The sequence below is a fragment of the Bufo gargarizans genome, unplaced genomic scaffold (genome assembly GCF_014858855.1).
Source record: "Bufo gargarizans isolate SCDJY-AF-19 unplaced genomic scaffold, ASM1485885v1 original_scaffold_1922_pilon, whole genome shotgun sequence".
Classification (NCBI taxonomy): domain Eukaryota; kingdom Metazoa; phylum Chordata; class Amphibia; order Anura; family Bufonidae; genus Bufo; species Bufo gargarizans.
The window spans coordinates 104,703-176,791 of NW_025334571.1; the positions used below are offsets into that span (position 1 = coordinate 104,703).

The 72,089-nt window shown below is 46.4% G+C and overlaps 1 protein-coding gene across 2 annotated transcripts; it reads left to right on the forward strand.

The window, feature by feature from the left end:
* The first annotated feature begins 9,679 nt into the window (after positions 1 to 9,679).
* Positions 9,680 to 27,396, forward strand: LOC122923794 (oocyte zinc finger protein XlCOF6-like). Of its 2 annotated transcripts, XM_044274637.1 has the most exons (3): positions 9,680 to 9,816; positions 9,896 to 9,974; positions 24,867 to 27,396. In XM_044274637.1, the coding sequence occupies exons 2-3, from the start codon at positions 9,908 to 9,910 to the stop codon at positions 27,344 to 27,346; spliced, it is 2,547 nt and encodes an 848-aa protein (XP_044130572.1). In that variant the 5' UTR covers positions 9,680 to 9,816; positions 9,896 to 9,907; the 3' UTR covers positions 27,347 to 27,396. The 2 variants fall into 2 exon arrangements, with proteins under 2 accessions (XP_044130572.1, XP_044130573.1); XM_044274638.1 differs by lacking the exons at positions 9,680 to 9,816; positions 9,896 to 9,974 and adding an exon at positions 17,123 to 17,178.
* The last annotated feature ends 44,693 nt before the right edge of the window (positions 27,397 to 72,089 follow it).

Below are 72,089 nucleotides of genomic sequence, written 5' to 3' on the forward strand. Positions count from 1 at the left end.
CACTGCCCCCAACAGAGAGATGGAGGAGGAGACCCACTGACTGCAGAGAGAGGAGCAGACCTCCACTAATGGCCGAGCTGTGAGAGCGGAGAAGAGCACTGCCCCCACTAGAGAGATGGAGGAGGAGACCACCGACTGCAGAGAGAGGAGCGGACCTCCACTAATGGCAGAGCTGTGAGAGCGGAGAAGAGCACTGCCCCCGACAGAGAGATGGAGGAGACCACCGACTGCAGAGAGAGGACCTCCACTAATGACCGAGCTGTGAGAGCGGAGAAGAGCACTGCCCCCAACAGAGAGATGGAGGAGGAGACCACCGACTGCAGAGAGAGGAGAGGACCTCCACTAATGGCCGAGCTGTGAGAGCGGAGAAGAGCACTGCCCCCAACAGAGAGATGGAGGAGTAGACCACCGACTGCAGAGAGAGGAGCGGACCTCCACTAATGGCCGAGCTGTGAGAGCGGAGAAGAGCACTGCCCCCAACAGAGAGATGGAGGAGGAGACCGCCGACTGCAAAGAGAGGAGCGGAACTCCACTAATGGCCGAGCTGTGAGAGCGGAGAAGAGCACTGCCCCCAACAGAGAGATGGAGGAGGAGACCACGGACTGCAGAGATAGGAGCAGACCTCCACTAATGGCAAAGCTGTGAGAGGGGAGAAGAGCACTGCCCCCAACAGAGAGATGGAGGAGGAGACCACCGACTGCAGAGAGAGGAGCGGATCTCCACTAATGGCCGAGCTGTGAGATCGGAGAAGAGCACTGCCCCAACAGAGAGATGGAGGAGGAGACCACAGACTGCAGAGAGAGGAGCGGACCTCCACTAATGGCCGAGCTATGAGAGTGGAGAAGAGCACTGGCCCCAACAGAGATATGGAGGAGGAGACCACCGACTAAAGAGAGAGGAGCGGACCTCCACTAATGGCCGAGCTGTGAGAGCGGAGAAGAGCACTGCCCCCACTAGAGAGATGGAGGAGGAGACCACCGACTGCAGAGAGAGGAGCGGACCTCCACTAATGGCAGAGCTGTGAGAGCGGAGAAGAGCACTGCCCCCAACAGAGAGATGGAGAAGGAGACCCACTGACTGCAGAGAGAGGAGCGGACCTCCACTAATGGCAGAGCTGTGAGAGCGGAGAAGAGCACTGCCCCCGACAGAGAGATGGAGGAGACCACCGACTGCAGAGAGAGGAGCGGACCTCCACTAATGACCGAGCTGTGAGAGCGGAGAAGAGCACTGCCCCCAACAGAGAGATGGAGGAGGAGACCACCGACTGCAGAGAGAGGAGCGGACCTCCACTAATGACCGAGCTGTGAGAGCAGAGAAGAGCACTTCCCCCAACAGATAGATGGAGGAGGAGACCACCGACTGCAGAGAGAGGAGCGGACCTCCACTAATGGCCGAGCTGTGAGAGCAGAGAAGAGCACTGCCCCCAACAGAGAGATGGAGGAGGAGACCCACCGACTGCAGAGAGAGGAGCGGACCTCCACTAATGGCCGAGCTGTGAGAGCGGAGAAGAGCACTGTCCCCAACAGAGAGATGGAGGAGGAGACCACCGACTGCAGAGAGAGGAGCGGACCTCCACTAATGGCCGAGCTATCTGAGCGGAGAAGAGCAATGCCCCCAACAGAGAGATGGAGCAGGAGACCACCGACTGCAGAGAGAGGAGCGGACCTCCACTAATGGCCGAGCTGTGAGAGCGGAGAAGAGCACTGCCCCCAACAGAGAGATGGAGGAGGAGACCCACCGACTGCAGAGAGAGGAGCGGACCTCCACTAATGGTCGAGCTGTGAGAGAGGAGAAGAGCACTGCCCCCAACAGAGAGATGGAGGAGGAGACCACCAACTGCAGAGAGAGGAGCGGACCTCCACTAATGGTCGAGCTGTGAGAGAGGAGAAGAGCACTGCCCCTAACAGAGAGATGGAGGAGGAGACCACCGACTGCAGAAAGAGGAGCAGACCTCCACTAATGGCCGAGCTGTGAGAGCGGAGAAGAGCACTGCCCCCAACAGAGAGATGGAGGAGGAGACCACCGACTGCAGAGAGAGGGGACCCCCCAACTAACACCCATCACAGGACATTACAGGAGGTAGAAGAGGACTACAACTCCTAGCATGTCCAGCCTATTATTAGTGACATCAGAGGACAATACAGGAGGTAGAAGAGGACTACAACTCCTATGTCCAGCCTGTTATTATGTGGTATCAGAAGATATTACAATAGGAGATAAAAAATGGAGAGAACTACAACTCCCAGTCTGCTATGTGATATCAGACGATCTTCTCTCTCATTCTAAGCTCCGCCCCTTCAGGTCACATGACGTCTTTAACCACCTCCGGACCGCCTAACGCAGATGTGCGGTCCGGAGGTGGCAGCCCTGCGCAGAGTCACGCATATACGCGTCATCTCGCGAGGGCCAGGATTTCCTGTGAACGCGCGCACACAGGCGGATCGCTCGCTGGCAGGCTGGAGATCCGAATTTTTTAACCCCTAACAGGTATATTAGACGCTGTTTTCATAACAGCGTCTAATATACCTCCTACCTGGTCCTCTGGTGGTCCCTTTTGTTAGGATCGACCACCAGAGGACTCAGGTAGGTCAGTACAGTCGCACCAAACACCACACTACACTACACCCCCCCCCCCGTCACTTATTAACCCCTTATAAACCCCTGATCACCCATGATCACCCCATATAAACTCCCTGATCACCCCCCTGTCATTGATCACCCCCCCTGTCAGGCTCCGTTCAGACGTCCGTATGATTTTTACGGATCCACGGATACATGGATCGGATCCACAAAAAGCATACGGACGTCTGAATGGAGCCTTACAGGGGGGTGATCAATGACAGGCGGGTGATCACCCATATACACTCCCTGATCACCCCCTGTCATTGATCACCCCCCTGTAAGGCTCCATTCAGACGTTCGCATGATTTTTACGGATCCATGGATACATGGATCGGATCCGCAAAACACATGCGGACGTCTGAATGGAGCCTTACAGGGGGTGATCAATGACAGGCGGGTGATCACCCATATACACTCCCTGATCACCCCCCTGTCATTGATCACCCCCCTGTAAGGCTCCATTCAGACGTTCGCATGCGTTTTGTGGATCCGATCCATGTATCCATGGATCCGTAAAAAATCATGCGGATGTCTGAATGGAGCCTTACAGGGGGGGTGATCCGTGACAGGGGGTGATCAGGGAGTCTATATGGGTGATTACCCCCCTGTCATTGATCACCCCCCTGTCATTGATCACCCCCCTGTCATTGATCACCCCCCCCCCCCCCCCCCCCCGGTAAGGCTCCATTCAGACATTTTTTTTGGCCCAAGTTAGCGGAAATTTTTTGTTTGTTTTAGTTTTTTCTTACAAAGTCTCATATTCCACTAACTTGTGTCAAAAAATAAAATCTCCCATGAACTCGCCGTACCCCTCACGGAATCCAAATGCGTAAACATTTTTAGACATTTATATTCCAGACTTCTTCTCACGCTTTCGGGCCCCTAAAAAGCCAGGGCAGTATAAATACCCCACATGTGACCCCATTTCGGAAAGAAGACACCCCAAGGTATTCCGTGAGGGGCATATTGAGTCCATGAAAGATTGACATTTTTGTCCTAAGTTAGCGGAAAGTGAGACTTTGTGAGAAAAAAACAAAAAAAATCAATATCCGCTAAGTTATGCAAAAAAAAAATAATTTCTAGGAACTCGCCAGGCCCCTCATTGAATACCTTGGGGTGTCTTCTTTCCAAAGTGGGGTCACATGTGGGGTATTTATACTGCCCTGGCTTTTTAGGGGCCCGAAAGTGTGAGAAGAAGTCTGGGATCCAAATGTCTAAAAATGCCCTCCTAAAAGGAATTTGGGCCCCTTTGCGCATCTAGGCTGCAAAAAAGTGTCCCACATGTGGTATCGCCGTACTCAGGAGAAGTTGGGGAATGTGTTTTGGGGTGTCATTTTACATATACCCATGCTGGGTGAGAGAAATATCTTGGTCAAATGCCAACTTTGTATAAAAAAATGGGAAAAGTTGTCTTTTGCCAAGATATTTCTCTCACCCAGCATGGGTATATGTAAAATGACACCCCAAATCACATTCCCCAACTTCTCCTGAGTACGGCGATACCAGATGTGTGACACTTTTTTGCAGCCAAGGTGGGCAAAGGGGCACATATTCCAAAGTGCACCTTTCGGATTTCACAGGCCATTTTTTACACATTTTGATTGCAAAGTTCTTCTCACACATTTGGGTCCCTAAATTGCCAGGGCAGTATAACTACCCCACAAGTGACCCCATTTTGGAAAGAAGACACCCCAAGGTATTCCGTGAGGGGCATGGCGAGTTCCTAGAATTTTTTATTTTTTGTCGCAAGTTAGTGGAATATGAGACTTTGTAAGAAAAAATAAAAAAAATAAAATCATCATCATTTTCCGCTAACTTGTGACAAAAAATAAAAACTTCTATGAACTCACTATGCCCATCAGCGAATACCTTAGGGTGTCTACTTTCCGAAATGGGGTCATTTGTGGGGTTTTCTACTGTCTGGGCCTTGTAGAACCTCAGGAAACATGACAGGTGCTCAGAAAGTCAGAGCTGCTTCAAAAAGCGGAAATTCACATTTTTGTACCATAGTTTGTAAATGCTATAACTTTTACCCAAACCATTTTTTTTTTGCCCAAACATTTTTTTTTTATCAAAGACATGTAGAACAATAAATGTAGCGAAAAATTTATATATGGATGTCGTTTTTTTTGCAAAATTTTACAGCTGAAAGTGAAAAATTTCATTTTTTTGCAAAAAAATCGTTACATTTTGATTAATAACAAAAAAAGTAAAAATGTCAGCAGCAATAAAATACCACCAAATGAAAGCTCTATTAGTGAGAAGAAAAGGAGGTAAAATTAATTTCGGTGGTAAGTTGCATGACCGAGCGATAAACGGTGAAAGGAGTGTAAAAAGTGCTCTGGTCATGAAGGGAGTTTCACCTAGCGGGGCTGAAGTGGTTAAAGCATCTGCGCCATCATTCCTTAGCGCTATACAGCTCCCGCCCACAACTGCTGGGATCACATGACAGTGACGTCACCGCAGGTCCTGTTGCTCAGTGGTGTGTGTAAGTTGTAGTGATTGTTTGTGGGCGGGGCAAGAGGAGGCTCCCCTCCCAGGTAACAGGAGCTGTGGACGGGTCTGGTCAGGGCTGACACTGCTGGATGTGCGGGGAGATTCCTGGCGGCTCCGCCCCCTCACGTGACTTGACGTTATCACAGTTCATTGACTACTTCTTCCCCTGTGCAAAGCTGAGCTCCGCCTCTTCCTGCTATGGTCACATGATAGTGACGTCACCGCAGGTCCTGTACCACTACAGTCTGCACTGCTGAGCTCCGCCTCTTCCTGCTCTGGTCACATGCCAGTGACGTCACCGCAGGTCCTGTACCACTACAGTCTGCACTGCTGAGCTCCGCCTCTTCCTGCTCTGGTCACATGACGATGACGTCACCCCAGGTCCTTCCGCTGTCAGTCTCCATGGAGAAGCTGCTCCCGGACGCCGTGATGGAGGCTCCCCTCCCAGGTAACAGGACGGGTCCGGGCCGACATTCCCGGCGGCTTGCTCTCGGCCATGTTGGTTCCGGGCACATCTCGGGCAGACCCCCTGGGTTATGCCTCGCACATATCAGTCCTCCCAGACTGCGGCAGACATGGCTCCCTGGGAGATGTGAGGGGGAGGCCGGGCGGCCATCATGGAGACAGAGCGCGGGGCCGGCAGACCTTAGAGGCTCCTGTGCGGCCCCGGCCTCCGTCCATGTCTGGAGCAGGTCAGCTGCGGCCTCCATCCAGGGGAGTAATGCGGCCTCTGTGGCCTCCTGGTCTGTCAGGGCAGTCACCACAGCCGGAGGGGCTGCTCTCCAATATGGCCGCCGTCCAGCCCCCCGGCATTGTATATAGGCTTCCCTACAGAGCTCAGGGGGGCGACATCAGGGTCTACACCAAACACAGCCCTGGAGTCGTATAGATGTCCACCTCCTTGTCCTCCCCCAGATTACACCCTGCAGGGAGGGAGATGTCCTCACCCAGATTACACCCTGCAGGGATGGAGATGTCCTCCCCCAGATTACACCCTGCAGGGATGGAGATGTCCTCCCCCAGATTACACCCTGCAGGGATGGAGATGCCCTCACCCAGATTACACCCTGCAGGGATGGAGATGTCCTCCCCCACATTACACCCGGCAGGGATGGAGATGTCCTCACCCAGATTACACCCTGCAGGGATGGAGATGCCCTCACCCAGATTACACCCTGCAGGGATGGAGATGTCCTCACCCAGATTACACCCTGCAGGGATGGAGATGTCCTCCCCAGATTACACCCTGCAGGGATGGAGATGTCCTCCCCCAGATTACACCCTGCAGGGATGGAGATGTCCTCCCCAGATTACACCCTGCAGGGATGGAGATGTCCTCACCCAGATTACACCCTGCAGGGATGGAGATGTCCTCACCCAGATTACACCCTGCAGGGATGGAGATGTCCTCACCCAGATTACACCCTGCAGGGATGGAGATGTCCTCACCCAGATTACACCCTGCAGGGATGGAGATGTCCTCACCCAGATTACACCCTGCAGGGATGGAGATGTCCTCACCCAGATTACACCCTGCAGGGATGGAGATGTCCTCACCCAGATTACACCCTGCAGGGATGGAGATGTCCTCACCCAGATTACACCCTGCAGGGATGGAGATGTCCTCCCCCAGATTACACCCTGCAGGGATGGAGATGTCCTCCCCCAGATTACACCCTGCAGGGATGGAGATGTCCTCCCCCAGATTACACCCTGCAGGGATGGAGATGTCCTCCCCCAGATTACACCCTGCAGGGATGGAGATGTCCTCCCCCAGATTACACCCTGCAGGGATGGAGATGTCCTCCCCCAGATTACACCCTGCAGGGATGGAGATGTCCTCCCCCAGATTACACCCTGCAGGGATGGAGATGTCCTCCCCCAGATTACACCCTGCAGGGATGGAGATGTCCTCCCCAGATTACACCCTGCAGGGATGGAGATGTCCTCCCCCAGATTACACCCTGCAGGGATGGAGATGTCCTCCCCCAGATTACACCCTGCAGGGATGGAGATGTCCTCCCCCAGATTACACCCTGCAGGGATGGAGATGTCCTCCCCCAGATTACACCCTGCAGGGATGGAGATGTTCCTCCCCCAGATTACACCCTGCAGGGATGGAGATGTCCTCCCCCAGATTACACCCTGCAGGGATGGAGATGTCCTCCCCCAGATTACACCCTGCAGGGATGGAGATGTCCTCACCCAGTGATACACCCTGCAGTGATGTAGATGTCCTCACCCGGATTACATCCTGCAGTGATGTAGATGTCCTCACCCGGATTACATCCTGCAGTGATGTAGATGTCCTCACCCGGATTACATCCTGCAGTGATGTAGATGTCCTCACCCGGATTACACCCTGCAGTGATGTAGATGTCCTCACCCAGATTACACCCTGCAGGGATGTAGATGTCCTCACCCAGATTACACCCTGCAGGGATGTAGATGTCCTCACCCAGATTACACCCTGCAGGGATGTAGATGTCCTCACCCAGATTACACCCTGCAGTGATGTAGATGTCCTCACCCAGATTACACCCTGCAGTGATGTAGATGTCCTCACCCAGATTACACCCTGCAGTGATGTAGATGTCCACCTCCTTGTCCTCACCCAGATTACACGCTGCAGTGAGGGTTACACCTAGAAGGCAGTGGTTTATGTATTGTTTCCTCACCCTCCTGCAACGCGGTATGCCTGGTGAGGAACCTCCCATGGTCCGTATTCCACCATCTAGGACCGTCTACAGAACACTCAGTATAAGGATCAGTGAGACAGACATAGGTGATTCTGTGCTGATACTTTGGTTTCCATTTCCTTCGATGTCTGACAACGATGTCTGACAACCATTCTCTTACACTAGAGAGTCCATAGTCTTACTGCTTTTACGGTAGAGAGTCCATAGTCTCACTGCTCTTACAGTATAGAGTCCATAGTCTCACTGCTCTTACAGTATAGAGTCCATAGTCTCACTGCTCTTACAGTATAGAGTCCATAGTCTCACTGCTCTTACAGTATAGAGTCCATAGTCTCACTGCTCTTACAGTATAGAGTCCATAGTCTCACTGCTCTTACAGTAAAGAGTCCATAGTCTCACTGCTCTTACAGTATAGAGTCCATAGTCTCACTGCTCTTACAGTATAGAGTCCATAGTCTCACTGCTCTTACAGTATAGAGTCCATAGTCTCACTGCTCTTACAGTAAAGAGTCCATAGTCTCACTGCTCTTACAGTAAAGAGTCCATAGTCTCACTGCTCTTACAGTATAGAGTCCATAGTCTCACTGCTCTTACAGTATAGAGTCCATAGTCTCACTGCTCTTACGGTATAGAGTCCATAGTCTCACTGCTCTTACGGTATAGAGTCCACAGTCTCACTGCTCTTACAGTAAAGAGTCCATAGTCTCACTGCTCTTACGGTATAGAGTCCATAGTCTCACTGCTCTTACAGTAAAGAGTCCATAGTCTCACTGCTCTTACGGTAAAGAGTCCCATAGTCTCACTGCTCTTACGGTAGAGAGTCCATAGTCTCACTGCTTTTGCGGTAGAGAGTCCACGTAACACAAAGGGTTGCCCACTGTGGTTGTTGAGTTTCAGTAGTCCCGTGGGAGATTGTCCTGGTCAGGTAAAAGAAGTCTGTTGACGTTTCTGGGTTTCTAACACCATGGACTGTAGATGGAAGCCCTCTTCTCTGGAATTTGGGGGAGACTTCAAAGCCCTCCAAGTCTGTCACTGAGAGAAAGAAAGACACAGATACAATGTCTCCAGGTGTGTTTTATATGTCTATACGGGGAGTCTCCTGCCCCAGTGCTATACAAGTATGAACTGGACTTCTTCAGTCTGAACCATCCTATGGACACAGTTTATCAGTCCTGATATCGGGGGGCGCTCTCCTCCCTCTATGGGGGTTCAGCCCTGATATCGGGGGGCGCTCTCCTCCCTCTATGGGGGTTCAGTCCTGATATCGGGGGGCGATCTCCTCCCTCTATGGGGGTTCAGTCCTGATATCAGGGGGCGCTCTCCTCCCTCTATGGGGGTTCAGTCCTGATATCGGGGGGCGCTCTCATCCCTCTATGGGGTTTTCAGCCCTGATATTGGGGGGGACGCTCGTCCCTCTATGGGGGTTCAGCCCTGATATCGGGGGGCGCTCTCATCCTTCTATGGGGGTTCAGCCCTGATATCGGGGGCGCTCTTGTCTCTATGGGGGTTCAGCCCTGATATCAGGGGGCACTCTCCTCCCTTTATGGGGGTTCAGTCCTGATATCGGGGGGCGCTCTCCTTCCTCTATGTGGGTTCAGCCCTGTTATTAGGGGCGCTCTTGTCTCTCTATGGGGGTTCAGCCCTGATATTGGGAGGCGCTCTGGTCCATCTATGGGGGTTACACTTTCCAAGGATTTTCTTTTTAATTAGAATCAGAAAACTGAAGGGTCAGAAATTCTACTGGAAACCATAAAATGGTGGATTTATCTGTGGCTCACAAACTGCTGCCGGCTGCCCATAGACTTCCAGGCTGCTGAACTCCACCCTAGTGCACGCACATGTTCCTGCTCCCCTCTGCCGCTTTTTAGCTCAGTATTGTATTTAGTCTGTGTTATCTCCTATAGGTTCTGACTCCAGGAGGAGAAGTCCCCCCGAGAGATGTCCCCTTCCTCTGTATTCCCAGGACTGTCCAGAGGAGAAGCTCCCAGAGAACCATCAGGTAGATGGAGCTGAAGTCTCCCCAGAATCCGACCAGAAAGGGACTGAACCAAAGACCATTTTACATTTCTCTTCTTCAGGATGAAAATCTGATGGATATTAAGGCTGAGGTTAAAGATGAAGCAGAAGAGGAGACGGATTTATGGGGCGATCAGCAGGGTAAGGAGGGGGAGCTGTCATGGGTCACCTGGATACTACTCCTATCATCTCATGTAGTAATCTCTCCTGTCCCTGTGTGTTTCCTACAGATGGACTCATAGAAGGAAATCCCCCCGAGAGATGTCCCCGTCCTCTGTATTCCCAGGACTGTCTAGAGGGGAAGCTCCCAGAGAACCATCAGGTAGATGGAGCTGAGCCCTATACACATCTATATAGGGGGGTCCTGCAGTCATAGAGGGGTCATAGATTGTGGGGGTCTCTTATGTGGATCTGTTAGATTTCCCACCTGTCTGCTGTATTGTCCTGAATTGTTACAGATGACAAATCAGGGGGAAGATGTGACTGATATTAAAGTGGAGGATGAAGAAGAGCGGATGATGGGCGATCCCCCGTGTAAGAGTGAGGTGGAGGAGGACATTCCAGGAGATGTGACCACAGGTATGGAATCATGAATGGAGGAAGGGAATTCTGAGGTTTCTTCAGGTGAGGCTCCACCTTAGAGCTGCAGTAAAGGAGCCCTCCGGACAGTGACCCAGCTTTGAGTTTTTAAATAGCAGGCTAATGGTTTTATACTAGTAAAGGCACCGGAGACATGTAGTAATGGCTGTTATACCTCAGGTAGGTGTCATCAGATGCCGGGTGTTATAGGTGACATTACTTCTACACTATAAAGGCTGGAGACATGTAGTAACGGCTGTTATACCTCAGGTAGGTGTCATCAGATGCTGGGTGTTATAGGTGACATTACTTCTACACTATAAAGGCTGTAGACATGTAGTAACGGCTGTTATACCTCAGGTAGGTGTCCTCAGATGACGGGTGTTATAGATGACATTACTTCTACACTATAAAGGCCGGAGACATGTAGTAATGGCTGTTATACCTCATGTAGGTGACATCAGATGCCGGGTGTTATAGATGACATTACTTCTACACTATAAAGGCTGGAGACATGTAGTAATGGCTGTTATACCTCAGGTAGGTGTCATCAGATGCCGGGTGTTATAGATGACATTACTACTACACTATAAAGGCTGGAGACATGTAGTAATGGCTGTTATACCTCAGGTAGGTGACATCAGATGCCGGGTGTTATAGATGACATTACTTCTACACTATAAAGGCTGGAGACATGTAGTAATGGCTGTTATACCTCAGGTAGATGTCATCAGATGCCGGGTGTTACAGATGACATTACTTCTACACTATAAAGGCTGGAGACATGTAGTAATGGCTGTTATACCTCAGGTAGGTGTCATCAGATGCCGGGTGTTATAGGTGACATTACCACTACACTATAATGGCTGGAGACATGTAGTAATGGCTGTTATACCTCAGGTAGGTGACATCAGATGCTGGGTGTTATAGATAACATTACTACTACACTATAAAGGCTGGAGACATGTAGTAATGGCTGTTATACCTCAGGTAGGTGACATCAGATGCCGGGTGTTATAGGTGACATTACTACTACACTATAAAGGCTGGAGACATGTAGTAATGGCTGATATACATCAGGTAGGTGACATCAGATGCCGGGTGTTATAGATGACATTACTTCTACACTATAAAGGCTGGAGACATGTAGTAATGGCTGTTATAGCTCAGGTAGGTGACATCAGATGCCGGGTGTTATAGATGACATTACTACTACACTATAAAGGCTGGAGACATGTAGTAATGGCTGTTATACCTCAGGTAGGTGTCATCAGATGCCGGGTGTTATAGATGACATTACTACTACACTATAAAGGCTGAAGACATGTAGTAATGGCTGTTATACCTCAGGTAGGTGCCATCAGATGCCGGGTGTTATAGATGACATTACTTCTACACTATAAAGGCTAAAGACATGTAGTAATGGCTGTTATACCTCAGGTAGGTGACATCAGATGCCGGGTGTTATAGATGACATTACTACTAGACTATAAATGCTGGAGACATGTAGTAATGGCTGTTATACCTCAGGTAGGTGACATCAGATGCCGGGTGTTATAGATGACATTACTACTACACTATAAAGGCTGGAGACATGTAGTAATGGCTGTTATACCTCAGGTAGGTGACATCAGATGCCGGGTGTTATAGATGACATTACTTCTACACTATAAAGGCTGGAGACATGTAGTAATGGCTGTTATACCTCAGGTAGGTGTCATCAGATGCCGGGTGTTATAGATGACATTACTTCTACACTATAAAGGCTGGAGACATGTAGTAATGGCTGTTATACCTCAGGTAGGTGACATCAGATGCCGGGTGTTATAGATGACATTACTACTACACTATAAAGGCTGAAGACATGTAGTAATGGCTGTTATACCTCAGGTAGGTCTCATCAGATGCCGGGTGTTATAGATGACATTACTACTACACTATAAAGGCTGGAGACATGTAGTAATGGCTGTTATACCTCAGGTAGGTGACATCAGATGCCGGGTGTTATAGATGACATTACTACTACACTATAAAGGCTGGAGACATGTAGTAATGGCTGTTATACCTCAGGTAGGTGACATCAGATGCCGGGTGTTATAGATGACATTACTACTACACTATAAAGGCTGGAGACATGTAGTAAAGGCTGTTATACCTCAGGTAGGTGACATCAGATGCCGGGTGTTATAGATGACATTACTACTACACTATAAAGGCTGGAGACATGTAGTAATGACTGTTATACCTCAGGTAGGTGACATCAGATGCCGGGTGTTATAGATGACATTACTACTACACTATAAAGGCTGGAGACATGTAGTAATGGCTGTTATACCTCAGGTAGGTGACATCAGATGCCGGGTGTTATAGATGACATTACTACTACACTATAAAGGCTGGAGACATGTAGTAATGGCTGTTATACCTCAGGTAGGTGACATCAGATGCCGGGTGTTATAGATGACATTACTACTACACTATAAAGGCCGGAGACATGTAGTAATGGCTGTTATACCTCAGGTAGGTGACATCAGATGCCGGGTGTTATAGATGACATTACTTCTACACTATAAAGGCTGGAGACATGTAGTAATGGCTCAATATTTTTACTAAAGACCAATTGAAAAAATGATTTTCTCTTTCGCCTATGACGGCACCCCTGGAGAGACCGGCTCCTCCTCTGGACAGGAAACAGGAACCGGAATGCCTTTTAAAAGAGGGGACCTTCCCTCCACCTCCAGCTCTGTTTCTTGTCCTAAGAGGCAGGAAGGAATCGGATCGCCGATACTCTATTAGAGCTGCCGGGGCCCCGGCAATTTATGCAAGTGAGGAGGGTTACCCCGAGCGGCTTAAGTCTCCATGAGGAGCCGCTGCTCAGTTTGGGCTCCAGAGTCTGTCCCTCACCTTCCGTCCCCTTCCCTGGACCTGGGGGGTTTGTACCTCTGGGTCTTCTGCGAACCTCTTCGGCCATGTTCACATGTTCCGCTGCCGGCCCGCGTGTGTCTGAACTTCCGGGTGCGGCGGTGGAAGAAAGCTGACGCTGCGGACCGGAAGGGGAGGGAGCCGGCAGCGCGTGCCGAGGACAAAATGCCCAGCCAGCTCACTGCCATGCGCATTGAAGAGCTGTCCGTTTCCCATTCCGGCTGAGTTTGCTGTGTAAGGAATGGGGCAGGTTCAGCGCGCTGGTACCACCAGTAATACATCAGTACCACGGTGGGGTAAGAGGTGTCATTCCCCAGCAGATTTAATTTACTATTGCTTATGGGGTTATGTTTGTTTGTGCCTAGGTGTCTAAGGAGTCTTCCAGGAAGACCTCCAGAGCTAAAGAGAGCGGGTGTGCGGTTTGTAAAAAGAAGCTACTCTCTGCATTGGCTAAACCCCTTTGTCAAGGATGTGTCAGCAAGTTAATGGAGGAGGAAGCTCCATCCTTGGATCAGTGTACTCTCTGCTGATTCCCCCCTATTTGGTTATCTTGGAGGATCGGGTAGTTATTTCTCCTGATCCTTCTTTTTTACCAAAAGTCTCTTCTGATTTTCACCGCTCTCAGAAGATAGTGCTACCTTCCTTCTGTGCCTCCCCCAAGAATGAGAAGGAATCGGAGTTCCACTGCCTAGACGTTTGGAGGTGTATTTTACTGTATCTGAAGATCACTCAGCCTGGAAGAGCCTCCTCTCGTCTGCTGCTTTTGTTTCAGGGAGCTAAGAAGGGTTCTGCTGCCTCTTCTCAGACCATTGCTAGGTGGATCAGACAGGTCATTGCCTTAGCTTATTCTTCTATTATTATTAAAGCGCCATTCATTCCATAGCGCTGTACATATGATAAGCGTGTTTACATACATAATACAGACAAGTGCACTAATCATAAACAAGACGAGTTACAGACTGGTACAGAGGGAGAGGGGGCCCTGCCCATGAGGTTTACAATCTACATGGTATGGGAGAAGGACACAGTAGGTGCGGGTGAAGCTGGGCATGGCGGTATAGAGGCAGCAGGGTCACTGGTTGTAGGCTTGTCTGAAGAGGAGTTTTTTCAGGTTTCTTTTGAAGGATTCCACTGTCGGTGAGTCTGATATGTTGGGGTAGCGAGTAGCGAGTTCCAGAGTATGGGGGATGCACGGGAGAAATCTTGGAGTCGATTGTGGGAAGAGGTGAGGAGAGAAGGAGGTCTTGTGAGGATCGGAGAGTGTGTGTGTGTAGGGGTATATCGGGGAAAGGAGCTCAGAGATGTAGGGAGGGGACAGGTTGTGGACGGCCTTGTATGTATTTGTTAGCACTTTGAAGTGAATTTGCTGGGCAATGGGGAGCCAGTGAAGGGATTGGCAGAGAGGAGAGGCAGAGGAGTAACAGGGGGAGAGGTGGATTAGTCGGGCAGCATCGTTGAGGATAGATTGGAGGGGTGCGAGAGTGCTAGATGGAAGGCCACAGAGGAGAGTGTTGCAGTAGTCTAGGCGGGAGATGATGAGGGCATGTACAAGCATTTTCGCAGATTTAAAGTTAAGGAAAGCGCGGAGGCGGGAGATGTTTTTGAGTTGGAAGCGGTAGGTGTTGGAAAGGGCTTGGATGTGCGGTCTGAAGGAGAGGGCAGAATCCAAGGTCACTCCAATGCAGCAGACTTGGTTGACCGGGAAGAGTGTGCAGCCATTGCTCGTGATAGATAGGTCTGTTGGGGGGGTTGAGCAAGATGGGGGAAAGAGGATGAATTCCGTTTTATCCATGTTAAGTTTTAGAAAGCGAGAGGAGAAGAAGGATGATATAGAAGATAGACATTGTGGGATTCTGGATAGTAAGGTGGTGTCACGGATGGTGTAACAGAAAACAAGAAGTAACAAATAAGGATCCAACTGGCTTGATCCAAAACTAAGGAACAAAAGGGTAAGCCCTATTAAAGCCCTGAAGATCTCCCTGTCTTCTCAGCCCATGCAAAGATCTTTATGATAGAAGGTTGCATGTCCACGTGCCTAGACTGAGTGACATCTGCAAACCCTATAATAGTGAGGGGACACGACCACCGACTCCCTGCACTTAATACGGAGGGAGTCAGGGTCACCTAGAATCAAGCCTACAGGAAAACAACAAATACAGACATAGACTTATCTGAAGAAGCAGCTGTAGCAACTCCAAGCTGAGAACACAATCCAGGATGTAGTATAAACCGCAAAGTGAGGCAGTATGGGAGGAGATATATAGGGAGGCAATCACTGCTAATAGATGACAGCTGGGAGAGGGAGGAGAGATGTCAAAGCGAAAGCAAAACAAAAGAACATCATACAGGAGATACTGAAGAACGTCTATCAGAACTTCTCAGAGATCTGGCGGTGACAGGTGGTGATGTCTGGACCAGAGAGGTAGATTTGTGGGTCGTCAGCGTAGGAGTGATACTGAAAGCCATGGGACTCTATGAGCTGTCCCAGGCCAAAAGTGTAGATGGAGAAGAGCAGGGGTCCTAGGGCAGAACCTCGCGGGACACCAACAGAGAGGGAATGAGACGAGGAGGTGGTGCGGGAGTGGGAGAGCTAAACGTCCGGTCTGTGAGGTATGATGTGATCCAGGAGAGGGCCAGGTCAGTGATACCAAGAGATGAGAGAGTTTGCAACAGAAGGGAGTGGTCGACTGTGTCGAAGGCAGAGGACAGGTCGAGGAGAAGGACTAGTTCCGCCCTTGGGGTTTGGGGCTCACTCTACAAGATCAGTCCCCACATCATGGGCAGAGAGAGCTTCAGCTTCAATTGAGCAGATCTGTAGAGCAGTTACCTGGAGCTCTCCAAATACTTTTTTTTAGGCACTATAGACTGCAGCTACCTTCTAATGAGGGTCTTTCCTTTGGCCATAAGGTGCTGCAGGCTGTAGTCCCTGCCTAGATAGAATTCTTGCCTATTCTCCTGGGGGGCTGTCATAGGCGAGAAATAAATATTGGATTACACTTACCGATGACAGCATCCAGTTAATTTCCCCCCCCCCCTCCCCCCCGAAAAAATTTAACGGAAAAAAAATAATTTTAATATATAAAAAATTGCTCTCCTCTGCCGCATTTCAGCGCTCAGTATTGTATTCAGTCTGTGTGTTATCTCCTATAGGTTCTGACTCCAGGAGGAGAAGTCCCCCCGAGAGATGTCCCCGTCCTCTGTATTCCCAGGACTGTCCAGAGGAGAAGCTCCCAGAGAACCATCAGGTAGATGGAGCTGAAGTCTCCCCAGAATCTGACCAGAAAGGGATTGAACCAAAGATCATTTTACATTTCTCTTGTTTAGGGTGAAAATCTGATGGATATTAAGGCTGAGGTTAAAGATAAAGCAGAAGAGGAGACGGATTTATGGGGTAATCAGCAGGGTAAGGAGGGGGCTGTCATGGGTCCCCTGGATACTACTCCCATCATCTCATCACATGTAATAATCTCTCCTGTCCCTGTGTGTTTCCTACAGATGGACTCATAGAAGGAAATCCCCCCGAGAGATGTCCCCGTCCTCTGTATTGCCAGGACTGTCCAGAGGAGAAGCTCCCAGAGAACCATCAGGTAGATGGAGCTGAGCCCTATACACACCTATATAGGGGGGTCCTGCAGTCATAGAGGGGTCATAGATGGTGGGGGTCTCTTATGTGGATCTGTTAGATTTCCCACCTGTCTGCTGTATTGTCCTGAATTGTTACAGATGACAAATCAGGGGGAAGATGTGACTGATATTAAAGTGGAGGATGAAGAAGAGCGGATGATGGGCGATCCCCCGTGTAAGAGTGAGGTGGAGGAGGACATTCCAGTCCATGTGACCACAGGTATGGAATCATGAATGGAGGAAGGGAATTGGGAGGTTTCTTCAGGTGAGGCTCCACCTTAGAGCTGCAGTAAAGGAGCACTCCGGGCAGTGACCCAGCTTTGAGTCTTTAAATAGCAGGCTAATGGTTTTATACTAGTAAAGGCACCGGAGACCTGTAATAATGGCTGTTATACCTCAGGTAGGTGACATCAGATGCCGGGTGTTATAGATGACATTACTTCTACACTATAAAGGCTGGAGACATGTAGTAATGGCTGTTATACCTCAGGTAGGTGTCATCAGATGCCGGGTGTTATAGATGACATTACTTCTACACTATAAAGGCTGGAGACATGTAGTAATGGCTGTTATACCTCAGGTAGGTGTCATCAGATGCCGGGTGTTATAGATGACATTACTACTACACTATAAAGGCTGGAGACATGTAGTAATGGCTGTTATACCTCAGGTAGGTGACATCAGATGCCGGGTGTTATAGATGACATTACTACTACACTGTAAAGGCTGGAGACATATAGTAATGGCTGTTATACCTCGGGTAGGTGTCATCAGATGCCGGGTGTTATAGATGACATTACTACTACACTATAAAGGCCGGAGACATGTAGTAATGGCTGTTATACCTCAGGTAGGTGACATCAGATGCCGGGTGTTATAGATGACATTACTACTACACTATAAAGACTGGAAACATGTAGTAATGGCTGTTATACCTCAGGTAGGTGACATCAGATGCTGGGTGTTATAGATGACATTACTTCTACACTATAAAGGCTGGAGATATGTAGTAATGGCTGTTATACCTCAGGTAGGTGTCAACACCTCTAAGGCCTGTATTACACCAACAGATTATCTGACAGATTTTCTGACCAACTATTGGTCTCATTGGACAGATATTGGTCAGATAATCTGTTGGTGTAATACAGGCCTTAGTAATTTAGAGATCAGGATTATTAGATGACCAGCACAAGTACCAGTCACACAGCTAGAAGAACAGTTAACCCTTTGTGACAGAACGGCTCAATATTTTTACTAAAGACCAATTGAAAAAATTATTTTTAGCCCCAAATGAGTAAAATGCAATCATAAAATAATGTTCCCCATACATAGTCTTTAAATGTATTTATTGGGATTTAATGTGATCGACCAACACAAAGTACAAGTCTGTGTGAGGTTTCTCTGCAGAAGCGTCTGTGAACAGCAATTGTCAAGTCTTGTCACAGACAAGACTAAACCCTTCCATTGTAGCTCTGGCTGGATGTTTAGGGTTGTTGTCCTGCTGGAATGTGAACCCCTGCACCAGTCAGAAGTCTTCTGCCGCCTCTACCAGGTTTTCCTCCAGGATTGCCCTGTATTTAGCTCCTTCCATCTTCCCATCAACTCTGACCAGCTTTCCTGTCCCTTCTGAAAAGAAGCCCCCCCCCCACAGTATGATGCTGCCACCATGTTTCACGGTGGGTATAGTGGGTTCAGGGCAGTGGTAGTTTTTGTCACACATAGCATATTACATTTGTGCCAAAAAGTTCCACTTTGGTCTCCTCTGACCAGAGCACCTTCTTCCACGTGTTTGCTGTGTCCCCTACATGGATTGTGCCAAACTGCAAACAAGATTTCTTATGGCTTTCTTTTTGCCACTCTTCCATAAAGGACAGATTGGTGGAGTACACAACTAATAGGTGTGCTGTAGACAGATTCTCCCACCTGAGCTGTGGATTTCTGCAGTGTGACCATGGTCCTCCTGGCTGCTTCTCTAATTGGTGCTCTCCTTGCTTCGGCTGTCAGTTAAGGTGGACGGTCATGTATTGCTAGATTTGCAGTTGTGCAATATTCCTTCCTTTTTCGAATAATGGACTGACCAGCGCTCCGTGAGATGTTCAGAACTTTGGATATTTTTTATAACCTAAATCTGGTTTACACTTCTTCACAACTTTATTCCTGACCTGTCTGGCGTGTTCCTTGGTTTTTCATGATGCCTGATGTTCTCTTACAAACCTCAGAGGCCCTCACAGAAGAGCTGGAGTTATACTGAGAATACATTACACACAGGTGGACTCTATTACTAATTAGGTGACTTCTGAAGGCAAAGGTCACACTGGATTTTATTTACGGGGATCAGATTACAGGGGGCTGAATACAAATGCATGCCACATTTTTCAGATATTTATTTATTAAACATTTTGAAACCATGTCTCATCTTCTTCTCACTTCACACAGACTTGTGCTTTGTTTGTTGATCACATAAAACCGCAATAAAATACATCTAAGTTTGTGAGTGTAACGTGAAAAAATGTGGAAAAGTTCACGGGGTATGAATACGTTTTATGGCACTGTATAAGACCTACATTCCGAATACTGCGCCTTCTTTATGAAAGACCCAGCCAGCCTACATCGCTTCATGGAATGTTCGCTACGCCTTGCCTCCAGGATGTATGAGGAGAGGGCTGAGCGAGCTGAAGTTTAAAGGGGAGTTATACCCTGTGGTTTATATACTTCATGGGTTACCTGAAATGCTTTTTTCCTGTTCGTCCTTGGCAGCACACACCAAAGGGTTAAGTCCCCTAGGTACAACCAGAATAGAGACCAATTAGCAAGCAATAGATTGATTAATTACATAGTACCTCCCAGTATAAAGCACCACAGAGCCATGTATTTTATTTTCTCTCGCTCCCAGTAATCCAGTCTAACGCTCAAGACCAGGATCAAACTCATCTCCTGGATGTCAGAAGAGTTCTTCTGTTCTACCTACAAGTCACTTCATCATTCAGAGAATGTGAAAGTCTCTTTTTGCAGCACCAGGGCCCTAATAAGGGTAAAAGGGCCAGTAAAGCAACTTTAGCGAGGTGGATCAAACAAACTATAGAGTTGGCCTACTCAATGGCTGAGTTACAGTGTCCATTGTTATTAAAGGCCCATTCAACAAGGTCTACAGCTTCGTCCTGGGCTGAACTGGCACAAGTCCCATTGGAACAAATCTGCAGAGCCGCAACATGGTCTACATCATCAACCTTCATTAAACACTACAGGCTAGACATTCAGGCAGCAGAAGAGGCTTCTTTTGGCAAACGAGTGCTACAGTTGGCGGCCAGTGCTCCCTCCCTTTGAGTACTGCTTTAAAAATCCCTTTGGTGTGTGCTGCCAAGGACGAACAGGAAAGCGAAAATTTACTTACCGAAATTTTTGTTTCCTGGAGTCCGTAGGCAGCACAATATGCCCACCCTTAATAAATTATTGCTGCATACAATACATGGCTCTGTGGTGCTTTATACTGGGAGGTACTATGTAATTAATCAATCTATTGCTTGCTAATTGGTCTCTATTCTGGTTGTACCTAAGGGACTTAACCCTTTGGTGTGTGCTGCCTACGGACTCCAGGAAACAAAAATTTCGGTAAGTAAATTTTTCGCTATTTTGTAGAGCTAAGACCAGGAGGATAGAGTGTTCCTCAAGAAACCTGCCCCCGCATGGCTTACACCATTGTATAAGCAGTGAGTGTATAAGGTTATGGAGGAAGAATCCCCATCTCTCAGTCGGAACATTAGACGTGATTAGGATGGAAGTATCTACTTCTTTTAAAGCTTTTGAGAATCTTCCACATTATCTGGGAAGTTAGTATCTTCTATTACTGTATCCGACTCTGCCTCCTCTGATGAGGAACTCCACTTACTCTTCTGACCATGAACTATTCTTCAGAAGACAAAGGCGGACTGGTAACTTAAAGTGGCCCTGGAAAAAAAAACTAAAAGTGGCCCCATGTTGTAGGCAGGTCCAAATGAACAGAAGACGGGGCAACACAAGTAGACGGGATCAACAATACCATAGTGCAAAACACCATCCCAGCAGAACCAAATAACACAATGTAGCACAATATACTGCCCCAAAAGATGTCCCTCTGTGGTGGCCATCAATAGCTATCTGTCCTTCTCGAGTCATCTATGGAGCAGAGGGCTTAGGAGGTGAGGTGCGGGCCATGTGCGGTCGCTGGCTGGGTACCCGAGTACCTGATTCTCACAGCATTAGTTACTGTTGACACCTCATTAGGTACCCGGTCAGCAGCAGAGAGGAGAACTTGAGTGGCCCCTTGGGCCATCCGCCCACCGGGAAATTTCCCTGTAGGGTCTATGGCTAATCTGCCCATGGACAGGGATACTCTGATGATAACTGGGATTTATTTGTAGGAGCCAGTCAAACTTAAAAACAAAAGTCTAATTAACAAAGACGCAGGATCACCGGGCCTGAGAATAAGGGGAACCCTGATTTTTTTCCCCCCAGGCTTGTGAAAACATTTTGGCAAGCTGTTAGATGAGGAGCATAGTAAAGCATAGTTACCACCTTCAGTCCCTGCCCCAGAAAAATTCTAAATCTCAGATTTACATTTAAATTCAGGAAGAGGTTCTGCAGTAAACCAGGAGAAACCTCAGGGAGATAAATCCGTACCTGGCGTGTAAGGAAATTCAGGTCGGAGTCCATCCAATCCGCAATCAAGTATCGTTTCAAGGACTGTGTGATGGGCACAATAGTTATGAAAGATGCTTAGTATCACGTGCCGATTCTTCATTTTCAATATCGTGACCTATCGTTTTGGAGTCTGCCAAGCCCCCAGAGTGTTCGCGGCGAGACCCGTCGGTCATTGGGTTAAAGAGGTTTTCAGGTTTAATGTTTCCTCCGCTCCAGATAAATAGCATGGGATGCATTTAAGGCTTTTGTTGGGGGTTTGGGTTAAAGGGGTTCTCCAGGCTTTTACTATAAATATCAGATCAGCGGTGGTCCGACGCTTGGCACCCTCGCCGATCAGCTGTATGAAGGGAAGGCGCGTGCACTGCGCACATGCCGTCTCCCTTCCTGGTCACCGCTGCTGCTGTCTATGGCAAAGCTCTTCTGTGAGCGGCGTCACATCTTCTGTACTTTATTTCACACCATCAACACGGATCCATCTTCAATATCTTTTCTTACGTGTTTCGATCATAACGTCTTAGTCACAGCCGGGGTTACACTAATAAATGCCATCTTTACATACTGTCCAGTCTGAGACTCCCAGCATGCACCTCTCACTATGGGGGGAGCGCCGGCCCCTGTGGTTACCAAACCTTAGTGAAAACAGATGGAATTGGAAACCTGAGCATGGTGGAGAGTCACTCCTGAAGTGTTAGTAGGTGAGCGATGGTGGGATGTTATGTCCGTCAGTACGCCTCTCCTTCCTCATCTGAAACCATCTGGATTGTTCTTGTGATGTTGTATGAAATGTTTGGAGGCCGAGGAAGGGTTAACTGCACTTTTGCTGGTGACAAATGCTTCCGCAGGGCAGGTTGTGCAGCCACGTACTGGACACTGCAACACGTGCGAGTTATTCCCTAGGTATGTAGTGGAGCAGTGGATGTAGGACTGGATCTGCGGTGCAAGATGGAAACAGGTGCCGCACTTCCAAAAACCTGCAAGCTTTGCAGATATTGTGTCCGCACTTATGGGAACCATTCACACTAAGCCAAGTAGCCGCAAACAAACTGGGTGACCCGGAGCTGATAAAGCGTCTCATATCTAATGCTTTACATCTACAATTACTGCACATTTTCATTCTTTTTTAATCAGTTTTTTGGATTTAAATATTTATAGTGGTCTTGTCTGAGGTGAAGTCCGTCCGTCCACGTAGCGTAAACCCATCTCGTGTCCGCCAATACATCGTAAAAAAGCCGCCCCTATGAGTGAACTTTATAGGGCAAAGAGAAACTTGAAGGTGGGACTACAAGTACCAGACTAACTGAGCGAGGCTATCCCGGGTGGACTGTCCATCGGGCAGCGCAGAATTAACATGATCAGCGGCGATGGTAAATCCAAAGCGCAGAGCGAGACGCAGTCAAATACCGTGAACAATTCCAGGAAATACAGAGGATATTTGATCATTTCTCCCCATTCTGAGACAAGGCCACGTGCCGGATAAAACTGCCGCAGAAGGAGCGCAGATTGTGCCTAAGAAGCCCCAACATTGGGACCGCAAAAAACTGCGGATACTTGGCTTAGTGTGAATGGTTCTCATAAGTGCGGACACAATATCTGCAAAACTTGCTGGTTTTTGGAAGTGGTGCATCTTCTTTAGGGCTCATGCACACGAACATGCCATGTTTTGCTGTCTGCAAATTGCGGATCCTCAAAATACGGATGCCGCCCATGTGCCATCTGCAATTTACAGAACAGGCTGCCCATTATAGAAATGCCTATTCTTATCCGCAAAGCGGACGAGATCAGGACATGGTTATACATTTTTGCGGGGCCACGGAACGGAGTAACGGATTCGGACAGCGCACAAAGTGCTAGATGAAGAGAAAACCGGCACTCCTATAAGTTTCTAAATGATTCTCTTTATTGGTCACTCATAAATACAGTGACGCGCGTTTCGGCACGTACATGCGCCTTTGTCAAACAGTGAGTGTACAGCTGATTGCAAAGTAAGAAAGTGAACAAGGATTTAAATAGCCCGCCCCGTGTCACATGACCTAAGCATGACGTTACCAGGGAAACAGTGGGCAGTAACAAAGCAAGTGAAAAAAAAATTAAATGAAATGCTATGGGATGGGCAATAGTAGGTTTTTGTTGCGTATGGTAGACTTATGCTTGCCAAAGCGGTCTTTCATGCGCATAGTAGTTTCCCCTACATAGCAAAGACCACGCGGGCACTTCAATAGATACACAACAAATGTACTGTTACAGGTAAAGTGTCCTCTCACTGGGATCTGTTCCCCGGTGTGTGGGTGTGAGATGTGCGGCCCTTTAATAACTGGGATCTGCTCCCCGGTGTGTGGGTGTGAGATGTGTGGCCCTATAATAACTGGGATCTGTTCCCTGGTGTTTGGGTGTGAGATGTGCGGCCCTTTAATAACTGGGATCTTCTCCCCGATGTGTGGATGTGAGATGTGCGGTCCTTTAATAACTGGGATCTGCTCCCCGGTGTGTGGATGTGAGATGTGCGGCCCTTTAATAACTGGGATCTGCTCCCCAGTGTGTGGATGTGAGATGTGTTTTGGCGGCTCGGATGCGGACCCATTCACTTCAATGGGGCCGCAAAAGATGCGGACAGCACTCCGTGTGCTGTCCGCATCCGTTGCTCCGTTCCACGGCCCCGCTAAAAAAATATAACATGTCCTACTCTTGTCCGTGCTTTGCGGACAAGAATAGGAATTGATATTGCTGGCTTCCGTTCTGCAAATTGCGGAAGGCAACAGGGGCGGCTTCTGTTTTTTGCGGACCACAAAAAATGGAACGGTCGTGTGCATGAGGCCTTAGGCTAAATCTGCAAGCAGATCCTCAACATGCAAACTGCAGAAACTCAGGAGACGTTCAAGAGTCCGCCTTAAATTTCTACAGCAAATACATAGCGGAGAAAGGAAAAGGTGTATTCCTCACATTCCTGATGGATCTACTTCTGACTGGCACAAAAAATGTATTTTATATTGTATGTGTCTCTCCAGCCTAAGGCCAGATTCACATGAGCTTATTACAGACATATTATCCATCTGTATTGTGCACGTGTCCCGACCACAGGTTCAGCTGACATCAACTCACAGCATCATAGATACATGTGCACGTAACATAGATGGATATGTCTGTTACATGTGAATCCAGCCTCATTGGAATGTGATACATTTATCCAATTGTTTTAACAAAAAAAATCATAGAATCTATTATTAATCTTAACAGAAAATCCCCGTGAGAAGCCTGAAGGAAACATCATGTTATCTCTAGATTATAAAGAAGATGAAGACACCAGGCAGCGCTCTTCAGGAGAAAACTTCATTACCTGTAATGTACATCCAGGACTTCACAGTGCAGAGCCAGCAAATAATTCCCCTAAGAATGAGGAACTTTCTAATGACCAATCACAGATTAACCCAAGTCCAAATCTTTCATATAATCATTCTAAACATGAGGAATCTTCTCCTGACCAATCACAGATTATTACTCCAAATATAAGGCAGAAACGGGGTAAAAGGTTTAATTGTGAGGAACGTGGAAAACAGTTCAGATATAAGTCAGAGCTTTCTATACACAGAAGTCACACAGGAGATAAGCCATATTCATGTTCAGAATGTGGGAAATGTTTTCCATATAAATCATTGCTTTTAAGACATGAGAAAATTCACACAGGAGAGAAGCCGTATTCATGTTCAGAATGTGGGAAATGTTTTAAAAAGAAGTCAAGTCTTGATCAACACAAAAGAATTCACACAGGAGAGAAGCCATATTCTTGTTCAGAATGTGAGAAATGCTTTAACCAGAAATCAAGCCTTGACCAACATAAGAGAATGCACACAGGAGAGAAGCCATATTCTTGTTTGGAGTGTAGGAAATGTTTTACCAAGAAATCATATCTTGATAATCATAAAAGAATTCACACAGGAGAGAAGCCATATTCATGTTCAGAATGTGGGAAGTGTGTTACAAATAAATCAAGTCTTGAACAACATAAGAGAATTCACACAGGAGAGAAGCCGTATTCATGTTCAGAATGTGGGAAATGTTTTAACAAGAAGTCAAGTTTTGATCAACACAAAAGACTTCACACAGGAGAGAAGCCATATTCTTGTTCAGAATGTGAGAAATGCTTTAACCAGAAATCAAGTCTTGAACAACATAAGAGAATCCACACAGGAGAGAAGCCATATTCATGTTCAGAATGTGGTAAATGTTTTAGCAAGAAGTCAAGTTTTGATCAACACAAAAGACTTCACACAGGAGAGAAGCCATATTCTTGTTCAGAATGTGAGAAATGCTTTAACCAGAAATCAAGCCTTGATCAACATCAGAGAATCCACACAGGAGAGAAGCCATTTTCATGTTTAGAATGTGGGAAATGTTTCACAGAAAAAAAAAGTCTTACTATACATCAACGAATTCATACAGGAGAAAAACCATTTTCATGTTCAGAATGTGGTAAATGCTTTATCAGGAAATCAAATCTTAATAAACATAAAATAATTCATACAAGAGAGAAGCTATATTCATGTTCAGAGTGTGGTAAATGTTTTACAGATAATTCATATCTGGTTGCACATCAGAGAATTCACACAGGAGAGAAGCCATATTCATGTTCAGAATGTGGGAAATGTTTTAACCACAAATCAAGTCTTGATCAACACAAAAGAATTCACACAGGAGAAAAGCCTTATTTATGTTCCGAATGTGGAAAATGTTTCACAGAAAAAAAAAGTCTTACTATACATCAACGAATTCACACAGGAGAAAAGCCATTTTTATGTTCAGAATGTGGGAAATGTTTCACAGAAAAACGAAGTCTTACTATACATCAACGAATTCACACAGGAGAAAAAACATTTTCGTGTTCAGAATGTGGGAAATGCTTTAACCAGAAATCAAACCTTGATCAACATAATAGAATCCACACAGGAGAGAAGCCGTATTCATGTTCAGAATGTGGGAAATGTTTTGGACATAAATCAGACATTTTAAAACATGAGAGAAGTCATACAGGAGTGAAGCCATATTCATGTCTGGAGTGTAGGAAATGTTTTATAAAGAAATCACATCTTGATCAGCATAAAAGAATTCACACAGGAGAGAAGCCATATTCATGTTCAGAATGTGGGAAATGCTTTAACCACAAATCAAGCCTTGATCAACATAAAAGAATTCACACAGGAGACAAGCCGTATTCATGTTCAGAATGTGGGAAATGTTTCATAGAAAAAAGATGTCTTACTACACATCTGAGAATTCACACAGGAGAGAGACCATTTTTATGTTCAGAATGTGGGAAATGCTTTGTCAGGAAATCAAATCTTCATCAACATAAGAGAATTCACACAGGAGAGAAGCCATATTCATGTTCAGAGTGTGGTAAATGTTTTACAGATAAATCATATCTGGTTGCACATCAGAGAATTCACACGGGAGAGAAGCCATATTCATGTTCAGAATGTGGGAGATGCTTTAATCAGAAATCAAGCCTTGTTCAACATAAAAGAATTCACACAGGAGAGAAGCCATATTCATGTTCAGAATGTGGGAAATGTTTCACAGAAAAAAGAAGTCTTACTACACATCAGAGAAGTCACACAGGAGAGAAACCATTTTCATGTTCAGAATGCGGGAACTGCTTTACTAAGAAATTAAGTCTTGATCAACATAAGAGAATCCACACAGGGGAGAAGACATGTTGATGTTTTGTGTAAGAATAATGTTTTACAAAGAAATTAGTCGTTCAAACTTGCAGACTTGTGTGTTCATTTTACCTCATTGTGCCAATATTGTATGCGAGTGAGCAACAGAAGTCATACTCACAAGTCGCTGGTAAAAAAACACTTGTTTCTTTTATTTCTTTTTACTTCATTCCAATATAAAATGGTATATCATGAAGGATGCTGAGAAAGACATCATTCACACCTCACACGACCCCTTACTCATGCGTGCAGTTAGAGAAGGTGGGATTTTTATAGCACCAACAGCTGATACTTATATACAAAATACATCGCCATAAACAACCCTAACATATGAAAGTGATCAATCGTATAAATGCACTAAAGCTACAAATTTCATTTAACCCCTTAGGTATTAAAGACTGGAGTTTCACTATCCAAAAGGTCTCCCTTTGTAACAATTAACAAGCCTTTGAGACAAGGCATGTATTCTGTGTGGGTGGCTTCGCTATGTGGACGATGTGTTCATGCTATGGAGGGGTGATGAATCTTACACAGTTTGTTACCCATTTAAACGAGTGCCATAATACCATCAAATTTACGTTATGATGGAAATGTTATTCACTTTTGGATGTTGAATTACGGCGCATAAAGAGAGGATTTGAGACTCTATTCACAAAGACCACAGATCGAAATAACCTGCTGCTTCATTCCAGCCACCGCGACCCTCACATTTTTTCCAGTATCCCTAGGAGGTCACACTGGCCAGAAGGATATCTCGTACAGATAAAATATATGAAAAAGTCTATTATTATTGATGGGTAATACATTTATACAGAGGGGTTTTAAGAAAGAGGTGAATGAAATTGAAATAGAGGTTGGTAAAAAAAAAAAAAAAAACAAGACAGGACATCGGACAAGTTAAAAAGAGGGAGAACCAAAGAAACAATTTGTGTGTTTCCAAATATGATCGACATTCTAAACTAATAAAAAATATAATTCAGAAATATTGGGAGGTCCTAAGACATGATCAAAAACATGGGGAATGTTTGTTGATAACCCCCTTTTTGACTCTCTGAATAACATGCTGATTGGATGTGACAGACGCCCTAAAAAATGGAAAGACAGCGTTTCCTTGCAACTCAGAGGAGGGGGCGTTCTCCCTGCCTGAGCTGTGGGAATTGTAGTGCTATAATTATCCTTTTCCTGTCACACTAACGCCAATCGGCGTCAGTGCGACGGCTCCCTCAGGTCCCACTAACGCCGATCGGCGTCATCTCGTGAGACCCGAGATTTTGTGCGCTGTTCGGAAGTTATACTACAGCCTGCCAGCGATGATCATTCACTGGCAGGCTGTAGATGTTAAAATAATCGTATCAGAAAGGTATATCAGACCCTGTTTTGTTGACAGCGTCTGATATACCTGCTACCTGGTCCTCTGGTGTCCCTTTTGCTTGGATCGACCACCAGAGAACACAGGCAGCTCTGTAAGTAGCACCAATCACTACACTACACACACCCCTGCCACTTATTAACCCTGATCACCCCATATAGACTCCCTGACCACCCCCCTGTCATTGATCACCCCCCTACAAGGCTCCATTCAGACGTCCGTATGTGTTTCGCGGATCTGCAAACTACGGACACCGGCAATGTGCTTTCTGCATTTTGCAGATCCGCACATTGCCAGAACTATATAGAAAATGCCTTTTCTTGTCCGCAATTGCGGACAAGAATAGGACATGTTCTTTGTTTTTGCGGAATGGAAGTGCGGACCCGAAAGTGCAGATCCGCAATTCTGGATCCGAGCGGGACAAAGTCTGTCCCCATAGAAATGAATGGGTCCGCAATTCTGTTCCGCAAAAACACAGTAAAATCGCTGCGGCGCTATAAAGATCACTTTTGAGGGGCATGGTGAGTTTATAGAAGATTTTTTTTGCCACAAGTTAGCGGAAATTTAAAATTTTATTTTTTTCTTACAAAGTCTCATTCCACTAACTTGTGACAAAAAGTAAAATCCTATGGCTGCAAAAAAGTGTCTCACATGTGGTATCGCCGTACTCAGAAGAAGTAGGGCAATGTGTTTTGGGGTGTATTTTTACACATACCCATGCTGGGTGAGAGAAATATCTCTGTAAATGACAACTTTAAAAAAAAAATTATGGGGGGCGTGGCCTGGACGTCTTCAGGAATGGCCGCGTGAAGACAGAGCTCCGCCGCCAGTAGCCGCTAAGGGAGACTCTCCTGCCACGCCAGCGCGGCACATGGGGAAAAAATTGCCGGGCAAGTCCTCCACCTCGTCCCGACCGTCCGCCTGGGTGAATAAGACGCTCGATTCGTACCTCAGCCGTCCACTCCGCACGGTCCCGTCTGGCCGCGGCCTGCTGCCATCTGAGGCCTCCGGCGCGTGTGGGAGTGAGGAGACGTGCGCACAGCCGCCGACAGGTACCAACTGCAGCTCGGCCCTACGGCTACCTACCTCCTCCCTGTCCCCGTTTGCAAGGACTTTCCTGCCTAATAACGCTGTGGGGGCACAGCCGAATCCCGCAAGGGCAGTAGAGGGGTTACACCCAGCAGGAGACGTCGCCGCCATTATGCCGCCAAAATCGGCAGCTAAGCAGGCTAATCAAATGGCCACTCCGTCCCAGAAGCGGCGCGATTGGGCCGAGTCTACTGAAGATCCCCCCAGCCAGCAGCATTATAGAAGGGGAGAGGGAGGTGAGGCTGCTACTTGGGAGCAGGGACATGATTATATGGACGAGGGAGAGGAAGATCTTCTGCAACCTTCCCAGGGCTCTGCAATACTTCAGCAGACATTACAGCATTTGCCTACTAAGGATGATTTTAAAATGCTGGTTTCAGAAGTTAGAAATGCCTGTAAATCAGAAATTTCATCTTTAAGGCAGGACCTGAAGCACTTAGCAGACCGCATGGACACTATTGAAATAGACCATGACGACACCCGCAGAAGTGTGGCGCATTTACATTCTGTTATTGCTTCTCAGGCCCAAGTTATTAGAGATAATGCACGTCATCTGGAAGACCTGGATAACAGAGGGCGCAGAAATAACATCCGTGTAAGGGGTTTGCCTGAAGCTAATGCGGAAGAAAATCTGCAGGAAATATTATCTGAACTTTTTAATGCTTTGCTAGGCACTCAGCCACCCCAGTTTATCAAGCTTGATCGAGCTCACAGAGCGCTGCGGCCTAAGTCCTCATCTACGCAGCCCAGAGACGTCATTTGCTGTGTGCATGATTTTCAAGTGAAGGAAAGCATTATGTCCACAGCCAGGGAGTTACGCTCCATTGATTTTCATGGCGCTTCTGTTCATTTATACCAAGACTTGTCCTGGTGCACGCTCCAAAAAAGAAGAGTATTACAGCCTTTATTGCAACAGTTGAAGGAAAAGAAGACGCCCTACAGGTGGGGGTTCCCGTTTGCATTAATAGTCACGAAAAATGGCAGATCCTCTATCTTGCGTCAGCATTCAGACCTCCCTGATTTTTGTGCTGCTTTGGGCATTGAGATTCCATCCATCACGGACTGGGAACTACCGGATCCACAGCCTGCCCTTGGTCCAATTTGGCAACCTGCCAGACAAAAGAGAAGAAGATCTTCCCCTGCTGGAGGGACCCCTTCGCGTGAGCCTCCAGATGAACCCCCATGATTGCCGCATGGACTTCATTAGCTTAGTTTGTATCTCCTACTATTTCTCTTCGCCAGGAGGCGACGGCCTTAGGGTTCTTTGTTTAAGGTCCTATGTTAGTAGAATTGGTTTATTGTTCAATTCTCTGGTTATTACAAGTTCTAATAAGCTCTGAAACCCGGCCTATCCTGTGCCGGTCCAGTCATGCTTCCATTAAGCAGACCAGTAGTTTCGCCCTCCCCCCCCAGCTTCTGCTGACTGGGTTGGAGGGGCGGCAGTTTGCGGATGTTAATATCAATAGTTGCTGCTCACTGATCTGTATCTGGGTGACAGCACCCAATGTTCGGATACTAAATGATGTATCTTTTATGTTTGTATGGTCTTGTGTCTCCCCCCCTTCCCTTTTGTGTCTCCTTTTGTTGTTTTTCATACTCAGGTCTCCAGAACCCAAACCACAGGCGACTGAATGCCTTAAGGTGTTTTCATCTATGACAGTGTCCTTGAGAAGGATCCTCTGCAGCCACATAGCAAGTACATTTACTCCATGCTTTGAAAATGATTAAGTATGTCTCGCTTAATGTTAAGGGTCTTAACTCTAATGTAAAGAGACGCCTGGCGCTTACTGAGTGCAAGTCTCAAAAAGCGGATATAGTTTTTCTTCAGGAGACCCACTTTGATCACCAGGGTTCTTTTAAGTTTGCGCAATATTTATTCCCTCGTATCTATTCTGCTTCTTCAGGGAGAAAGAAAGCAGGTGTTGCCGTTCTTCTGTCTGCTGATTGCCCCTTACAGGTAGAAAATGCTATTATTGACCCAGCTGGCAGGTATATTATACTAAAAACTACACTTAATGGTAGCCCGCATGTGCTATGCAATTTATACGCCCCGAATACTGCTCAAATTCCTTTTCTTAATAAGGTGTTCTCGAAATTATCAAAGTTGCTCCCAGCTGCACTGCTAGTAGGCGGAGACTTTAATCTCTCTTTTTCCGAGCGTCTAGATAGATTAACCCTTCAGAGTAGACCGCCTACTAAAGATCAATGTAGAAACTCACGTCTTTTTAGGCGTCTTATTAGAAAATTCGAATTATATGACCTCTGGAGAATTAACTACCCCACTGCAAAAACGTTTTCTTTCTTCTCACATCCACATAATACACATTCACGTATAGATTATTTTTTTGGTAATATCCCAATTTTGAGGATGCTTGCAGATGCCGATATAGGATCTATTTCCTGGTCGGATCATGCTCCAGTGTCAGTTAACATTAAAACTTCAGGTTACTACCCTAAAGTATGTCATTGGAGGCTTAACGAATCTTTTCTGCACCAGCTGCCGCTTAGACAGGAATTACGTGAGGGCCTTACAGAATACTTCACCTTGAATCAGTCCTCAGGACCCCCTATATCTATGATATGGGAAGCCCACAAGGCAGTCTTTAGAGGTACATGTATAGCTATGGGGTCTAGACTGAAAAAAGATCGGAATATGCAACATCTCAATATCACCTCACAGCTGAAGGATTTAGAAAAGATGCTAGAGTCCCGGTGCTCGCGGCCTTTGCTTAGGCGCATTATAATCCTGCGGGCTAGACTGAAGGAATTAATGTTTTATAAAACTGAGAAAAAATTACTGTATTCGCGACAAAGATTTTATATGTGGGGGAACAAACCACATACCCTCCTGGCTCGACAGCTTAGGGACACTGGCACTACAAACACTCCGAACGCAATGAGGCGAAGAGATGGGGCAATAGTGTATGACCCAGAGGTCATTTCCAACTTATTTCAGGATTATTATAAGGCACTTTATTCTATCCCTCAACAACTCCCATCTGACCCAGAGCGCAGTAGACTCCTCCTGGATTCTTTTCTTTCTGAGTGTAGTCTTCCTCAGTTGTCGGAAGCAGCCCTTTCCTCATTAAACGCTCCTATCACGGTAGAGGAATTGCAGGAAGTACTGAAACAGTTGCCCAATAATAAAGCCCCTGGGCCAGATGGTCTACCATACCTCTATTACGCAACATTCTCCGACATTCTTCTGCCACATATGACGCTGTTGTTCAACTCTTTTTTACAAGGGTCACCAATACCCACTTCAATGTCACACTCCTATACAGTCATGTGAAAAAATTAGGACACCCTTTGAAAGCATGTGGTTTTTTGTAACATTTTTAATAAAAGGTTATTTCATCTCCGTTTCAACAATACAGAGAGATTAAAGTAATCCAACTAAACAAAGAAAACTGAAGAAAAGTCTTTTCAAGATCTTCTGTAAATGTCATTCTACAAAAATGCCTATTCTAACTGAGGAAAAAGATAGGACACCCTCACATGTATTCCCTCTTAAATTGGCTCAGATCTCACACAGGTATATCACACCAGGTGCACATAATTAGTAGATCGTTACTCTGCATGTTGAATGAGGCTTGCCCTATTTAAACCTCAGACATTTAGTTTGGTGTGCTCCTGACTGTTGAAGTGAGAGTGAGCACCATGGTGAGAGCAAAAGAGCTGTCAGAGGACTTCAGAAAAAAGATTGTAGCAGCCTATGAGTCTGGGAAGGGATTTAAAAAGATCTCAAAAGATTTTGAAATCAGCCATTCCACTGTCCGGAAGATAGTCTACAAGTGGAGGGCTTTCAAAACAACTGCCAACATGCCCAGGACTGGTCCCCCCAGCAAGTTCACCCCAAGAGCAGACCGCAAGATGCTAAAAGAGGTCTCCAAAAACCCTAAAGTGTCATCTCGAGAACTACAGCAGGCTCTGGCTACTGTTGATGTAGAAGTACATGCCTCTACAATCAGAAAGAGACTGTACAAGTTTAACTTGCATGGGAGGTGTGCAAGGAGGAAACCTTTGCTTTCCAAGAGAAACATCGAGGCCAGACTGACATTTGCCAGAGATAAAGTTGACAAAGACCAGGACTTCTGGAATAATGTTCTTTGGACAGATGAGTCCAAAATTGAATTATTTGGACACAACAGCAGAGGACATGTTTGGCGTAAACCAAACACAGCATTCCAAGAAAAGAACCTCATACCAACTGTGAAGCATGGAGGTGGAAGTGTCATGGTTTGGGGCTGCTTTGCTGCAGCAGGACCTGGTCAGCTCACCATCATAGAATCCACGATGAATTCTACTGTGTATCAGAAGGTGCTTGAAGAACATGTGAGACCATCAGTTAGAAAATTAAAGCTGAAGCGGAACTGGACCATGCAACATGACAATGACCCAAAACATACTAGTAAATCAACCAAAGATTGGCTGAAAAAGAAGAAATGGAGAGTCCTGGAATGGCCAAGTCAAAGTCCAGATTTGAATCCCATTGAGATGCTGTGGGGTGACTTGAAAAGGGCTGTACGTGCAAGAAACCCCTCAAACATCTCACAGCTGAAAAAGTTCTGCATTGAGGAGTGGGGTAAAATTTCCTCAGACCGATGTCGAAGACTGGTAGATGGCTACAAGAACCGTCTCACTGCAGTTATTTCAGCCAAAGGAGGTAACACTCGCTATTAGGGGCAAGGGTGTCCTATCTTTTTCCACAGTTAGAATAGGCATTTTTGTAGAATGACATTTACAGAAGATCTTGAAAAGACTTTTCTTCAGTTTTCTTTGTTTAGTCGGATTACTTTAATCTCTCTGTATTGTTGAAACGGAGATGAAATAACCTTTTATTAAAAATGTTACAAAAAACCACATGCTTTCAAAGGGTGTCCTAATTTTTTCACATGACTGTATAACTTTAATACCTAAACCGGGTAAGGATCCCCTAGAATGTGGAAATTATAGGCCCATTGCGCTGCTTAACTCGGATTTGAAAATTTTCACGAAAACCTTGGCTAACCGACTTTCAGACTGGCTACCTCAACTGATCCATAAGGATCAAGTGGGCTTTGTTCGTGACCGACAGGGCGGAGATAATACAAGGCGCACCATTGATTTAATTGATATCACGAATAAGCGCAGAGACTCGGCATTGTTGCTAAGTCTCGACGCGGAGAAAGCGTTTGATCGCTTAGGATGGCCTTTTATGTTCTCTGCCATGAAGGCTTTCGGTCTGAAAGGCCCCTTCCTCACGGCCCTCCATGTCTTATATGCCCAACCCACAGCGACAGTGAAAATGAAGCATGCTCATTCTTTGCCTTTTCCTATAAAAAATGGTACGCGGCAGGGATGTCCGCTATCCCCTCTGCTCTTCGTTCTCTGCATCGAACCTTTGGCGGCGGCCATACGTTCTCATCCTGATATTCATGGGATTAAGGTGAATACAGTTGAATTTAAACTTTCACTGTTCGCTGACGATATTTTGCTAACCTTAACTGACTTGCATATTTCGCTTCCCAACCTCTTTAAATTACTAGAGACTTATGGTAGATTGTCGGGGTATAAAATTAATACCACAAAAACGGAGGCTCTCCCCCTCAACCTAGCCCCTAATATTCTGACCACCTTAAAATCCAGCTTTAATTTTCAATGGACGGAAACGTCCTTGAGGTATTTGGGGGTCAACTTAACCCCTACTTATTCCTCGTTGTATGCTCAAAATTTTCCACCTATGTTCCGAGAACTTAAGGCCTTGCTGATTAAATGGATGCCTTTCCCCATTTCCTTATTGGGCCGCATAGCATCGGTTAAGATGAATATCTTGCCTAAATTGCTGTATTTGTTTGAGACTCTCCCAATTCCTGTCCCTGAGAAGGAGTTGCGTGATTTTCAGTCATGTATATTCAGGTTCATCTGGAATGGAAAGAGGCATCGCATAGCTTGCTCAATTTTAATGTCATCCAAACCACAAGGTGGACTAGCAGTTCCAAATATAAAAAAATATTATTGGGCTACACACCTTAGAAGACTGCCAGCATGGTCCAATATGTATGCGTACTCCAGATGGATGGAGATAGAGAAGTTATGGATAGCCCCTGTACATCCGAATTCTCTCATTTGGTACTCCCTGCAGCCTTCACTTAGACCTGAGCTATTGGGCCCTATGTCTTTTACATGTAACGTGTGGTTGAGGTGTAACAGACTGTTTTCGCTGGCTTCGGAAAAATCGTCTATGATCTCCTTTCTGTATAACCCACTATTTAAGTTAGGTATGCACACAGCTTTTCTTAAAATGTGGTTTCCCAGGAAGTTGTTTAGATTTGCGGATGTTGTGAACTATAGGACTCTGGGCTTTTTCTCATTTGATGAGGTACGCTCCTTGCATCAACTACCAGAGTCTTATAGGTATCAATATATGCAGATTTGCCATTTTTTTTCGGGCCTCTTTCACTCAGCGAAGGTGTCAACCCCTACGCCATTTGAGAAACTATGTAAAATGACGGTCACGACGAAGGGTCTCATTTCTGACATTTATCTTATCCTCTCATCTTCCTCTGTCACTCACTCCTACATGACTAAATGGGAAGCACTTCTAGGTCATCCTATAGCATATGCGGAATGGAAGCAGATATGGGAACGGGCAGCAAAGTCGTCCTCGTGTGTCACATATAGGGAAAACACATATAAAGTGCTTATGTTTTGGTATCATACCCCTCAGCTATTAAAACACCTTAGTCACGATATCTCTGATAGATGTTGGAGGTGTATGATAGGTGAGGGGACTCACCTCCATATTTTCTGGGAGTGTCCTGTGATTGTGCCCTTTTGGAGAATGGTGGAGTCTGTCTTTTTTCATCTCCTCGCAATTCGTTTTCCTTTTACACCTTTTTTTTACTTATTGAATATGCCAAAAATATCATTAAAAAAACAACTCCTTCTCTTGGTCCTCCAGGTGTTAACGGCGGCCAGACGCCTAATTGCGAGGTTTTGGTTGAGGGCAGACGCGCCTACCCGAATGGACCTCATAGATGGTGTGAGGGAAGTTAGGAAAATGGAATACTTGACTGCATGTATTACTAACACAGTCGATAGATTTACAAAGATCTGGCAAACATGGGATGACGTTTTTAATCACTTACAATAATAGACCTTTGGTTATCGGATAGCTTGTTGTTCTTCCCCCTTCCTTTAATTTCCCCCGTGTGTCGTGTCCTTGTCATTGTCCTTTGTCCTTTTGTTGTTTCAGCTCTTAATGCGTTTAATGGCTTCAGATGCAAAATGTATGTTTTGTTTACTAATGTACATCTTTGATATTGCAGTTGTGCAACATAATATTGTACCTGTATTGCCTCTTGCGAATGTGCATTGAGACAAAGTACCTGTACTATTTTTTCATTGATTGAAAATCAATAAAATAAACAATTTAAAAAAAAAAAAAAAAAAAATTATACAAAGTTGTCAATTTACAGAGATATTTTTTCTCACCCAGCATTTCTCTCACCCCAAAACACATTGCCCTACTTCTCCTGAGTACGGCGATACCACATGTGTGACACTTTTTTGCAGCCTAGGTGCGTAAAGGGGCCGCAAGTCCAATGAGTACCTTTAGGCTTTACAGGGTTGCTCACAATTTAGCCCCGCCCAAAATGCCAGAACAGTAAACACACCCCACAAATGACCCCATTTCGGAAAGTAGACACCCCAAGGTATTCACTGAGGGGCATAGTGAGTCCGTGGGAGATTTTTATATTTTTTTGCCAGAAGTTAGCAGAAATCGAAACTTTTTTTTTTTTCTCAGAAAGTGTCATTTTCCGCTAACTTGTGAAAATATAAAAAAAAAATCATACATGAACTCACCATTCCCCTCCGCGAATACTTTGGGGTGTCTTCTTTCTAAAATGGGGTCATTTGGGGGGTATTTATACTATCCTGGCCTTCTAGCACCTCAAGAAACATGACAGGTGCTCAGAAAGTCAGAGCTGCTTAAAAATGCGGAAATTCACATTTTTGCACCATAGTTTGTAAACGCTATAACTTTTGTGCAAACCAATAAATATACACTTATTGGATTTTTTTTTATCAAAGACATGTAGCACAATAAATTCTGAAAATCAAATCACAGCCTGACAGAACGTTTTAAACAAAAATAATAAATATTTTATTGAAAATTAGAATGGGTAAAGATAAAATCAGGCATACAGGAATCAGTAGTGTGGAGAGGGGTCTGTAATATACCATCCACAACTCTGATCGCCTGAAAAAAATCACCAAATTTATATGTGACAGGGATCCAGTGTTGGAGCACACTGATTGATATCCAGTCACAATATATATGGTATAATGAGTACACCACCCAGCCTAGGAGTACCATATAAATGCAATGTTGTTGCAGCTGCTAATGGTGTAACTAGCAGACTAATCCTTGCATGTATTAGTATTTGTAGTCCATTGGGCCAGGTTTGCCCAGGAACTGCTCCCCTATAGGCTGAGCGAAGTACAACACACTGTGCTGAAGCAGCGGCACTCGTGATGATATCACTGTGGTGGTGTGCCCTCTGCCCTAAACACAGCTGACACCAGTGCTACGCTCTACGCGTTTCAACATGCTAGGGTGACCGCATGTCTCATCAGGAGCGAGCTGCACTTTCAATCATGTGTCAGAAGCTCTACACTGTAACGTGCATCTCTCGGCACTGTGATGGCCATGTATGGCCAGCCGCACGCCGAGACTAAATAATCTAAGACCCGCCCCCATGCCAGTGGGTGCCGGCTCCAGCATCCAATCAGGGATTGAGACGCATCCTGTGATGCGCTCCCTGACGATGCCGTCGCTCTCTACAGCGTAATGCCAGCATGGGGAGGAGCATCGCTATGCTCGCTTTGTATCAGGGGAACTATAATGCGGTCGCATACAGGCAAGTGACAGCGCTAGAATGAAGTGGTCAGGGTGTTCAGAGGGGTCAAAGGAGGAAAAGAGCAGCCATATATATACACCCAGTATACAGCAGAATGAGCAACATGTTGAAATAGAAATATCTAGCAAAGTACATACCAATTCGTGAAGTGACATGAAAATTAATAACCTAAAGGAAATCTAGGGACACTAGGCCATGATGCCTGTGAATTCTAGATAAAACATGCAAATGACAGTGCTTCATTAAGTCCCTTGGGGTATGTGGTGTCTAACTTAAAAATCCACTGCGTTTCCTTGCGGAGCAGTGACACGTCAATGTCACCTCCACGGATGGATGGAGTGACATGTTCAATACCCTGGACGCGAAGCACGTCAGAATTGCCGTCATGAAACTCACAAACGTGACGTGCAACAGATGTGTCGCGCTTGTTTTTAATATCCAAAAGGTGTTCGCCAACACGTCTCCGCAGTTCACGTCTGGTTTTGCCTACATATTGTACACCGCACACGCAGTTGATAAGGTACACTACTCCCACTGATGTACATCTGATCAAAGATCTAATACAAAATCTCTCCTTTGTTACCTGGCTCACGAAATATGGCCCCCCAATAAATTCTGACACAAACTTGTATGGAAATGTAATTATATTTGAACAATTTAACCAGAGAAAGTTAAAAATACACTTTTGTTTGAGAAAATTGCAGCCTATTTTGATTAATATCAGAAAAACGAAAAATGTCAGCAGCAATGAAATACCACCAAAAGAAAGCTGTATTTGTGAGAAGAAAAGGAGGTACAATTCATTTGGGTGCCAAGTTGCATGACCGAGCAACTTGGCTTTTTGTAAAAAAAGGGCCTGGTCACTAGGGGGGTATAAACCTGTGGTCCTTAAGTGGTTAAAGGTGACGCTGTACCCCACACAGGGAGACAGGATACAAATTAAGGATTTTGCAACGTGCGAGACATGTAATGTCATATACTGCTTGAAATGCCCATGTGGTAAGATATACACTCACCTAAAGAATTATTAGTGCCACCATACTAATACGGTGTTGGACCCCCTTTTGCCTCCAGAACGGCCTTAATTCTACGTGGCATTGATTCCACAAGGTGCTGATAGCATCTTTAGAAATGTTGGCCCATATTGATAGGAGAGCATCTTGCAGTTGATAGAGATTTGAGGGATGCACATCCAGGGCACGAAGCTCCCGTTCCACCACATCCCAAAGATGCTCTATTGGGTTGAGATCTGGTGACTGTGGGGCCATTTTAGTACAGTGACCTCATTGTCCTGTTCAAGAAACCAATTTGAAATGATTGGAGCTTTGTGACCTGGTGCATTATCCTGCTGGAAGTAGCCATCAGAGGATGGGTACATGGTGGTCATGAAGGGATGGACATGGTCAGAAACAATGCTCAGGTAGCCCGTAGCATTTAAACGATGGCCAATTGGCTCTAAGTGGCCTAAAGTGTGCCCAGAAAACATCCCCCACACCATTACACCACCAGCACCAGCCTGCACAGTGGTAACAAGGCATGATGGATACATGTTCTCATTCTATTTACGCCAAATTCGGACTCTACCATTTGAATGTCTCAACAGAAATCGAGACTCATCAGACCAGGCAACATTTTTCCAGTCTTCAACAGTCCAATTTTGGTGAGCTCGTGCAAACTGTAGCCTCTTTTTCCTATTTGTAGTGGAGATGAGTGGTACCTGGTGGGGTCTTCTGCTGTTGTAGCCCACCTTTCTTTCCCATTCTGACATTCAGTTTGGAGTTCAGGAGATTGTCTTGACCAGGACCACAACCCGACATGCATTGAAGCAACTGCCATGTGATTGGTTGACTAGATAATCGCATTAATGAGAAATAGAACAGGTGTTCCTAATAATTCTTTAGGTGAGTGTATGTTGTGTAAACATCTCGGGCTATAAGGATCAGAATCAATGAGCATAAGTCCAGCATTAGGAAGGAACTCAGAAGGCAGAGTAAGTTAGATACAGTGGAGGTGAAAAACAAGGTGAAACTACGGTTGCCCGAAATCTTTATGATCGGGCCTGTTCTGTCTTCATACATGTTCACACAATGTGCAGTCTGACATTCAGTATAAACCATTGCTGTCTTCCAAATAAGAGGACTGTTCTCTGTAGTCTAACTTGTTTATTCCCAAAACAGGAGTATTGATGTGATAAAACTACAAGAACTTGTAGAAGTAGAAGGCATAGAACAGCATGTATTATAACTTTACATTTCAGGTCATTTTTATATCCGTTATAAAACTTAACAGTTAATAAAGATATACTTAAAATCAAAAATGTCTATTGCACAAAATACTAACACTAGTAAAATTTGTAAGTGACAATCTGTGTATTTTTGTCTTTTTCGGTGATTTTTTTTTAACAGGTGTGAGGGATCCATTGGGATATTCCCTTCATATCCCTAACCCTTATAACCCCTTATACTCACTATGCTATGATTTTGTTCACTTTGTATTGCTTTGTAACAGATAGTATCAAATAGTGTCAATATTGGCTGTTATTGTTGCCACCCAATTAGCAGCTTATTGCTAGGCAACAATAACAGCCAATATTGACACTATTTGATACTATCTGTTACAAAGCAATACAAAGTGAACAAAATCATAGCATAGTGAGTATAAGGGGTTATAAGGGTTAGGGATATGAAGGGAATATCCCAATGGATCCCTCACACCTGTTAAAAAAAAATCACCGAAAAAGACAAAAATACACAGATTGTCACTTACAAATTTTACTAGTGTTAGTATTTTGGGCAATAGACATTTTATATTTTAAGTACATGTTTATTAAATATTAAGTTTTATAACAAATATAAAAATGATCTGAAACAGGAACTAGATAGCCATCGGCTTTTGGATCTATCAAATTGAATAAATCCTGGGTCAAATTTAGGGTTTACGTCTTGAATTGAATATAACTTTACGGTTGTCCAGGATTGGGGACATTGGTCTAATAGTAATCTACTGACATACACATTACAAACATGCATGTACTACCTTTTGAACATATTTCTCATGCCCTGTTTTCATCCAGTAAATTCTTGGCCGGAAGTATTTTCTTGTCTCCAGTGATGTTCCAGGTCCCTGGCAGGCGAGCAAAGCCTCATCGTCCACTGCTCAGGGAGCCCAGTGACATCACTGGCAGCCTAGGTAATTATGCAGAGAGGATAGAGGGGCGGTAACTAGGCCGGCCGACATTGCGCTAAGCCCCGCCCCTCCAGTTTGGTGACGTCACCAGGAATGGAGCTTTATAATGAATGGAGACAGAAGGATGAATATGTATGAGGGGGCGGATCAATGGAGGAGTGGACGATGTGCGGGAGGCATGAATATGTATAAGGGCGATGGGTGCAGGGATGCGATGTTAGACAGTAGAAACAATAAGACCCGGAGTGAGGCAGGAAGTGATCGCACAGATAAACAGATATGAAAACAATCTGTTGGGGATGGTAGGAGCCATGCTCCAGTGTAAAAGCTACCTAAAACCATCTTGGGAACATAGACTCGGCTACTAAAGGTGATTAAGAGGTTTCAAAAAAAATACGTTTGATCCCGGACAACCCCTTTAACACTGGGCACATTTTAAAATGGCTGTGTGTACATAGGATTGCATAGCTAACAAACAGAACAACTTCCTGATACTGATTAGAACTAGCTGGGCAGCTCTGCATAACACAATATCCCTAAGACAGAGGTAGATCTCTTACCACATATGCTGGCACAAGGATGGTGGGGTTTTAAAAGGAGACTGGGCTTCTCTTTCCCAGAATGCATTACACTCCCACCTTGCACCACCCACAATACAATAATCTTTATTAACAGAAAAACAAGGTGCAATACATTTTTAAGACCTCTAGATCGTGCTATAACGAAACTAATAACTATGAAACTGAAGCAGAACGTGATCTGAAATGATTCTCCCTCTGCTGGGGCAGAACACTCCCTGACTGGTGTCAACAGACGCCACTACTGGGTCCTTCTCTCTTAGCAACCCATATTGGTCAATGATGGGATCAAGCTTCTTCAAAGCGTTATTCTTAGAGACTGTTTGGCCTTTGCTGAGGTATTTCCTTAGCATGACATTCACATTGTATCTTGCAAATTATTATGTTCTTGGACCTTTTCAAATTAGGCTTCTTGCTCACAGGTAATGTCTGAGCTGTATGGACTACACAGGCTAAAGCACAAACGAGCAACATCCAGATGGAGAACCTGTCGAAACAATGGGATTTGAGTTGGTGGTCTGAAGTCACTGTACATAGAACAGATACTTCAGGTCGGACTTCATCGGCTTCTGGGTCTACCAATTTGAACTTGTGGGATCTGATGTCGCAAGACGTTGAACGGTACAGGAACGCAGGCCCCTCAAATTATGTAGTGTCCATAAGGTGTCGTATAGCTTCTATATAAAATAAATCTTCATATAAAAGAGGGGATCAAAGAAAAATATAAAAAGTATATGATCCTTCAGGTAGACATAATTGCCTAAGTTTTTTTTTATCGAGTATCTTAATTTGTTTTGTGCAAGCAGTGAAACAAAGGGACAATTGTCTATGCAAAAATATATATGTAATTGTGAGGAATATGGATTCATATTTACTGTCAGCCATGTCCTCACACCCTCCCAGACAGCAGAGGTAGGGAAATCCACAGGAGTGCCCTGCTTCAAAGCCCCAGCCCTGAGGGTAATTTGATGCACCTCTTGGCATGTTCAGAGTACATGCAAAATGGGTTTCCACCCCCCCCCCCAGCCATCTGAGTGTCAGTTGGCAAGAGCACAGGGGGTCCAGGCTTCAAGGAGAAGGTCACACCTCCGTGCACCAGTTTGGAGCCAACTGAATCTTGCAGGAAAACCCCCAGCATGGGGTATCTGCCCTTCCCCAGGATCAATGAGACTTCCCAGACATGTTGGCACCTACCTTTCATAAGGAATTATGAATCGCCTGGCCATCGCAGGCGCAAACCAGATACATATTTGTGTCCCGGTGGCCACGAGGTACGTTCCCATGGTCTTTGTTTACTATTACACAGTCTGGGTAGGGAGATACCCATATCTCCCCATAGAAACCACATAACGGTACAAGGTTTGGGCTCTACTTGTAGCCGGAACCCAGGCAGGTCCATTAGTCCCAGAACCATCTCCCTGTGACCCTCTGGTCTGGAGCTATGAACCCTAAAGGGTTTTGTGGGTCATTTGCTGCCAGCCCAGAAGAGGGGGAGTGGACCCCTCCCTGAGGCAGGGAGGGGATGAGCCGGCTACAGGTTAAAAGTCTGGTGCCAGCAAGCGGGCGCGTCTTTCTCTGAAGAGGGGTCACATCCTACACATGTGTTTAGAGGGACCCAGGAAATAGCTGAGTTCACGGCCCTTCATGTGGACACCAGCAAAGAACATCTAAAAGGAACTTTCATCATACTAGGTAACTGACTTTTACACTGCTTAACCCTGTTGAAACCATATAACCTGTAATCTGTAACCTCAGACCACTGTATATATTCTTAGTGTATATTGTGTTTACTCTAGTGTGCCCATACGGCTATTAAATCTATTATCTAATCTTGTGCTATCTTGTATCTCGATCACAAATCCCCATGTCCGTGTTTTGGCCTAGTTATAAGCTACCGTTGGTTTCTGACCCTTTATAATCCTGTTAGCGGACCGGGCTTATATCAAACGAGAAACTGGTGGCAGTTACCCGAGCTGAGGGCGTGCTGTTTTCACTGCGGCAGTGAAAAGGCTCTCTCAGCTTGTTGCCTCTCTGTGCCCGCGTGGACAGGAGGTGGGTGTGTAAACTATACCAGCCTGACCTTACGTGCTCCTCTGGAGGGTGTAACTTCACGTTTTTGGTAAACCCTGTGATCATACCAGGTCCCGTGAGCTCAACGTGGTTGACGTCGGTGGCAGCGGTGGGATCGAGATACTAGTGTGTGTGAGTGTGAGACCCATACTCCCAGACACTAAAGACGACCAGCAGTAGCTCTTGCTGCTGGAGTCTTAAGATCAGCTCAACCCTAGACAGTCTGAGTGCAGATACAATAAGGTGTGTGTGCATCCAGTTGCAGTCTGTGTCAGTTACCATCCGTTGCAATGATGGCCAGTATCACAAGGAAAAGAGCTAAGGAGATGGCCGATGCTTTGAATGATGGCGGGGAGGATGCAGTCCAGATTGGGGGCGGAGAGGAGGTGGAAGGCGAGGGGGAGCACAGCCAAAGCTCCCCAAGGAGCCAGTCACAAGAGGTGAGGTCCGCGGTGGGCCTCACTCCACCTGCCCATCCCCCCAGCCAAGCTGGCTCAGCTGCTCTCCTACAAGCTGCCATGGACCGTCTCCAGGCTGGAGACCAGGCAGCCTCTGAGCTCCTCCTAGCGGCTGCAGAGCGTCGCGAGCAAGCAGAGGCTGCAGAGCGCCGTGAGCAGGCTGCAGAACGTCGTGAGCAAGCACAGGCCTGAGCGTGAGCACCAGCTACAAATGCTCTAGCTGAAGCTTCAATTGCCAGCAGCCCTCCCCAGCCCAATGTGAGTCTCCAGAGGTCCGGATTCCCAAACTGCGGGCGGAGGACTTTCCCCTATTGGACAAAGATGGGGACCTGGACACCTTTTTGTTGGCATTGGAGACAGCCTGCCATCAATACCAGCTGCCAGAGGACCAGTGGGTCAGATTCCTCATGCCTCGGCTCAGGGGAAAAGCCCTTGAAATCTTCGGGGAACCTGCCCAGCGAGACCATCCTGAGCTATGAGGACATCAAACAGGCTCTAGGTCAGGCAGTATAACTTAACCCCTGAGTCGTACCAGAAAAGGCTCAGGAATTTGCACCGGGGTTCTACTCAGAGCTGGGCTGATCACATGCGGGCCTTGCTGAGAGCAGTCGACCAATGGACCACCGGATTGGAGCTCTCCACCGTCCGGCAGCTGAAGGAGCTCATCGCCACAGAACAGTTCTTGTGGAACTGCCCAGAGGATCTCCAGCAGTACCTCCGTGACCGGAAGCCAAAGGGGGCCTCCGCAACAGCAGCCCTGGCCGATGAATACACCAACAACAGGACTTCAGAGGCCCGGAAACCTGTCGGCTGGAGAGGGGGTAAGACGCACGCTGCACCTGCTACCCCTGCCCCTAGGCCCAAGTGGGCACCGGTCCCTGCTGCACTTTCCACGTCGGTGGGGGAACCCCGCCTGTGTCACCTGTGTAAGCAGCCAGGACACTTCAAAGCCATGTGTCCCCAGCGCCCGAGGGATCCGTCCCAGTCATCAACCCGGAAACCGTCCACTGTGTTGTGGGTGGGGTGGTGGGAGGTCCCTTGACAATGTTCAACCGGTCACCGTGGGCCAGGCCTGTGGCCATGGGATCTTAGAGACACCGGCGCTGAGAGGACTCTGATACGGCATGAACTGGTGGCACCCCATGATTTTACGCCCGGGAGATCCCTTACTGTCTCCGGAATTGGAGGAGTGGAACGGCGCTGCCCGTCGCCAAGGTCTATCTGGACTGGGGCGCCGGTCGAGGAGTAAGGGAGGTGGGGGTATCCGCAAATATCCCTGCCAGTGTTTTGCTGGGGACAGACCTGGGGCGGCTTGTGTCTAAGTACGTGGCCACTGACACCCCGAGGTCCGATTCCCCAGAATGTGATGTAATGTCCCCCCCTGATGATACTGTGAATGTACCTATTATGCCTGTTGATGGGGATGTGGGGGATGTATTGTGTGCCTCTCCCCTCAGTGGAGAGGGGGTCATTCCTGCCAGCTGGGCTGAAGCCCCAGGGTGTAGCCAGCAAGCATGCTGGGACCTGTTGTCCTCCAGTGTGGTGACTGAGGGGACAAGCAGGGGGCAGACAGCTGCGGGGGAGGAGGATGCAAATGAGGTCAGGGCTGTCCCAGGAGAAGTAGGACTGCCAGGTGAACTCTCAGTGCAGGGTTCCTCCACCACTGGGATGTCTGAGGGCCAGGTTAGTCCGTCTGGACTGGCGACTTGGTCGGGAGCTGAGGGGAAGCAGGCACTACCAGCGGTGGCAGCGGCTGTCACGCGCAGTGGGAGTGCTGGGGCCCGAGGGGCCCCTCATGGGTCTGATGGCTTTCCCCCTTCCGACCAAGTGGCTGCCAAGTCAGATGGAGGCCCAGAGACAGGTCCCAGGGACCTGACCGAGGACGTGGCAGTCTCAGCTATTCTGACCACGTCCAGTCAGGGGTTTCAGGTGGCGTTAGTGGCTGACGCCAGCCTGAACGCTCTCAGGGAGCAAGCGGCACTGCCTCCCTCGGACTCAGACCTCAAGCAGGTGGTCTGGGACCAAGGACGGCTGTGCCGGGTCACGGTCCAGCAGGGCTTACCGGAGGAGTGGCCTAGGGACCAGCAGTTAGTAGAACTGACAGGGGACGTGGCAGTCTCATCCATTCTGACCACGTCCCACCAGGGGTTTCAGGTGGTGTTAGGGGCTAGCGCCAGTTTCAAAGCTCTCAAAGAGCATGTGGCACGGCATCCCTTGGATTCAGACCTCCAGAGGGCGGTCTGGGACCAAGGTCGGTTGTACCAGGAAACGGTCCAACAGGGCTCACCAGAGGCGTGGCCTAGGGACCGACAATTTGTGGTATCCTATCCGTACAGGGCGGAATTTCTGTGGGCTGTGCATGAGATTCCGGTAACCGGATACCCAGGGGCCGCTAAGGCAGAGGCTTGGAGTGGAGACCTAGCCACCCCTGGGGCATCGGTCATCGAGTGTGTCGTGTGCTTCCAGGAAAAAGCGCCGGCCTGGTCGCGGTTGGTGCGCGACAGTATGGGGCAGGCCCAGACCGTCCAGAAGCGGGGGTACGACCAGTTGGCTTGTGAGAGGACCCATCACGTGGGTCAGCAAGCATGGATACTGGTTCCAGTACCTCAGGATAAGCTTCAGGCGGCCTGGGAGGGACCGTACCTCACGCACCAGCAGCTCAATGCCAGGATGTACCTGGTCACCCTGGACCACGCCCGGGGAAGGCAGAAGGCGCGGGAGGCAGGTGCCCTCCCAGAAGGCCGCCCCTTCCGGGAAATGTTAGCCAACACGCATGGAAGGACTGCGTCCACCAAGATGCCCTTGGGCATGGAGTATGCCCCTGCCACTTCTAAGCAGATGGTCAAGCTGCTTAAGGGACTTGAAGGGTACGTGGCTGCGTACCTGGAGGTCATTGCCGTCTTCGGTCCTACCTGGGAGGATCCCCGAGAGCATCTGGCCAGGCAGGCTTGACCCTTACGCCAGGAAAGTGCCAGCTGGGCATAAGCGAGGGGCCCCGGGCAGGCAGGGAAGCCTCGGACCCGGAACCTGGGAGAGGGGATGCCAGCTCATCCTGGATCACCCTCCGGGACAAGCACCAGGCGATGTCCTTCCTGGGCACCACCGGGTACTATAGGGAGTTCGCAACCCCACTATAGTAGCCTGGCGAGGCCCCTGACGGACCGTACCAGGAAGAAGCTGCCCTCCGCAGTCGATTTGACAAACTACTGCGAGACGGCCTTCCAGGCGCTGGAGGATGCCCTTTCTAGCTTCCCGTACTACAGGCAGCCGACTGCACGCGGCCGTTTATAGTACCGACTGATGCCAGCCATTGTGGCCTCAGGGTCAGGCTCAATCCAGGTGACTCCATGGGTCAGGAACGAATGGGAGGTTGGTACGCGGGAGCCTGGCTCTCCGGCCATACCACTTTGCCATTCGCCACCAGAGAGGGTGCGGATGGGCGCACGGGGGAACACAGGAATGTGCTGCCCCCTGGCGCCCTCTAAAAGGGGGAGGTGTGAGGAATATGGATTAATATTTACTGTCAGCCATGTCCTCACACCCCCATGTGCTGACAGATAGCAGAGGTAGGGAACTCCACAGGAGGGCCCTGCTTCAAAGCCCCAGCCCTGATTGTAATTTGATGCACCTCTTGGCATGTTCAGTGTACATGCAAAATGGGTTTCCACCCCCCCCCCCCAGCCATCTGAGTGTCAGTTGGCAAGAGCACAGGGCCCCCAGGGGGTCCAGGCTTCAAGGAGAAGGTCACACCTCCGTGCACCAGTTTGGAGCCAACTGAATCTTGCAGGAAAACCCCTCAGCATGGGTATCCGCCCTTGCCCAGGATCAATGAGACCTTCCCAGACATGTTGGCACCTACCTTTCATAAGGAATTATGAATCGCCTGGCCATCGCAGGCGCAAACCAGATACATATTTGTGTCCCGGTGGCCACGAGGTACGTTCCCATGGTCTTTGTTTACTAGTGACACAGGTCGGGGTAGGGAGATACTCATATCTCCCCATAGAAACCACATAACGGTACCAGGTTTGGGCTCTACTTGTAGCCGGAACCCAGGCAGGTCCATTAGTCCCAGAACCATCTCCCTGTGACCCTCTGGTCTGGAGCTATGAACCCTAAAGGGTTTTGTGGGTCATTTGCTGCCAGCCCAGAAGAGGGGGAGTGGACCTCTCCCTGAGGCGGGGAGGGGAGGGGCCGGCTACAGGTTAAAAGTCTGGTGCCAGCAAGTAGGCGCGTCTTTCTCTGAAGAGGGGTCACATCCTACACATGTGTTTAGAGGGACCCAGGAAATAGCTGAGTTCACGGCCCTTCATGTGGACTCCAGCAAAGAACATCTCAAAGGAACTTTCATCATACTAGGTAACTGACTTTTACACTGCTTAACCCTGTTGGAACCATATAACCTGTAATCTGTAACCTCAGACCACTGTATATATTCTTAGTGTATATTGTGTTAACTATAGTTTGCCCATACGGCTATTAAATCTATCATTTAATCTTGTGCTATCTTGTATCTCGATCACGAATCCCCACGTCCGTGTTTTGGCCTAGTTATAAGCTACCGCGGGTTGGTTTCTGACCCTATATAATCCTGTTAGCGGACCGGGCTTATATCAAACGAGAAACTGGTGGCAGTTACCTGAGCTGAGGGCGTGCTGTTTTCACTGCGGCAGTAAAAAGGCTCTCTCAGCTTGTTGCCTCTCTGTGCCCGCGTGGACAGGAGGTGGGTGTGTAAACTATACCAGCCTGACCTTATGTGCTCCTCTGGAGGGCGTAACTTCACGTTTTTGGTAAACCCTGCGATCATACCAGGTCCCGTGAGCTCGACGTGGTTGACATCAGCGGGCACGAGGGGTGGTATTCATCACAGTAATTTATTATACACAATGCGAACCAAGAATATAAAATCAATACAATTGCAAATACAAACAATGAAGCTGTAAAATAATACCCCAAATATGCCCCAAGACGGTGCTGACCCACCACTAATTTACCAGCACCCACTAACAAGCCATCAGGAAGATACAGAATATACCAAGTCTGCTACAATCTTTACAGACAATTCAATACAGAAAATTTTACAGATGTTAACCCTTTGCTCTGTCACCCATGAACAATTTTTGTATATGTTAGTATGATATAACTTATAAATTCCTTAACGTGGTATGGCTATGGAATATACAATCCCAGTCGGAGATTCTTTCTCTGATAGCAATATCGTATGTATTATTTAGTGATATGCATTTTCACTAAATCAGTTACAATGTTGCTGTGGCCACTTAACACTGTGAATCCACACAAAATGGGGATCTAACTATATAGCAAGCGAAGTGATTTATGAATACTATACGTACAAAAATATGTTACCAGATCAAAGGATGAGCAGAGTTGCAGAGGATAGCCGGCTCTCGGGGATTGGATTCTCTGGTAGTCAGGAACTAATCCAGGGGTTTCTTTCCTTGTAATGTAGTGGGGATCCTATGTGTTCTCTGTCTCGTCAAGTCTGTTGTTATTTTTCCTTTCTTTTTCCCCTTTTCCTTTCTTTTTTGTGATCTCCCGGTACGTGGTAATTATCCCCATCCTTATCTAATGATCGCACCCTTCCAGATTAGGATTTTTCAATCATGTTGGTTGGGTGTGCTCATATGGTAATGATCCTATGAGATCATATTTACCCAGAATGCACTATTGTGATTGGTGTCATGATATCCACCCGCCTCCAGATGGCACTGTTGTGTAACATATTAACATGAGACTTTTCAAGAATTAACTTATACAATGTGAATTTATGTTACCCATTATATCTTTAACCTTTGCAACCTAAATCACTGAGGAGGGATACTTCTTTGACACTCTGAAGTAATCTTTCCCAGACTTACTGGGACCATCATGATTTTCCCAGACTCTTGAATTTATGGGTTTGATAAGAAATACAATGGGCCTTACACTCGCACCATGGGTTAGTATATTCTAACTGTCGAAATGACTGATTTATTATGGTTAGAATAACAGCTTCTCTGAGTAAATTCCATTAGCAGAAAGTCAACTTAAACGCTTTCCATATATCCTAATAATACATATTCTCTTAGTGAGACACACACAGCATAAAGCATATATATATATATATCTCGATACCTTATAATATTTGTGGGAGAGGCTAAAGGCAAATGACGAGGAGAAGCACCTACCCCTGCCCTAAGCTGGCTGAGTTGTGCCCAGAGCCAGGAGCGAGGGTAAGCCTAGCAGTGGGCATACCTTAAAGGGAACTTAAAAATAAAAAAGGGGGGGGGGTGGGTGTGAACAGGAAGCGCCTAGAGGAGTCGGGAACCGGCGCTTAAGAGGGGTTAGACGCCCCTCCCACAAATTCAGGCTGACATTTCAGCCTTCCAACTTGTGGGAGAGGCTAAAGGCAAATGACGAGGAGAAGCACCTACCCCTGCCCTAAGCTGGGTGAGTTGTGCCCGGAGCCAGGAGCGAGGGTAAGCCTAGCAGTGGGAAAAAAGAAGCGAGGAGACCGGAGCAGTGATAGAGACGATTACTCTTACCGGTAATTGGATTTTCCAATAGCCTCCCCAGGACAGGAAACAACGTAGAAGCTTAAGTTTAAAAGGCCCCCTCCCCCTACCTGCTTCAGTTAATGAGATAGGACTCGGTTAGTTAGTTCAAAACTGTATTGATATAATGACAACATAACATGAGTAACATAACATTCCACATAAATTATACCACTTGGGTAGGGAATCCAGTGCCGTTGTGGAGGCTATTGGAAAATCCAATGACCGGTAAGAGTAATCCTCTCTGTTCCCTGGCGCCTCCACAACGGCACTCCAGGAGGATTAATAGAGAAATAAACTCTAGGGTGGGACTACTGCGGATAAAACTTTTCTGCCATATGATAACTCATGACTTCTGAGTATATCTAACTTATAATGTTTAAAGAAAGTATTTGGATTTTTCCATGTAGCTGCTGTACATATTTGTTCTACTGAGGCCGAGGCGTTTTCCGCCCATGAGGCCGACACAGCTCTGGTAGAGTGTGCTTTTATCCCTTCAGGAGGGGTCAAGTTCTTCTGTAGATAGCAAAATTCAATGGTGTTCCGGATCCATCTGGATATAGTGCCTTTGCTTGCCGCTGATCCCTTGCACTGCCCCTGATATTGAAGGAGGAGATGGTCCGATTTTCTGAATGTCGCTGAGATTTCCAGGTACGTTAGTAGACATCTCCTGACATCTAGGTTATGGAATTTCCTCTCCAGGTCAGAAGTTGGATTCTCACAAAAGAATGGAAGTGACACCTCCTGTTGGCAGTGGAACCTTGAGGCCACTTTAGGTAGAAAGGCTCAAAGAGTGCCTCCATTAGGACTTCTAGCACTAGGTTCAAGTTCCACGGGAGAATGGTCGAATGAACAAATTGGCATTTTCTGAATGCTCCTTTTATGAACCTCTTTATTAATGGAAGGTCTGCCAATCTTACATCAAGGAAGCTACTTAATGCTGAGACTTGTACTTTTATGGTGTTGGGTCTGAGGCCCTTATCCAGGCCGGCCTGTAAAAAGTCCAGTATGAGTGGGATATTAGTCTCCTGACTGTGGTATATCCTGTCTCCTGCAAATCTTAGGAAGGCTTCCCATATTCTTTTATAGATCTGAGAGGTAGAGGCCTTTTTACTGCATAGTAGGGTAGATATTACGGAATCTGATAGACCTCTTTGCTGTAAGTGAACCCGTTCACTTTCCATGCTGTTAAGTGAAGGTTTGCTACCTCTGGATGAAGTACCGGCCCCTGACGTAGTAGTACCGGATATGATGGGAGAGACCAGTATTGAGCTGCCGACAGATTGTAGTGGAGGGGAAACCAGGACCTTTTGGGCCAAAAGGGGGCGATTAATATTAGTTGTGCTTTCTCCTCTATTATTTTCATTAGCACTTTTGAAATTATGTTGAACGGGGGAAATGCATACAGGAGATCTTTTGGCCATGGACAGGACAGGGCGTCCACCATCAGTGGGTGATCCCTGTTGGAGAGGGAACCGAATAACTCGAGTTGTCTGTTTTTCTGGTTTGCGAAGAGATCTACTTTTGGTAGCCCCCATTTGAGTGTTATTTGTCTGAACATGTTGGGATCTAGAGACCACTCTCCCCCTTTTAGAACTTCTCTGCTGAGATAGTCTGCTATTTTGTTTTCCTCTCCTTTCAGATGAACTGCTACCAGGGATTTTATATTCTTCTCTGCCCAGCTGAAAATTTCCCCTGTCAATTTTTGTAGTTTTTTGCTTCTGGTACCCCCTTGTCGGTTCAGGTAGGCTACGGTAGTAGCATTGTCGGACAGTATCTTTACATGATGGGTCTTTACGCATGGAAGAAGATGTGTTAGCGCCTCCCATACTGCTGACAGTTCTCTTACGTTTGAAGAGGCTGCTGACATCTCTGGACTCCAGGAGCCTTGGATTACATGACACCCTGTATGGGCTCCCCAGCCCCAGCTGCTGGCGTCAGTGGTTATAGTGATCTGGTTTATCGGTCGCCAAAAGACTCCTTTTTGGAGGTTTCTTTTTATTTTCCACCACAGGAGAGATATTTTCACTTTTAGTGGAATTTCTACCTTCCTGTTCTAAACAGGAAGAGCTTTGTTATCCATCCCAGGATTCTAGGAGAAACTTTTGCAAGATTCTCGTGTGATGTTGTGCCCATTGCACTGCGAGAATAGTGGATGTCAGATGACCTAACAGTCTCATGATGTCTCTTATGGTCACTTTCTTTGCTTTGCAAATTTTGGAGACCTTTTGACCTATGTTTATCTGTTTTTCTGGGGGCAGGAAGGACATGAGATTGTGTGAATCTAACAGTATCCCTAGAAATCTTTTCAGTTGACTGGGAACTAAGTCGGATTTTTGAGTATTTATTAGCCAGCCTAGCTCGGTCAGTTTCTCCTGCACCAGCTGTAGATGACCCTGGAGAACCTGAAGAGATGACCCCACTATCAGGAGGTCGTCTAGGTATGGGACTACATTCTCAACTCCTGGGATGTGACTACAAACAACATGAAAGCTATGGGAAAGGGAGAGCCAAACTAGTCTGCGGAGGAGGGACATGTTCTTGAGTGATTTCGCCCTGCCTTTCAAGATAATGTCGACCAAAGCTTGATTATCGGTGACAAACATCACAGGCGCATTGGCCCACTGATGTCCCCAAACTTGGGCAGCCGCCACAATAGGGTAAAGCTCTAGGAGGGAAGAGGAGCTCAGACCTTCGGGGTCCGACTGGACTTCTATGGGCCATTGACCAGCCATCCAATGCGACCCAAAAATAGCTGTGAACCCTCGGGAAATAGCTGCATCAGAAAAAACGGTGGGGTATGATGGCCCCCAAGAAGGCACAAAAAGGGAATTGCCGTTCCATGAGGATAGGAACCGTGACCACATGGCCAAGTCCGCCATGGCTTGGCTGTCCAGATGGATGATGCTGTCCTGGTCAGGAGCCGAAGGCAGCAACTGGAGCAGCCTGGAGGTGAGCGCCCTGCCCTGTGGCATGATCCTGGAGGCGAAATTGAACCGCGCCAACATATCGTGGGAAATCACTGCCCGGCAACTAGCAAGTTTCTCCTCCGGAAGGCTGGCCTCCATCCAGATGGAATTCAAGATGATGCCTAGAAAAGTCACCCTATTGGCGGGACCCTCCGTCTTAGCGTGGGCCACAGGGACCTGCAGGCTTGAAAAAATTTGGAGTAGAGTAGCCAGATTGCCTGACCCACCACGCGGATCCTCGATGATCAGGAAATCATCGAGGTAGTAGATGACCGTAGGCAAACCGCCATGATGAAGGAGGATCCAATGCAAAGCCTTGGCAAATTTGTCGAACAACCATGGACTACTCTTAGAACCAAATGTGAGTCTATTCGCAAAATAGTAGCAACCAGTCCACTTGAGTCCATAGTATCCCCATAAATGCGGTTGAATAGGAAGGAGCTTGAAGGCGTCTGCAATATCCGCCTTCGCCAACCAGGAAGCCCTGCCGGAGATCACAATGGACTTAATCACCTCATCAATAGAGGAATATTGCATCGAGAATTCCTCTGATGGGATAAGTGAATTGAGGCTGGGTGTAGCAGAAGCATGAGGAACGGACAGGTCATAAATTATTTGTTTTTTATTGGATGATTTTTTAAATACCAGGCCGATAGGGTTAATACGCCAGGAAGAAAAAGGAATAACTTCAAGCGGGCCAATGAGGCAACCCTTAGCTGAGAAGGAGTGGTGGTAGTCCTAAAACGACGAGCCACCATACTTGTGACCAACATCGGTGACAAGGTAGAGATAAGAGTCTAACGCCTCTCTCCTTTTAGGCTGAGCTGATCAAATGATGTCCCTAAAAAGACTGAATGCCAGCACGAATTCAGGGATGGAGAGCTTCCTATTAAGCCTTGCGTCCTTGGCCTTCAGCACGAGAGAGACATCACCACAGTTAACAACCCTGTTTTCAGGAACGTCTTGTGAGGCGATGAGGATGGATGCCAAGTTCACATCCTTCCCAGCCAAAATATCTTTTTTAATGCCATCCGGAATGAAATGGAAAGGTGCCACCTGGGGGGTGAGACTGGTAATACCTGGCGAAGACACCTGAGAAGCAATGGGCACTGCCGGAGAGTATGACGCTTGGGGGGGTGCGGGGGCCCAATACTCCAGCACCGTCACCCTGGACTGAACGTCCGCAACCGAGCTGACCAGGGAGTCAATAGTGGATTGTAACTGGGACAGCGACTGCTGAATGGACGTAATCCCCGACTGGACACCCGACGGGTTTGGGCTGGTCATCAGCAGCTTATACAATTCTGCCTTACGAGCAGAAGCCGGGTGAGGAATCCTCTTTCTGTTAAGTTCTGAGATCAGCTTGGGAATCGTCCAACTTCTCAGGGACATGGTGCTGGACTGTCTTGAAACAGAAGTTTCTGGGACTGACATGGTGGCATCCACGTCCAAGGCTCGCGACTTGCTCAACCTGAAGAGAAAGAGACACTTCTAGATGACTATGCATGACCGGAAGGTAGAACGACCAGCGCCAGGAGGAGAGAGGCTTGTGTAAAGTCCGAGTAACATACCTGAAGTTGCTGGAGAAGACCCGTGAAGATGTTTTTATTTATTCTGACCTAAGCAAAGTGTCGGATGAATGGAACTGGCTAGAACCTGGAAGAAAAAAGTAGGACATGCAGACTAACCAGACCTCTAACCAATACCCGGCTGGTAGGAAAAAACGGAGCGAAGCCCGAGCGTGCTGGGAAATGAGAGAGAGAGCACGAACGAGCGTGAGGTGGAGGAAGAGGAAATCGGCCCCGAGATGGGCAAAACCTTGAAAACAGGTGACAGGAGTGACCGGATCTGAACAGAACCACCGGAGGTTGTGACGCGAATAGATCGATGACCAATGACCCGTGGAGCCAAGGTGACCCAAGGTGGAGACCTTAAGGTGAACCGAACGAGAGTGACAAGTGAACGCGGCCTGTGAAAAGCAACCTGAGCATGCCTAGCCCGGAGGGCATATGCGAACCCTACGGAATCCGAGAGGGCATAGTGCGGAAAGCGAGAACCGAGCAGCAGGAGTGAAGACGGACGGAGCCTGATAGAATCAGGAGAGGAGACACAAGGAGGAACCCAGAAATACCGCACCACGTAGCCCAGCGATGGACAGACCTGGCAGTGCCAGGAAGGGGTGAACCAGAAGGGAATGGGCTTGGGTGAACCAAGCGTGGAAGTATGGACAGGGCCTATGCGGATAAGGAGGAAGACTGTAAAGTTCGGGTTTGTACCAAACTTTAGGATTTTTGGACCCCGGACCCAAACCAGAACATTTCTGTAAAAGTTCGGGTTCGGTGTTCGGCGATTTCTTAGAGCTTTTTGTCATCTTGTGCCTATAAAATATTGACACATATGAGTACATACATCTTAGTACATTTGTTTGTTTATACAATACCGATCCCGGGTTTCCGTCTTTTTTTTTTTTTTTTCCCCAAGTGCATCACTATTTATATTAACAGTATAAGGTACTATATATAATAACAATATATGGCTATATTTATTTTTCCTTTCCCCTTCTTCCACCCTCCCCCTTTTTCCCCTTTACGAATATCCCTTTGTTACCATCGTCTCAAGAATATTCATCCATAGATTGAATAAAAATTACAACTTTTTATTTACTGCCGTCAGAAAAAGATGAAAAAAAAAGGAAAGGAAAAACATTCCATTCTTATCCCATACATACCCAACTATTTTTACTCTCCAATTTACCATCCCCCCAAAGACGTGGGGGAGGGGGAGACGTGCAATACACAAAAAAAAAACCAAAAAAATAAAAAAAAACCCTATCTATCCAGCCCTAAAGTAACCAGCTCTTCCATATTTCATCCATAATTTTTCCCTTTCTACTAAGGCCCTCCATCACCCGTTCTTCTTTAATCATGTCCTCTACTGCTTTTCTCCACTGCCGAACTGTTGGAGGGTCAACCCCTACCCATTTCTTGAGTATTAAGAGTCTAGCTTGAAATAAAACCTTACTAAGGACCATACTTATATCTCTATTTAAACCCAGATGTTCGGTTGCCCCCAGAATACACGTCATCGGATCCTCTGATATTTGAACCTTCAAGATTCGATATATAGTATCTGTTATTTCTGTCCAATATCTAAACAATCTGGGGCATCTCCAGAAGCAATGCATTAAGTCAGCTCTCTCTCCCCCACATTTTATACAATCATCCGAGGATCTAACGCCCATTCTTTTTAATATCCATGGGGATCTATGCAACCTATGAACCACAAAGAATTGTGAGATCTTATGTGAGCCCCTGTTTGAGACTCGAGAATAGTTCTTTAATGCATCGTTCCATTTTTCTTCCGTAAAAAATTCCAGTTCATTCTCCCATTTTTTCCTAGCTAATATTGTAACCCGTTTCTTTTTTTCCCCCATCAGTATCTTATATCTTTTTGCCGTTATTCCTCTTCTTTCACCCAGATTAGTAAATTTGTGTAATATCTCAGATCTTTCCATCTTATATTTATCCTCTTGCATAACTGACCTCAATGCATTCCTAAGCTGAAAGTATTTATATATGTCCTTATGCGGTATACCAAACTCTCTAACCATTGTATTAAAGTCTTTCAATTTACCCTGTTCAAATATCTGGTTTAAGTATTTCATCCCCTTTTTCTCCCAGTCGATATACATTTTAATCCCCTGCAATTCCTTAAGGTTAATATTTTTCCATATAGGTGTATATTGCAAAAACCCTTTAATCTCTAGTATTTTTTTAATCTCCACCCATATATATTCCATTAAATTTAAAACTCTATTTCCTGTATTTTTTCCCCCCAGTGTGCCCGATTCCAACACCTCTAAAAAGTTCCATTCTTCTTTCCATCCCAATCTATTTACTACCTGACTACCCACTAACCCATCCAAACTACTCTTTATTTGACCATATTGTGTAATTATATAATAGAAAAACCAATTCGGAACTGCTAGTCCACCTTCTCTCACTGGGAGCTGGAGTATCTCTCTCTTTATTCTAGGAATCTTACCTTTCCAAAGAAAATCTCCCATCAACCTATCAAGCAATCTAAAGGTATCCTGCGACAACCTGACTGGGGCATTTTGAAGGACATATAGTATTTTGGGGAGAAAAACCATTTTTATTAAGTTTACCCGACCCTGTTTTGAAATTGGTAATTTACGCCAGACATGTATTTTGGCCCTAAGTTCTTTTATTAGGGGAAGTACATTTAATTTTTCATATTCTCCTATGTTTCCGGAGATTTGTATCCCCAAATATTTAAAGTTTTCTTGTTTTCCTAACACCTGCACCTTTAAGAACCCCTGTGGTTGTGCATCTCCCAACATCAACATATATGATTTCCCCCAATTAATATTTAAACCAGAAAAACAACCAAACTTATCTATTATATCTATAACTCTATTAAACTGGTCTCCAGTATTGTGCATAAATAATAAAATATCATCCGCGTACATTAACAATTTTTCTTCCCCTCCATCATAGTGAAAGCCTATAATTTCCCTATCGTTTCTTATTATACATGCCATAGGTTCGATCGCGATAGCGAATAATAGTGGAGAGAGAGGGCATCCCTGCCTAGTGCCCCGGTATAGGGCAAGGGGGGGTTTCCGTCTTTAGCTGGAACCTTGATATGTCCTCACCTCTCATCATCCGACTCCTATCTCTCGAATGCGTGTGCTAGGATGACAAACACGTAATTGGTTTATGTGCACCCATTTCTCTATAATTTTATCCCCCTTTGGGATTTTTAGCTTGTAGACCACAGGTGACAACTTGTCAGTGATGTCATAAGGTCCTTTCCAGGAAGGTAAGAATTTTCTCTCCTTCACTTGATTCCGGGAGAAGTTATAGAGATAAACCTGATTGGAAATTTGATATTACTTCTGTGTAGTCTTCAGATCGTAGTATGTCTTAGCAGTTACTGCAGCTTTCTCTATATTCTTTTGGGCAAACGTAAAAGCATACTGCAGGTGCTTGCATAGATTTTCTATATATTGATAAGATGTTGAAGCGTTTATCAAACTGTGGTCTGTAGTCCGGTAGAGCAAATGCTGGGGTAACACCATCTTCCTGCCTGTGATAATTTTGAAGGGAGAAAGTTTGGTTGCCGCGCTCGGGGTGGCTCTGATGGCCATGAGAACTAAAGGCAAATTGACATCCCAGTCTTTACCGAATTCATTGACAAACTTTTTTAGAATGTTCACAATAGATTGGTTATAGCGTCCCACTCCACCACTAGAGGCCGGCCGATAAGCTATATGTAGTTTTCTTTTTACCCCCAGTATCTCCCACATCTTCGTCATCACCTCACTGGTGAAATGACTTCCACAATCGGACTCGATGCGTTGGGGAAGACCGAATCTGGAAAATACGTGGCTAATGAGTAGAGATGCTCACACACTTGAGCTGCATGTTTTACAAGGCAAACATTCCACCCATTTTGTGAACAGACAAGTCACAGTTAGCATGTATCTGTTGCCTTTTGATGAAGTTGATACTGGTCCAATGAAGTCAATTTGGAGGTCTGACCATGGCATGGACATCCCCCTTTTCATCAGCGGTGCCCGATGAGTGGGTGCCTGTGGCTGGAATTGAGAGGGGAAATTTGACATCCTTGACAATATGTGCGAACATCTTGCAACATATGTGGCCAATAAGCGTAGTCCCGTAATAATTTGTACGTTAACTTCTCACCCCGGTGACCAGCTGTTGGGGAATCATGGGCATGTTGTAACATCAAACCTCTGTATATTGCGGGTACTACCCATTGTACAATACCATCCTTCGAGGTCCTTATCAACAACCTATCCTGTAACGAGAATTAGGACTTACCCTTCATCAAAAACCGTAACTTTTCTTTACCTGCACAGTCTTCCTTGGTTTAAGGACAATTCTGAGGATCTGCCATGTGTTTATAAAAGATACAAATTATTGGATCCCCTTTTGGCTCACAATGAGGTCTTCATTAGGGGAATCTGGGCTCCATTGTAGCACATTTGCTTCGGCTTCCCTTTGGGTCATGCCTTCTTGCCATGGCATCCACTTGGCCAGTTCCAATGAGGTCATCAACATCCAAGACTTCTCCATCCTTGGCTGCTTGATTTGCGAGGGAATCTGCTAGATCATTTCCTTCCTTATCCATACCTGGATATTTTGAATGACCCCTTACCTTTTTCCAGTAAATGGTAAGACAGTGGCAGTGGCGTACCGCCCATAGAGGCAGACCACGCCACTGCTATGGGGCCCGCGGCACTAGGGGGCCCGTAGCGCAGAGAAGGCTCCGCCCACACTATTTGGCCCCGCCCACGCATGACCTGCTGCAGCCGGCTATGCGGCTGCTTTTCTCCCCAGGGCCCAGCCCCAACATCAACTTATCTTCTGCAATCGCGACCCCCCCCCCCCCCGACCTCCTCCTGACCGTCTGCCGGAATCAGGATCAAACACCAGCCTGCATGTGGCGCTCGTGCCGCTGGCCAATCAGCACAAGGCAACTCTGTTGAGGCAGCTGCTGATTGGCCAGTGGCACAAGGGGGCGGGCGGGAGAATCGGCTCGAACTTCGCCGTCGGCCCTTCACCAGAGTCAGTGCCTGCCCTGAGCTGAGGAGAGAGAGGGAGTCCGGAGGAAGATTCTGAACTCTGAAGCAGTGAGTACTAGTACTGTGAGTGAGCACTGAGCAGTGCACCGGTTGTGTCCCTGGCTGGCTTCAGTCAAGTGAAGTACCGTTCGTTCGTCACTGCCGGCTGCACTCCCTGCAGCAGTGCCTGGCCCGGCCGACTAGTCCAAATTCCAAATATATTATAGCACAATGTACACAGAGATATTTACCACTACTGACTCATGGAACCCCAGAAATAGTGCCCCGGCCCCCAACCATCATGGCTGATGTCCCATGTGACAGGTCCCAAAAATCTAGCAGGTGTCCCGATTAAAGGGAATCTGTCACTAGCAATTTACCCCAATTTTTTTTCCATGAATTCATGTTTAACAGAGTACCTTTTTTCCATCTGTCTTGTTCTTTTGATTGTGAGTCTTGTCATTTCTTCAAAAAATCGATTCTTATGATATGTAAATGATGCTGTAAGGAGCCCAGAGGGGCGTTATTCTTTCTCCACGGTGCCCAGGAACGGGCCCCTCTGAAGTGCCGTGCCCGGCTAAATTTGAAAACTAATAACGCCTCCAAGACAAGTTCATCTAAATCGCCTCCCAGAGGCGCGGCTAAGTGCTCAACACCCCCCCTCCTCAGCGCCGCGTTCTGCTGCAAACACCCCGATCCTCCTCTGGGAGGCGATTTAGATGAACTTGTCTTGGAGGCGTTATTAGTTTTCAAATTTAGCCGGGCACGGCACTTCAGAGGGGCGTTCCTGGGCACCGTGGAGAAAGAATAACGCCCCTCTGGGCTCCTTACAGCGTCATTTACATATCATAAGAATCGATTTTTTTGAAGAAATGACAAGACTCACAATCAAAAGAACAAGACAGATGGAAAAAAGGTACTCTGTTAAACATGAATTCATGGAAAAAAAATTGGGGTAAATTGCTAGTGACAGATTCCCTTTAACAGGGCACCCCAAATAAGGAGACCTGCAGGCTGCAGCAGATATCCCATGTGACAGGTCGCCCCCAGGAAACCCCTAACAGTTTCTGTAGGTCATGTATAAATTTATTTAATGGGGGTGTGGCATAAGAGGAGCCAGGTCAGGAAGTGGGAGGGGCCATGGTGGGTAGTGGGTGGGGTTAAGGGGCCCAATTCAGATTTTTGCTATGGGGCCCAGTGATTTCTATGTACGCCTCTGGACAGTGGCTATTAACAATCTCGTCGATCTTACAAAACATCCTACCATGCTTGACTGGCTTGTTATTGCTTCTCATCATGTTGGATCTTTTCCATCCGGGGAAATTCTCCACAAAGCTATTATGAATATAATCAGAATCTGTGATTATGGCAAACTCTTTAATATCATATTTGTACGGCTTTGTACACAGCGGCAAGTTCTGCAACCTGGCTACTTTTGGGACCAATTTTGTATCTGACAGACATCTCTGGGAACATATTATTCCACACGATTCCGATACCTGCTGCAACCAGTGTACGTTCAGTCCCTATATCCGTATGGAAAGAACAGCAGTCAACATGCACATGAAAATGATTTGCGATACTCCTTTTCATAAGACTTATATGGAGATGAAGATTGTTCTTCCAGGAAATAATTTTCCTGTGATTCACCTTTATGTTCTGCATTGGAAGAATCCTGAAGTTCAGCTAATCCTTGAGCAAGTGGATTCTTATTATTTTGTTTGTACCTGATCTGGCCATCCCATTAAGGACATCGTCCAGGCTGTTATCCTGCTGTTTGACAGATTTCCATCCTTGATCCTATTCACTTTGCAAATATTACAGTGGTTGGAGTGCAGTTTACACAATGATCCTTTTACCTTGGATAAAGCTCCTGAAATATTGGAAAGCCCACACGGTTGACAATAATGCTTTCTCACAATCGTTGAATTTTACTTCAACTGGTGACAAGGACTTGCTTGCATAGGCGATGATCTTGTTCAGGTTTTCCTTTTTCTGGAAAAGGACTGCACTCACGCTTTTCTCGGTGAAACCTGTTTCCGCGAAGAAAGGTTTTCCACCCTCTGGACAGGCAAGGCATGGGGCCTGGACAAGCTTAGCCTTTAGCTCATTCACAGCTTGCTCATGACGTCCACTCCATTCCCATTTCACTCCTTTCTTCAGCAACTGCAAAAGAGGTTTTGTAATTTCGGCAAAATTATCTATGAACTTACGTGAATAGTTCATCATACCCAGGAATGATCTCAACTCCTTGAGATTTGTAGGTGACTTGGTATTGATCACTGCCTCCAACTTCTTCTTCTGTGGGTTGATTCCATCAGCAGTGATTTCGTGATCTAGGAAATTAACCTTGGCACGACACCATTGAGCCTTCTGGGTTACTACATGCCTCAGTTCTGCAACATGTTCCTCAAAAGTAGTTTTTTTTTATCAAGATGTCATCCACATAGGATAAGGTGCCTCGTCTTATGGATGAACACAGAAAATTCATGGCCCGCATTTATGTACCCGAAGGGCAGTCGGGTCCATGCATATGTTGTTTTCCAAACGTGAAGGCCAGTTTGTATTGATCCCTCTTGTCCACTTTAATCCTCCAATATCCTTGCGCACAATCAAGGGCAGTGAAAATTGTGGATCCTTGTACTCGGGCCAAACACTAGTCAATGTATGGCATGGGCCATCCGGAGATGTAAACACGTTTGTTTAACTTGCCGGAGGTCCGAGCAGAGACAAAATTGATCATTGGGTTTGAGAATCCCAAGTATAGGATGGTTGAATGAGCTGTGTACCGGATGAACTGATGCCCCGCCTCTCCAAGATTTTGACGATTTCCGATAGTGACTCGTAAGACGCCAGCGGAAGTTGGTATTGTTTGACATAGACAGGGGGTGCATTGGGATCTGTCTGGATTCTTGCAACATGTAGGTCAGTTTCCCCACAATCATAAGAATCCTTGGCAAACATGTCCTGTAATTCTGTGAAGATCTTCTTTAGCTGTTGATGCTCTGACTCATTGGAGCATGCGTCAGCTATAGATATTTTCTCTTCCACCCGTTCCTGAAATTATGGAAAGATTTCAGGTTGACTTAACTCGTAAGCTTCTTCAAGCTCACTAGTTAAATCATTGTGAGTATCGTGTATCTTATCTTTTTCTCTTTGGCATGACTCGTATTCCTTTTCATCAATCTCATGGTTGTAAACCAATGATGACTGTTCGATGTGGCACGTACTTTCTTCAGAACTGAAAGGATAAACAGAGTGGATTTTGAATAACCCCTCGGGTGTTGAGGAAAAATGTTGTTCCACTACCTGTTCTTCTGTTAGGTATTCATCAGGAATAGGTCCAATGACATCATTCTGGAATCCAAAAGTATAGTATTCCGAATCCATAGCTAGACAAATTACAGTGTCCTTTTGCAGAGATATGCTATGGGGAGCCATGTTATGGATTACCATATGCAATGGATCCTGATGGATGTTTATCATAGGCGTAGGCTTTACCTTTAGGCCGAGTTGCTGCATCCGGTTGGACAAACAGATCAAAGCATCTGCGTTCAAATTTTGTCCCTTCTTCACTTGAATGGGAAGAAGGAATGGTTTGCATCCTTCAGGGATTTTAACCTCATCAGCAACCATGATACTCACGGCATAGAGCATCTGTTCTCCCCATCTTAAGGCTTGCTCTACATTCTGGAACCCCTCTGGGTCTGCTGGTAATCTGGACCAAAGACTATTATTGACCAGATCAATTTGCACGGCAAATCAGTGTAGAAGGTCGTTACCTATATACATCTGATACCGTGGTTCATTCAACACGACTAGGGTTGAGCGAACCCGAACTGTAAAGTTCGGGTTTGTACCAAACTTTTGGATTTTTGGACCCCGGACCCGAATCTGAACATTTCTGTAAAAGTTTGGGTTCGGTGTTCGGCAATTTCCTAGCGCTTTTTGAAAGGCTGCAGAGCAGCCAATCAACAAGCGTTTAACTGTGTGCCCTTAGAAGCCATCACAGCCATGCCTACTAATGGCATGGCTGTGATTGGCCAGTGCAGCATGTGACCCGGGCTCTATATAAGCTGGAGTCACGTAGCGCCGCCCGTCACTCTGCTGTGCTTAGTGTAGGGAGAGGATGCTGCTGCTGTGCTTAGTGTAGGGAGAGGATGCTGCTGCTGTGAGGGAGAGAATAGGACAGAATCTTTAATCAGAACTCGAATTGAACTCAGCGATCTACATAGATTTTGTCGTGTGGGTGCAGTGCACAATCTTTTTACCCTGCCCTGAGCCCAGAGAAAAATACCTTTTACCCGTCTGTTAGTTAGGTGGGCAGCAGCGGCCATTTTATGCACGCTCAGTGCACCAGCATATGTTGTGACACTCAAATCCAAGCTTGAAATACTGCAATAATAATCTGGTCTTAAAAAAACACCCTTTTTTGGCAATATCCTACATCTGGGGCCTTTGCAGCATTAGTCAGTGTGCAATTTAAGCTAGAAATACAGCTATAATTTTCTGGGTTTCAAAAAACACACTTTTTAGGCAAAGTACACATTTTTACAGCCCTTGCTGCATCTGCATCTGGTCGAGCTCCACGTACAAGTGAAATCCCTTCCTCAGGTGCGAGTAGGCGACAGAACCTGCAGCGGTATTTGGTCGGGCCTAATGCGGCTCTACGAATGGTGAGGCCAGGACAAGTACAGGCGATAGTAGATTGGGTTGCTGTAACAATGGAAAAATGAGCGAGCACTCATACACTTGGCAACCAATCTGACATATGCAGAAAATATTTATTAATAAATTCCCATAAAATTCAAGTAATAAAAATTATAAAAACAGTGTATTATAGCAATGACATACAAAAACTACAATGACATAAACTATAGTAGCTATAATAGTATAGTCGATATTGTATTGAATGATAAAATATATGATAATAAAATGTTCGATACTAATCTATAGTCGATAAATTCACTGATATAAATCACACACCAAAAACTTCAAGTATTGTCCAGGCCTTATATATGCTGTTATTGTGAAGGGGGAGGTAACGCCTCTGTGAATCTATCTTGGGGTTGGTGACAGTGGCTCCAGTTCCTTCACATTGTCTCCCACCCAGTCTCCTGCTGAAAGACCACAGTTTGCACCTGCAGCCGATGTCCTTCAGTCCTTCACCTCACCCCCTTGTAAATCAGCCAAGCAGTCTGAGCCCCAAGTCATGCAGCAGTCTCTTCTGCTTTTTGATGACTCTGTTAGCAGGGTTTCCCAGGGCCATCCACCTAGCATTTCCCCAAAAGTGGAAGAGATTGAGTGCACCGATGCCCAACCAGTTATGTTTCAAAATGAGTACATGGGAGGACCATCGCAGCACGCCTCGGATGATGACGAAACACAGGTGCCAACTGCTGGGGCTTTCGAAAGTATGCAGACCGACAAGGAAGTCAGGGGTGAAGACTGGGTGGAAGATGATGTGGAGGACGATGAGGTCCTCGACCCCACATGGAATCAAGGTCATGCGAGTGACCTGTGTAGTTCGGAGGAAGAGGCGGTGGTTGCACAGAGCCACCAGCACAGCAGAAGAGAGAGCAGGGTGCAAAAGTGGAGCGGCCGTCCTCTAGACAGTATGCCTGCTACTGCCCACCGCAGCAAGGGACCGAGCACACCAAAGCCAGCTCTAAGGAGTTCCCTGGCGTGGCAGTTCTTCAGACAATGTGCTTACGACCAGACACGAGTGGTTTGCACGCTGTGCATCAGGGCCGGACTGGGGATAAAAACCAGCCCTGGAAACAGTTGCACACCAGCCCCACAGCGTTGCGTCATTATTTACTTGTTTATAAAAGGGGAAAGCATTAATTTTATAACACGTGTGTAAACACGAATAAGAACTTTGCCCCACAATAGCTCTTTTGTAGAACCCCCATTGTTCATATTATCACAGTAGACCAGCTTTTCCCAACCAGGATGCCTCCAGCTGTTGCAAAACTACAACTCTCAGCATGCCCAGACAGCGTGTTTGGTTGTCAGGGCATGCTGGGAGATGTAGTTCTGCAACAGCTGGAGGCATCCTGGTAGGGAAACACTACAGCAGACCATTATCCCATCCAATTGGGTCAGAACTAAGAATAATCAAAGAACTTTACTTTAAAGTAGAGGTGGGACGAATCCAATTTTTTTCAAATCCGAATTCAAAAAGGTTCTCGAATCTCTCGAATCTTTCGAATCTCGAATCCTGTACATAAGAATTGTGTGAATGGTATAAGAAACATACAGGGAGTGCAGAATTATTAGGCAAGTTGTATTTTTGAGGATTAATTTTATTATTGAACAACAACCATGTTCTCAATGAACCCAAAAAACTCATTAATATCAAAGCTGAATATTTTTGGAAGTAGTTTTTAGTTTGTTTTTAGTTTTAGCTATTTTAGGGGGATATCTGTGTGTGCAGGTGACTATTACTGTACATAATTATTAGGTAACTTAACAAAAAACAAATATATACCCATTTCAATTATTTATTTTTACCAGTGAAACCAATATAACATCTCAACATTCACAAATATACATTTCTGACATTCAAAAACAAAACAAAAACAAATCAGTGACCAATATAGCCACCTTTCTTTGCAAGGACACTCAGAAGCTGCCATCCATGGATTCTGTCAGTGTTTTGATCTGTTCCCCATCAACATTGCGTGCAGCAGCAACCACAGCCTCCCAGACACTGTTCAGAGAGGTGGACTGTTTTCCCTCCTTGTAAATCTCACATTTGATGATGGACCACAGGTTCTCAATGGGGTTAAGATCAGGTGAACAAGGAGGCCATGTCATTAGATTTTCTTCTTTTATACCCTTTCTTGCCAGCCACGCTGTGGAGTACTTGGACGCGTGTGATGGAGCATTGTCCTGCATGAAAATCATGTTTTTCTTACCTTGCAGACTTCTTCCTGTACCACTGCTTGAAGAAGGTGTCTTCCAGAAACTGGCAGTAGGACTGGGAGTTGAGCTTGACTCCATCCTCAACCCAAAAAGGCCCCACAAGCTCATCTTTGATGATACCAGCCCAAACCAGTACTCCACCTCCACCTTGATGGCGTCTGAGTCAGACTGGAGCTCTCTGCCCTTTACCAATCCAGCCACGGGCCCATCCATCTGGCCCATCAAGACTCACTCTCATTTCATCAGTCCATAAAACCTTAGAAAAATCAGTCTTGAGATATTTCTTGGCCCAGTCTTGACGTTTCAGCTTGTGTGTCTTGTTCAGTGGTGGTCGTCTTTCAGCCTTTCTTACCTTGGCCATGTCTCTGAGTATTGCACACCTTGTGCTTTTGGGCACTCCAGTGATGTTGCAGCTCTGAAATATGGCCAAACTGGTGGCAAGTGGCATCTTGGCAGCTGCACGCTTGACTTTTCTCAGTTCATGGGCAGTTATTTTGCGCCTTGGTTTTTCCACACGCTTCTTGCGACCCTGTTGACTATTTTGAATGAAACGCTTGATTGTTCGATGATCGCGCTTCAGAAGCTTTGCAATTTTAAGAGTGCTGCATCCCTCTGCAAGATATCTCACTATTTTTGACTTTTCTGAGCCTGTCAAGTCCTTCTTTTGACCCATTTTGCCAAAGGAAATAAAGTTGCCTAATAATTATGCACACCTGATATAGGGTGTTGATGTCATTAGACCACACCCCTTCTCATTACAGAGATGCACATCACCTAATATGCTTAATTGGTAGTAGGCTTTCGAGCCTATACAGCTTGGAGTAAGACAACATGCAGAAAGAGGATGATGTGGTCAAAATACTCATTTGCCTAATAATTCTGCACGTAGTGTAGTGACCCAAACTCAATATTCTTTTAATTTGAAAAAATAAAGAGTCCTTTTTTTAACAAAGTATTTGGTTTCGAAAAAAATTATGATTACACTTACCGGTAATCAGATTTTCCTGACCCCACGACAGCACCTTAGAGAGATGGCTCCGCCCCAGGACAGGAAACCTGCAGCATAAAAAGGTGGAGCCGCTCTCCCACCTCAGTGAGTTTCCAGAGCATTAGAGGGACTCCCCTTACGTTAGTTTAGTTTTAACATACTTTTTTTTTTTTGCAACACCGTGAGCACACAGACTTACACCAATAGGGGGGGGGGGGATAAAGAGGTGCTGTTGTGGGGTCAGGAAAATCTGATTACCGGTAAGTGTAATCATCATTTTTCCCCTCCCCCACGACAGCACCTTAGAGAGAGATTTCAGAGATCCTCCTCAGGGTGGGTGACAGAACTCAAGACCTTAGTGCCAAAGAGAAGGTCAGAAATAGAGTCAAGCTGAAGCCTATAGTGCTTATAGAAAGTGGACGGAGAAGACCAGGTGGCCGCCCGACAGATCTGTTCAATAGATACGCTGGCCCTCTGTGCCCAAGAAGTGGACACCGCCCTCGTGGAGTGAGCCCTCACAGAAACAGGGGGAGACACACCAGACACTGAATACGCCAAGGATATAGCTTCTCTGATCCACCGGGCAATAGATGCCTTAGAGGCAGTATTACCTTTTCTAGCCCCACCGAACAGAACAAATAAGGCAAAAGACTTCCTCCAGTCTTTAGTCACCTCCAGGTACTGCAAAATACACCTCCTGACATCAAGGGAATGCAGCTCTTTCTATCTGTCATCTTTTGGTTCTGAAAAGAAAGCTGGAAGAACTACCTCCTGAGCCCTATTAATCCTAGAAGGAACCTTCGGCATAAAACCAGGATCTGGTCTGAGAACCACTCTGTCTTCTCTGATGGACATAAAAGGGGGGTTAATGGAGAGGGCCTGAATCTCCCCAACCCTTCTGGCTGACGTTAAAGCTACCAGCAAAACTAGCTTAAGGGAAACCACTTTAACTGAGCAAGAGGCTAGAGGTTCAAAGGGATGTCTGGTAAGGGCATTTAACACTAAGTTAAGGTCTCAGGGAGGAAATCTAGGGCTTAAAAATCTACTGCCTTAAAAAACCTAATAACCCAAGGGTCCATGGCTAAACTCCTTCTCCCTAAGACCGATAAAGCTGACACCTGCACTTTTAGTGTACTTTTTGCCAACCCTAGGGACAATCCCCTCTGTAAAAAATCCAACACCTGAACTACTGAAAAATCTAACAGCCAGGAAACCCCTTCTGCGCCTATAAAGGACAGAAACTTTCTCCATACTCGCGCATAAATAATATTCGTCACCTCCTTCCTACTTTTCATCAAAGTGGAAATGACCTCCTTAGAGAATCCCTGACTAGCTAAAAATGACCTCTCAAATTCCATGCCGAAAGATGTAGAGACTCTACTTCCGGGTGGAACACTGGACCCTGAGATAATAGGTCTGGAATTCCTGGCAGGATCCACGGATCCGAAACTGACATTGCTCTCAACAGGGAAAACCACGCCCTCTTCGGCCAGAAGGGGGCTATCAGAATTACCCTTGCCCCTTCGTACCTGATCTTCCTTATTACTAGCGGAATCAACTGAAGCGGGGGAAAGGCATAACCTAGCGGAAAGTCCCATCTCTGGAGGAAGGCGTCCACCCCAGATGGGCACTCCTCTGGACTGAGGGAGAAAAAATTCTGTACCTTTCTGTTCTCCCTTGTGGCGAACATGTCTACTGAAGGCAAACCCCATAATTTTACTATCTGGGAGAAAATCTCTGGATTCAGAGACCACTCTCCCTGACGTAATCTGTGGCGACTCAGGAAGTCCGCTCGAGAATTCTTGACCCCTCTGATATGAATGGCGGAGAGATGAAGCACTCTCCCTTCTATCTCCTCGAAAATCCATCTTGTCTCTTTCAGTAAGGAATCTGACCTGGTTCCTCCCTGACGATTGAGATATGAGACCACTGTCCGATTGTCGGACATCACTCTCACATATCTGTTCTGGATCATAGGAAGAACTGCTCTCAAGGCCAGCAAAACAGCCCTCAGCTCCTTTCGATTTGACGAAAACAGTCTCTGACCCTGGAACCACTCTCCCTGAAAGATCTGATCCTCCACGTGAGCCCCCCCATCCCCAGGGGCTGGCGTCCGTAGTCACAACTACTGGTTCCGGAAAGGACCAGGGAAGTCCCTGGTTCAGATTCTCCACTTCCTTCCACCAATCTAGGGATGAAAGAGTCACGTCTGATAATTTTATAACTGACTCCAGGGATGTCCCTGCCCGTCTCGTGGCAGCCAAGATCTCTCCCTGTAACTGGCGGGAATGTCGCTGTGCCCACTGGACTGCTGGCATGCAGGAAGTTAGAACTCCTAACAGGGACATAGCTTTCCTTATAGACAGGGTCTGTCCTGACTGAACCCTCTGAACTACTCCCTGAACCCCGGCTACCTTCTCCTCTGTGAGGAAAGTTCTTTCCAGCCTGGAATTTAAAACCAGACCCAAAAAAACCTGGCTCGTTGACGGCTCCACCCTGGACTTTTGGATATTCAACAGCCACCCCAGAGACTGAAGTACCTCCATTACCCGATTCAGAGACCTGACACATTCCTCTTGAGACTGGGCCACCACCAGAAAGTCGTCCAGGTAAGGTAAAAACGTGATGTTCTCCCTTCTGATGAAGGAAGCCATCTCCGCCACTACCTTGGTAAACATCCGAGGTGCCATGGAGAGGCCAAAGGGAAGTGCCTGGAACTGATAGTGAAGAAGACCCACCTCGGTTCTTACAGCCACCCGGAGGAATCTCTGGTGATCTGGATGAATCGGAATATGATGGTAAGCATCTTTTTAATCCAGAACCGCCATATGACAGCCTGGAGACAAAAGATATATCGCTGATCTGATGGTTTCCATCTTGAATTTTCTGGCTTTTAGGAACTTGTTCAGATATCTGAGGTTTATTATAGTCCGGTACAACCCATCTGGTTTCTTCACTAAAAACAGGGTGGAATAGAAACCCTTCCCTACCTCCGACTCTGGAATTAACACCTTTTTGTTTATCAGTTTTTTT

Excerpts from the sequence above, each read along its gene's own strand:
- LOC122923794 (XM_044274637.1), top strand. The coding sequence starts at position 9,908 with ATGGATATTAAGGCTGAGGTTAAAGATGAAGCAGAAGAGGAGACGGAT. Across the intron at positions 9,975-24,866 it reads TTTATGGGGCGATCAGCAGG|AAAATCCCCGTGAGAAGCCT; the intron begins GTAAGGAGGGGG and ends TAATCTTAACAG.